This window comes from Anas platyrhynchos, chromosome Z (genome assembly GCF_047663525.1).
Source record: "Anas platyrhynchos isolate ZD024472 breed Pekin duck chromosome Z, IASCAAS_PekinDuck_T2T, whole genome shotgun sequence".
Lineage (NCBI taxonomy): Eukaryota > Metazoa > Chordata > Aves > Anseriformes > Anatidae > Anas > Anas platyrhynchos.
This window is the reverse complement of record NC_092621.1, coordinates 49,506,386-49,559,180: the sequence shown is the minus strand read 5'-3', so window position 1 is coordinate 49,559,180 and position 52,795 is coordinate 49,506,386. Positions and strand designations below refer to the sequence as shown.

At 40.9% G+C, this 52,795-nt stretch overlaps 1 protein-coding gene, 2 long non-coding RNA genes and 1 other non-coding gene across 5 annotated transcripts in view; 2 read left to right on the top strand and 2 right to left on the bottom strand.

Moving 5' to 3' along the window:
• Positions 1-1,919: 1,919 nt before the first annotated feature.
• LOC140000806 (uncharacterized) lies at positions 1,920-4,064 on the bottom strand. The gene is made up of 4 exons (XR_011806030.1): positions 3,546-4,064; positions 2,894-3,018; positions 2,619-2,685; positions 1,920-2,181 (listed from the first exon to the last, which is right to left on the bottom strand). It is a non-coding gene; the product is annotated as an uncharacterized lncRNA (long non-coding RNA).
• A 7,035-nt stretch (positions 4,065-11,099) lies between these two features.
• Positions 11,100-27,930, top strand: LOC106018777 (uncharacterized). 2 transcript variants are annotated; one of them, XR_011805928.1, is made up of 5 exons: positions 11,100-11,280; positions 16,159-16,225; positions 16,881-16,958; positions 20,193-20,257; positions 26,494-27,930. It is a non-coding gene; the product is annotated as an uncharacterized lncRNA (long non-coding RNA). The 2 variants fall into 2 exon arrangements; XR_001193119.4 differs by lacking the exons at positions 20,193-20,257; positions 26,494-27,930 and adding an exon at positions 17,550-17,652.
• Positions 27,931-38,370: 10,440 nt separating this feature from the next.
• TRNAK-CUU (transfer RNA lysine (anticodon CUU)) lies at positions 38,371-38,443 on the top strand. Its single transcript has one exon. It is a non-coding gene; the product is annotated as a tRNA-Lys (tRNA).
• A 12,716-nt stretch (positions 38,444-51,159) lies between these two features.
• LOC140000753 (uncharacterized) overlaps positions 51,160-52,795 on the bottom strand; it is a 1,840-nt gene continuing 204 nt past the window's right edge. Inside the window, exons 1-2 of the mRNA XM_072031487.1 lie at positions 52,451-52,795; positions 51,160-52,318 (exon numbers count right to left, since the gene is read on the bottom strand). The exon at positions 52,451-52,795 is cut by the window's right edge and continues 204 nt beyond it. Coding sequence (XP_071887588.1) covers positions 51,256-52,318; positions 52,451-52,674 — 1,287 coding nt within the window. The 5' untranslated portion in view covers positions 52,675-52,795 and the 3' untranslated portion in view covers positions 51,160-51,255. The remainder of the gene's footprint in view (positions 52,319-52,450) is intronic.

Sequence of the window (52,795 nt, the reverse complement as noted above, 5' to 3'; positions counted from 1 at the left end):
CCTCCCCTAAACTCCCCTAAACTCCCCTAAACTCCCCTCCCCTACATTCCCCTACACTACACTCCCCCAAACCCCCCTACACTACACTCCCCTGCACTCCCTCCTCTATGCTCATCTCCCCTGCACTCCCCTCCCCTGCACTCCCCTCCCTACACTATCCTCCCCTACACTCCCCTCCCCTACACTCCCCTACACTCCCCTCACTATCCTACACTATCCCAACACTATCCTACACTAGCCTACTCTCCCCTACAATGCCCTACATGCCCCTGCCCTGACCTGCCCTCCCCTCCCATTCCCTCCCCTTCCCTCCCTTCCCTTTCCCTCCCCTTCCCTCCCCTTCCCTCCCCTTCCCTTCTCTTCCCTCCCCTTCCCTCCCCTCCCCTTCCCTCCCCTTCCCTCCCTTCTTGTCCTTTTCTTTCCCCCTCTCTTCTCTTCTCCCCTCTTCTTCTCCCCTCTTCTCCTTCCTTTCACGGATCTGAACGCAGAAGGGGGAGAAGCGTAACTCCAGATCGCTTCAGTCGCTCTGGCAGCTTGTGTCACTGGCTGATCCATGGGAATCCATCAGCAGCAATTGGAAGCGTTCCAGCTGCTGTGGGACCAGTCAGGGAACAGTCTCAAACTGGGAAGCGCTGACTTCCTTCCGCGGCTCAGACAGGTGACTTTCAATTTCGCCCTGGCTGGGTTGTGTCCCCTTGCTCTGTCCCCACCTACGCTGCAGTTTGGTTTAGAAGCAGCAGTACGGTTTGGAAGTAGTTCCACTACTTCCATTTTCGGTGATTTGGCTTGGCTCGCCAAGTGGTTTCTGTCAACAGAACACAAGAAGGAGATTTGGGTTAGAAACAACTCCATGAGGAGCTCCTTTCCACATGGGCAATGAATATTTATCCTTTCCTAATGGAGACTACAGTGTAAGAGATAAGGACAGATCATTCCGAGAGATTTTTCAGAGAATTGTCCCTTGGGGGTGCTTAGTCCAGAGGACCAGAGTTCATCTGTCCAAAGTACACCATGGAAGCACTCTGAATTACTTCCTAACAGAAGCATGGCCTTACCATGTCCGACACGGCTTCGGCTGGTTTCAGTGTTCTTCTTCACTTCATAAATACCTAAATTAAGTACTGTCCTATCAAGTAAATACCTTATTCTCTTGATATCTCTGAGTTGATGGAAGACCCAAGACACTTGGCTCTTCACATCATTGGAAGAACCAAGTGTACTTCCAATATTCACAGCTTCGGAGGAAATGGAGATGAGGTTGAGAGTGGATGAAAAACACCAAGTGTTCTTCCCATCTTCACAGCTTCTAAGCAAGTGGAGATGAGGCTGTGCAAGAACCAAACAAACTGCTGATCCAGAAGCAGCCTAAAGACTGTCTTTAACCAGGGCCTTGCATTCTTCATCTTTATACCATTACTCGCCTTCAAGGGCATGATCGTTATCTTATTGACTTCCTACCACTACAGCAACGCACCTGCTTCTCTCACAAAACTTACGGGTGGGAACTGGAAAGATTCACCAGCATTCTGTATTTCACTCCTCATCTCAATTTTCTTTTGGCCTGTGAAGCTTTTCAGATCAGAGATGAAGATCAGATGTAACCTGGAGTTTGGGATACTGCAAAGGAAAAGAAGAATCATACTGAGAACTCTTGTCAACCTCACTTGCAAGCGCCAAAGTCAAGAATACCAAAAGGAAAAAGGATGCCACTTGATCACGGTAAGCATAAATTGGAGCACAGGTCTCCTCTAACTGAAGCGAGGTTAAACAGGTTCCAAACAAGGTTAAGGAGCACACCCACAATCATTTCCATAAAACTGTGTTTTCAAACAAATGGTTGAAAGATTTAGATTTTCTTACAAGCGACGAATGAAAAATAAATAAAGAAAAGAAAATGACCAGGACATGCAGTCTAGCTTACTCTAGCTTACTTTGCCTAGTTCAGAATCTGCGTCTTGGGTCACAATCAGGAAGCAGCATTGTGCAGAAATGCCAAAGCCTCCCCAAACTTGTTCTATCTTCATCAACAAGGGCTTTGATACTGCTGCCTCCTCAGCAACATCGGCAATTGACCAGGAAAGTTGGTGTCCACCAGGTCAAATCAGGACTAGGAAATCCCTCTTGCCACAACTGCACACTTGCACCAGAGTTGGCAGGTCAGAGCGATGGACAGAGAAGCATCTAGAAGAGTGTTAGAAAACAGACTTTAGAACAGATTTCCATCAGCCCAGGAACAATTACTTGCTCATCCCTTCAGACTGAACTCTAAGTAGAAGCAGGTGATCCCAAGCTGCATTCCTGACATCTATGCTGCAAAGTCATCAAATGTGACATGTTATTCTACCAGTCTGTAATGAACATAAACAAGAGTTTGAGTTGAGGATGTTGGTTTAGAATTAAGCTCAAAGTGTTAGTCCTTGGATATGTTTTTGTCTGCAAGTGTTTTCACTGTTTCCCAGACAATGTCTCCAGCAAGCTAGCTGTTTGTTTCATTTGTTCTGTTCTGTTTTGTTCTGTTCTGTTTTGTTTTCTCAGTAAGGTTTCTTAGAGAGATAAGATTGAAGTGATCGTATTGCATGCCCATCCATCCCTCCCCTTTGCTTGTCCAGAGCTTTTACCTTGTCTACCATGATGCATGAACTTGGTCATAGGCACAGTTGTTTCAAAGACATTCTGCTGCTCGACCTGTTGTGAAAACAGAGAGCTAAGTATTTGGACGAGAACATGCTTCCACCTGCACTATGACCTCCACAACTAGATATGGAGCCATATCAGCCAGAAGGAAGTTTCCTTCACAGCTGCTGCTTCTTACACTATCTGGACTCTTACTTTTACTCTTACTTGCCTTTCCTGCATTAGCACAAAAAAAAATAAAAAAAATTTTGGAGATTACCTTTGCCATCTGATGTCTTCGTTTCCAGAAACTACCCTGAATCACCTTTATGAGAACTGTCCCACACTGCGAGCATGGGTGTTGCAGTCAGGCCAGATATGTCCCTTCTACGACAATAACCAAATCTGTCAAGTTAAGAACATGGAATTAATGAAAAGGAAATCCTTCTATTTTGATCTGAGTTCACTTTTTTTTTTTTTTTTTTTTTTCTAGACCAAGAAGAACCAGCAAAAGTTGGGTGAAAAATGAAATGAAAATGTTAAGGCCAGGCGGCTTGCTCACTGCAAGTGCTAATCTGAAAGCAGATGGAGTGCATCTTCATACACTCCATCCTGAGAGACTCCACTCAACAGGCCAGAGCAGCTGATGAAGTGCATTGCTGTCCTGAAGTTTCATGTGATGGGCTACTTTTAAGTCTCTTGTTTATGCTGTAGTACTTGAGGTCTATGGCAGGACCACAGCACACTCTTATTTGTCTACACTTCTTTCTTGATCGTGTGTGGGAAAGAGAGAACGTGCAGAGGCCCTCAGCCACATGTTGCACCTGTCACTCTGTGCAGCTACATCACTGAGCCCAAGTACCAAACTTCATGCTTGTGAAAGGACTTTACACAAACTACAGAAGACTAAAATGAAGCATCCAAGCACTTACAGAAGGGTGGGCCCTCTCGATGCACCTCAGCGTGGGATCCACAAGTCCTCACGTGGTTTCATCCAGCACACTTCTCTGTCCCTCCTCGCTACACTTGCTCAGAGGCAGCTGTTACCAAGGTGTCACAGTGACATCATTCAATTCTGTTTCTGAAGTCATCACCGTAGGCCCCTGGCAGCAGCAACACAACACTCTCTGTTGCTAATGCGAATGTCTCAGAAACAAGTAGAGAAGTACCACTCTCCCCAAGCTGACTTGAATTGGAGTAGTTCCAAAATTATTCTCTGCCCCCCTACATCTGTGGAAGGTGTGTGAGAAATCTTTTCCTTAAGAAAGGATTACAAGCCAAAAAAAGCTTGCTTCTGATACGTTCCCCTTACTTTTAGAGCTGTTCGCCTTTGATTTCCAAGGAAGAAAAAAGAAGGTGAAATCAACAATTCTCCTCCTCCGAGTTGGGAATATGAAATAAGCCCAATTATTTAGGAAGCCTGAAAAAGGAAACTATACGTTTCCTTGTTAAACACCTTGTTGCTTCTGAAAACTTTTCCAGTCCTTTGCAGCTGCAGTGCTTTTCGGTGGGTGGGCAGCCGAGCTCCATCACGGCCACTCTCTCCCTCCCCCTCCTCAAAGAGAAAGGGAGAGAAAATACGATGCAAAGGGCTCAAGGGTTGAGACAAGGACAGGGAGATCGCTCAACAAGGATCGTGATGGGCAAAGCAGACTCAGCATAGGGAGACAGTAAGATTTCCGGCCTAACTACTACTACTCCCAGGCTAGACAAGTGAGAACCAAAGGAAAGAAACCAAAACCACCTTCCTTCCCCCCATCTGAGCTCTTCCAGCTCCTCCCCCCGTGCAGCGCAGGGGAACAGGGGGACTGGGGGTTGTGGTCAGTCTGTAGCACTTCATCTCCACCACTCCTTCTCGGTCCCTCTCTGCCCCTGCTCCACGTGGGCTCCTCTCCACGGGCTGCAGCTCCGGCCTGGGGCCTGCTCCTGCGGGGGCTCTCCATGGGCCGCAGCCTCCTCCAGGCCACATCCACCTGCTCCAGCGGGGGCTCCTCCACCCATGGGGGGGCTGCAGCGTGGAGATCTGCTCCGTGGGGGACCCATGGGCTGCAGGGGGACAGCCTGCTCCACCAGGGGCCTCTCCCTGCACAGCCCGCAGGGGAACTGCTGCTGCCTGCCTGCAGCACCTCCTGCCCTCCTGCAGCACTCACCTGGGGGGTGCAGGGCTGCTTCTCACTCCTTCTACTCCCAGCTGATTTTTCCTTTCTTAAATCTGCTCTCACAGAGAACAAACATCATCACTTACTGTCTCAGCTCTGGACAGTGGCCAGTCCCTTCTGGAGCCCACTGAGACTCACCCTAATCTAACAGGGGGCAGCTTCTAGACTCTTCTCAGAGGCCAGTCATGCAGCTTCCCCCTACCAAATCCTTGCCACATAAACCCAATATAAGTTTGCATTGCAACAACATATTATTAAATATTAAACCGTTAAATATCAAGCCAGCTCTTCTCATCAGTGAGATGACAACTGACTTGAAATCCTGGTGTTCATCATTTCCCACCCTGATGTTCTGTAAAGTTTTCCATGGTGGGCTCTTCATAAGTTCCAAGCACAGATACATCTCTCATCACCCATCAGTCCCCCAGTTACAAAAACTGTGTGGGATGACATTTTAACACTACTCAGTCATTCTCTATGAAAAACCTCAATTTTCAATTATTTTCCATAATGCTTTAATACTAACTAATGTTTTTTAAAAAGATATTTAACCAGATTTCTGCATGATCAAGTCATGCTTTTAGTTGTTCAGAGTGGTCTGGACCACATTAGGACCAATCATGTTCTCATGTTCCATAATTTCACCAGCACAATTACTTGTAAATTGCTTGATAGGTCTTTTGTTATAGCTATCACCACCATTCTATCTCCTAAATACTATTTTTCCTCTTAAACACTGTTCCTTATACTTTTCTATTTTTCCTCTTACATATTATGTTAAAGTACAACCTAAAAATCCTACTACACCCTTGCCTGCTACTCAAAAATCTAATTTATCTTAAGATCTGAAAGATTTAAAATTTCTGCATGTATCATAATTACTGGTGGAGACCACAGTTTGAAATGGAGAGTAGATAAGTTATATCTTTAGTTGTAGTGACTGTAGCTACAGATTATTCAAACAAATGAAATGTTTGTTCATTTTTGTTCATCATTCATAGTTTATGTGTTTGTTTATTTGTGTTTGTTTGTTCATGTGTTTGTTCATCATTCATAGTGTCAGATCTGATGTTATTCCAAAAGCCTGCAAAAACCTTTCTGGGATCTTTTCATGGCAGTAAGGAGACATGATATGTATCATATCAACTAGAAAAACAAACAGACAAACAAACAAAAAATGAAAGTATCATATAGGCAATTAAAGTTCCATTAAAGTTCCTCTAAAATTGAACTTAGCAATGGTGCACAGAAATCCAAGGAGACACACACTCAGCTAATTCTGTTGCAGAGTCCCAGATAGTCATCTTCAAGATATACAGATTTATTTGGCTCTTAAAAGGGTGACAACATTTTTAAGAAAATGTCAATGTGTTCTACTCCATAATTTCCTTCTTCCCCTATCATCTCTCCCCCCCCCCCCCCCAAAAAAAAAAAAAGGCTGTTTTGGTTCCAAGCAGCATGGAAGCATATGAGGACAGAAGTATTCATATGGCAATACTTCTGTTTTTATTATAGGTGATAGAAAGATGCTCAAGTAGGCAATATTAGCATATCTTTAAATGAGTTGTAGAGAAAGAGAATCCTGAATGTATTAATCACCAGGAAAAGCAAGCTGCTTCCAATCATATGGTTTTCTTTCCTTTCATTTTTAAAATGAACAATATATATTTTATCACATAGACAGTGACTAAAAATAAAAAGAAAACCAAAACAAAATAAAACAAAAAACTTTAATCTCTCTGGCTAATATGAGAGTCCTATTTGTCATGCCCATTAGAGCTATTTCATAGAGTTATATTTAACTCATTCCTCAGGCTTTGCCACCTGGGGCTTGTATTCTGCTTGCAGAGCTGCTTTCTGTGCTGTGTGGAGTGTTCTGACAGCAAGATGAATGAACATAAGCCCTACTGCATGGGGAAATCAGCTAATGTTGCAGAATATGCTTTCAACTTCATGGTATAGCATTCTCAACAGCTGGTCAGAGGACTGACTACTGAGCAGGTCTTTCTGTGTTCAGACTGGTGCTGCTTTTCAAGTAGGAAACAACAAATCCAATGCATCCTCATGGCATAGGAAGCTGACAGCCTGCCAGGTTGTATTAAGAAAAACAGTACCAGCAGGTCGAGGCTGGTGATCCTCCCCGTCTTCTCAGTACTGCTGAGGCCACACCTGGAGCGCTGTGCCCAGCTGTGGGCTCCCAAGTACATGCGAGGCATGGACATACTGGGTGTAGTCCAGCAAAGGGCCAGGAAGATGATGAAGGGATTGGATTATCTGTTCTAGGAGGAATGGCTGAGAAAGCTGGGACAGTTTAGCCTGGTGAAGAGAAAGCTCAATACATAGCAATTCCTGAAGTGAGAGAGTGAAGATGAGGGAGATAAACTCTTCTCAGTGCTACTCACTGACAATACAAGAAGCAATGGGCACAAACTAAAAAATGGGAAATTCAAACTGAACATGAGATAATACTTCCTTACTGTGAGGGTGTTCAAACATTAGCCCAAGGTGCACAGTGGAGTTTCCATCCTTGGGAATATTCAAAACCTTATCGGATAGGATCATGATCAACCTGCTGTAGCTTACTCTGCTTTGATCTGGGACATTGGACTTCATAATCTTAGGAAGTCTCTTTGAGACTCAATGATTCTGTTAAACTCTCCAGTGTGTACCCAAGGCCTTCATTCTGCATTTCTTCCGCAGTTAAGAAGTGATAAGTCAATAAACCGTTGCCTGCTGCAGTGTTCTGTTTATCGCACTGAAAGGATTGCAGATTTCTAGAAAGGCTCCTGGTCCCCTAATTAAGTAAGAAGAACTAAATGGAGAGAGTACAAGATCCTCCTATCCGTTTGCACCATGGAAAGAGCTGCCAGTCCAACTGAAGGTCAGCTATAGCTTACTGTTGCTTACAGAAAAAAATGAGTAGAGCTCTAGCAGCATTTGTCACCAGCACAAGTGTCATTGTTATGAGGGCTCCTGAAAGAGGGGCAGTATTTTCCTGGAGCAATCTGAGAGTTCCCTCCCCTTCCTTCCCCTTACCTTTTTCCTTTCCTTTCACCAGTGTTTTCATCAAAACACCAAAATCCAGAAAAGGACCACAGAGTGCCCCTAGAATTATTATTGAGTGTTCTTGCACATGCTACTGAATGGAAATATGGATGAGTGTTTCAGTTAGCACAGTTTCTAAGCCCACCTCCTCTCTTCCCCTCTCTTTCTACCCACAACAGCTTTGTTCAGAGCCTTGTACAACTTTATTGTGTTAGTAAGTGCAGGAGCCAAGGCACCATTTGTGTTCATGCTGAGTTGCTCAGTTCTTAAGGTCGCTTATATTTCATCTCAGAAAATTCACCCAGAGGTCAGTTCAGGACTCGGCAGACATAATGAGAAACATTGCCTACTAAAAAGAAAAGAAAAGAAAAAAAAAAAAAAGCTTATTTTCTCTTCGAGTGGTACCTTTCAGAAGAGATTCTTATTGGTTTGTTTATGGATTAGATATTGTACTTTTATACAGGCCAACAATTCTACCAAGGAAGAGCTGTAAAAATAAATAAATAAATAAATAAAACAAAAAACCTTGTTGTTATAAACTGCATGGTATCTTCAGTAAATTTTTCTCCCTGAAGAACATCATTTCTTCCGATGAATTTGCCATACTGTACTTCTTTTTGATCTTCAATACTGTAAAGTCAATATTGCAATATAGTAAAACCATAAATGCAAGGTGTCTGTGAAATAAAATGCCAGACTAGATTCTATTGCTATTCTTGCCCTGCAGAAATTCACAAACCCTTCAGGGAGAACAGAGGGACTACTCCCTAGGTCTGCTATCCCATGTAGTCTCTGAGCACATATAAGAAAAGCAGTCAAGTAACTATTATGTACAAGACCCCAGAGAGTCCAAGTCCCAGAAGGACACTGAGCTCCAAGAGCGGCAGCTCAACACTGTCTCTACACCTTGACTCCCTGTGCTGGTTTATTCTCCACCTCCCTTAGCAGGGCAGTCATGCTTCTGAGTAAACTGTCAATGTTACCTTCTAGTTCACAACCAGATATGCAATATTCTGGAGCAAGGCACCCAGGGCTCTCCACAATGAGAGCAGCAGCTCATTTGGAGGCTTTCCCTACACCCTGATGCCCCCCCTGCACACTGCCCTGTTGCCAAGCTGTTTCTGTAGATTTCATCCCTCCAATGGATCAAAAGCTTTGTGGCCCCTTACATTCCTGCTCCTAGTGCCTCCTGGTGTAGTGCACATATGGGTGGGGAAGGAGAGCAGAAGAGCAGAGGGACTCTTCATATCCCCAGAAATTTCCATTAATTGATTGTGTGTCTTCAGGCTGCTCTGAAAAAAAAAGATGACCCAGTAGCCAAACAAAATCCGCAGTCTCTTCATAGACAGTTACTGTAAAAGCACAGTACATTTTCTTGATCTTAATTTTTCCTTCTTTTTTATTTAAAAAAAAAAAAAAAAGAAAGAAAAACACCAAAAATAGACTCTCCGATTACACTGGGAAACTTATAAAGAGAATGCTTAATAATCCTTATAGCTCTGTCAGTCCAGAGATGAAATGAGTCATAAAAGTGTCAGAACGTGGCACCTACTGCTTTTTCACTGCTCTGACAGGAGGGGAAGATTATCATCATCTGGCCGACGCTCTAAGGGGAGGGCTTGTCACAGCATTACACGCCATCATCACCAAAAGGTCACTGGTCTCTGGCCAAAGACTTCAAAGACAACTGAAATACAGTGCATGAGATCCTTTCTTATTATTTTAGGTAGGCAAATAGTAAGCAATTGTTGTAATTAAACACAGCAAAGAAGTGAGGAAGCTAGGACCTCGGTGTTGATCCCTGAAATAAGTGCTTCCTCAGTTATTACAGTAATGCCAGGATTTTTACACAAAACAGGGAATTGATGTGCCAGGTGATGAAGGATTATGGATGTAAAATGCATTTCATCAGCCTGAAGAGAAGAATATCTGGCACAGAAACTGTAGTTTCTTATACCCAGTTTCACTTTGCATTGTTTACTTATTAAAAAAAAAAAAAAAAAAAGGCACCTCCAGTAAGAAGAATGACATTTCTATTTCTCCCAGAGGAAATAAACTTTATTAGACAAACAGTAGTGGCTTTTAGAGGAAAATGTGCAGCCGTAAGCCTTACATACTGCAGTGTGAAGTCACATAGTCAGAAGACTAGAACTGCCAGCATAGGAAACTGTTCTCCAGACCTTGGGTGAGAGCAGAGCTACAGGAATACAGCTCTGGAAGAAGAAAGATATGCTTGCAGAAAATAACCATGCAATTCATGGGTATGCTGGCACATGTAGGAGAAGCTGCCTGTGGGAAACGAAAAGCTGTCATTTTCCAGGGAATGGTACAAAGTAGGGGAGGTTTCACCATTATCTCCAGTGAAACTCCATGTTTGAGGCCTGTGACTACACCTCCCCTTTTCGAGATACAGCTGTTTTCAATGAACAGTGTGGGCCAGTGGCTGAAGACTGAGATTTGAGTTCCCTGTACAACTCTGCCATTGACTTGCTCACTGTCCTTAGGCAAGTTGTTTGACATCACCATGCTATTTAGTCTGTAAATCCATTGGCAGTGCAGTTGTGACAATGTATTTTTATTTTGTCCTGCCAGACAGGATGTGATCTCAGCTGAGAAGTCATGAAACTACAGTAAAATAAATGACTTAATAATTCAGAACAGAAATATAAATCCACCTCTCCGTTCTTTCCCAGAAACTAAAATAAGGGACGCCTTATATCACCACACGTCCCTACATAATCTAACAAAACCACAGTCAGCTGGACCATTTCCCAGCTTCAGCCGTTCTGAGAGATTACCAAACAGTAAGGCCTCTATCCAACCAAAAACTAAAAGAAAATAACACCGAGTTTTAGTACTCCTAGATAATTTCTACCTTCATATTGCCTAGAGATATTAGGATCTGTCCTTCCCTGTCCAGCCTTCCAACAACTAAACTAAACTAGCCTAAAGACAACTACACCCTATATTACCTATTGACTACCAATTAAGTAAGCTAGAAAGAGGAAAAATAAATAAATAAATTAATTAATTAATAAAATACATTTGGTATTGGCATTTTAAAGTATATGATGAGAAATAAAGGAATTCTGATCACGACTAAATTTGATTTCAATTCATTTTTATGAATGAGCCCAAGGTTGTAACAGGATACTTGGGATAGGTCCCAAGGCTTACAGTCACACCTTGTCTTCCTAATTGAGGTGATGAAATAACAGACACCACTGTTATATGAGTGTATTCAGATTACGTGGCAAGGTTTTAATAGCGGGGGCTGCAGGGGTGACTTCTATGAGAAGAATCAAGCAGCTGCCCTGTGTTAGATAACGGCCAGTTTCAGACGGCTCCAAAAGGGGCCCACTGCTGGCCACAGTCAAGTCAGGAAGAGATGTTGATTGTACCTCTGTGTGTGCAGCAGCTGCTGGGAGTGCAAGGAGTAAGAAGCAGCCCCCCAGCCCCCCAGGTGAGTGCAGAGGGAGGGCAGGAGGTGTTGCAGGCAGGCAGCAGCAGTTCCCCTGCAGGCTGTGCAGGGAGAGGCCCCTGGTGGAGCAGGCTGTCCCCCTGCAGCCCATGGGTCCCCCATGGAGCAGATCTCCACGCTGCAGCCCCCCCATGGGTGGAGGAGCCCCCGCTGGAGCAGGTGGATGTGGCCTGGAGGAGGCTGCGGCCCATGGAGAGCCCCCGCAGGAGCAGGCCCCGGGCCGGAGCTGCAGCCCGTGGAGAGGAGCCCCCGCAGGAGCAGGGGGTCTGGGGGGAGCTGCCCCCACCCGTGGGGGACCCGTGCTGGAGCAGTACAGGGGAAGGTGGGATTAGTTTGCTTTTAGTTTCTCACTTGTCTAATCTAATTTATTGATTATTACTAATAGAATAATCTCCCTATGCTGAGTCTGTTTTGCCTCTGATGGTAATTGGTGAGTGATCTCCCTGTCCTTGTCTCTACCCCTAAGCCCTTACTATTGTATTTTCTCCCCCTTTTCATTTGAGGAGGGGGAGTGAGAGACTGGTTGTTGTGGAGCTCAGCCTCCTAGCTGGGTAAAATCAGCATACTGAGAAATGATAAAGAAATAACCTGGGTACTGGAAACCTACGATCTCAAGTGAAAAAATGTTGCAAATGCATCATTTGGGATAGTAAAGATATAAACTTTATATAACAAACAGTAGAAAAGAGAAAGAATGACAGCTCAGGTTTTCTACTCCATTCCATATCTCTAAAACTACACAAAATTCAGTGTGAAGACGATATTCCTCCGTAAGTCATCATCTAATCTAACCACATATTCTCCCAGAAGGTATGGTATACTTTTCCTTCAATGTCAACCTCAGAGATTTAGTGCTGCCTAAGGAGTTTCCAACATGGGTGTGAAACAATTTCTAAAACCACTGCTAATCAAGCACAAGAAATTGCTCAATGAAGAGCTATTACCCCATGCAACACTACAGGCTTGGACAGAGTGGCTGGAAAGCTGTGCAGAGGAAAAGAACCTGGGGATGTTGATCAACGCTCACCTGAACATGAGCCAGCAGTGTGCCCAGGTGGCCAAGAAGGCCAACAGCATCCTGGCTTTATCAGGAATAGTGCAGCCAGCAGGACAAGGGAGGTGATCATCTCCCTGTACTCTGGTGAGGCTGCACTCCTTGAGTACTGTGTTCAGTTTTGGGCCCCTCAGTACAAGAAAGACATTGATGCCCTGGAGCATGTCCAGAAAAGGGCTCTGAAGCTGGTGAAGGGCCTAAAACAGGAATCCTGTGAGGAGTGGCTATGGGAACTGGGGTTGTTTAGTCTGGAGAACAGGAGGCTCAGGGGAGACCTTATCGCTCTCTGCAGCTACCTGAAAGGAAGGTGGGGAGCTGGGGGTTGGCCTGTTCTCTCAGAAAACTAGCAATAGGACTAGAGGAAATTGCCTGAAGTTGCACCAGGGGAGGTTTATGTTAGAAGCTAGGAGACATTTCTTCTCAGAAAGAGTAGTCAGGCATTGGAATGGGTTGCCCGGGGAACCTGTGTAAGGAAAGGTTGGACATGGTACTTACGGACAAGGCTGAGTGGGTAATGTTGTTGGTAGAGGGATGGTTGGACTGGTTGATCTTGGACCTCTTTTTCAACTTTAATGATTCTAAAAGTATATGACAGATATTTGGGGGGTATTTTTGGCCACACAAAGGAAGGCACGAAGTGATAAATGGTATTGGTGGAAGTAAAAGATGAACTTGAACCAGAATATATAAAGGTAAATCTCAAGAAATCAAAGAGTCCAGATCCTAAATACTGTTTTTAGGAACGTATATATATCTTTTATGTTTTACTGACATAATCAAAATCAAATTTAGTTGGCCTTAATTATCTTAGAGGTCCAATCTAAATGATTGTATGATTCTGTAAAGTTCAGTTACTTGCTGAGAACGTCAAATTTATGCAAAATTGTGACGAGTGTGTGTTTATTTCACTTTGAGAAATAAATAACTTTCTGTATTAAAAACCTAGCTGTCTAACCAGGTGTATGCTATTCTTTCTTAAGCATATTGGCAGTACATTTTGCAGATAAATTAAAAGGCATTGGAGATCAACACTGCATTATCAAGGGAATGAGATTGTCTACACCATCTATTCTTTCTCTGTCATCTGTGATGCCCCAGATACTTCAAAATTATTCAACCCCCCACCTCCTCCCCCTCCCCCCCCCCCCCCCCCCCCCAAAAAAAAAAAAGTGTTGAGTAGTTAAGTTTGCAGGGATAATGAGAAATACGAGGAAGTACATCTTCAGTATATGTTGGTGATAGTAGCTAAGGGAACAGAGAGACAGCTCCTGAGATAATATCATACTAAACAGAAAATGCAGCTATAAATTAGATGTGCACAGAAGGAAATCTTCAAATGTTTTACATATAATAGAAAATATTTTCTTGAAAAATAGTGCTGTGAAGTTTAGGAAGACACTAGTCAGGCATATTGTAATTAAATAAACTGAAAACCAACTATCATAAAGATCGTGCACAGATAGCTGAAGAAAAGATATTGTTATTGCGAGGTGGCTGTTAGGAGAAAACAGAGACAGCGGGAAGCAGGTAATAACACACAACACTAAAAAAAGAAACAGACTAATGTTTAAGTGGTACCCACATACAGCTGTATTTTGAAAGGTGTCATAGAAAATGAGAATGCTGAGAAAAAGCATAGGGAAGAAAAAATATGTGAACTTACATACGAAAATAGGGAAAGGCAATAATTTAGAGAAAGAAGAGAGGCAAAATCCCATCTTTTCAACTCTCTAATTTAAGCATACACAGAATTGTACAGCAATGTGGAATGTATGGATGGAGAGCAGTGCAAAAGTTTTGTTGAGGTGATTTTGGGATCAGTGACTTTAGAGAAAGTCTCAAGAATGTTTCTCAGGAACTAAATATAACCCTGTAAATCTCTTCTGACAACTCTTTTATAGTTGTGCTATTTCCAATGAATATATAAATGTATCCAATAAAATCTGAAGACCTGATGAGAATAAAGAACATATCCAAACAGTAAAAGGTAAGAATAATAGCCCAATGCAGCAGCTGAGTACCACTACAGAGGGCAGACATAGCCTCTGGGCTAGAAACTTTGAATCAGAGGGGTCAAGGGAACAGCCTCTTCTTCACAGGCAGGCTGAAAGCAGCCTATATTTATTTGTCTCCCTTTTCCATTTGATTTCAATTGATTGTTTGTTGAACTCATTCCTTTGGTTCACAATATATCTTGTTAGTCTCTTCAAAACCATGGAAATGAGTTTGGGACAAAATTGTTGCAATTAAGTCAGTGACAGGACAGCAGAGGTTGTATACTTCTGACTTCCATTTTTGAAATAAAATGAATTCCCAGATTTATCAACCTGCAAGCTACACATGCAATAAAACCTTCATGATTCTCAGCCACCCCACTCCACCATTCTTACTCACAGTGCCTTGTTTTCAGATCATTAAGGAGTTGCAGGCAAGCAGTGAGACATACAGATATATGAAAAACAAGTTGCAGCTGAGACAGACTTAGGAGAAGCTCAAACAGCTCCTGTTGGCTCACGGGGGGATAACTAACAGCTCCTGACAACAAAGCTCTTGCTTGCCATTTCATCTGTGATAATACAACAAGCTCACATAGCAGATCTAATCATAGACTGGAATTTGGTCAATACACTTTAAGGTACAGAAGTGAGAGCATAAGAAGCACAGGACTTAGGATGCTGCTTTCATGCTAGATCCTGAATCTATGCACCCACCTTCAGGCAATATTCGCATCATGCTTGGTGCTGCAGTGAAGCGTGCTGACTGTTTCCTTGCCATTACTCAAATCCACCTAATCTATGCCACTGATTTATTATTTAGCCTTGTGACAGGAAAAGTCCAAGGCAAGAGGAAAGAAGGTACGAGTATTTTGATCAAAAGATCCTGAATTATCTACTAGTCATTTTCAGATGCATGATAAGCACCCCAAGCCACCGCAGGGGAGGCTGAAAGTCTCCTTTATTGCTGTGGGAGATTCTCCCCAGTGTGGTATGACAGGTAGAACTCAGAGGTTGAAGTTTCTGAACTATTTGATGATCTCCCAGATACCACGTCTTTTTCACTAAACTAGAATGAAAGAAATCCAAACAGGCAAATATAAGAATTATTAACTTAAAAACAAATAAATAAATAAAACAGTACTGAAAAATTATTTTGATCCATGTAGGAGGAGAAGAAGGTGTCACAGCAACTAATAATAAGTACAATATGTTGTTACAATAAGTAACTACTGCTGTTTCATTGATATAGGAAGCTCTGTGTTTTAAACCAGGTTCAAGCCAATGGCTCTCAGGAATACTTGGTAAGTAGACACTTGTGTAGCATATCAGGCCAAAAATGACAAAGATAGATTTACTAATCAATTGAGCCAAGATACATGCATGGCTTTGTGCCTCACAGAATTGAATATTCAGGACAGGCTGTTGGTGGAGCGAATGCTGGCAGAACCAAACTCCATGTGTGAATGACTGTACCCATAACCAGTTATTTTTCAATCTTCACCAATTACAGAGAAGCAGAACAACTTCAGGACTGAAGTATAAAGGGTTTGGGGTGAAGTATTTGAACTTGAAACTTGTAGCTCACCAATTAGGACAATGACAGGTTGTGAAACTTAGTGTATGTTCAGACAAGGTCATTGAAATCAGTCCTGGATCTACTCTAGCCTTCACTCTCTAATATGGGAGGAGTCTTTGCTTAATGAAAAGTGTGTATGTGGATTTCTTAAATGAGTATTTATTTATTTTTAGTGTGGATTTTTACAGCTGCTATTTTTAATGAAATAAATACAAATTTGTTTCTGCCCACAGCTGCTTGCCATTGCAAGTTTGGGTTGGAGTGCTGAAAATGGTTCTGTCCTCAGGGAACTTCGATGTGGTGAGAAAAATATAATTCAAAATCCATTCTTCTCTTTCTTATAGCAATAATTTGTGAAGAAGGTTTCAAGGTGCCTTGTGTACAACCAGGACCTTGTTTCAAAACCCAGACCCTTTAAACACAGCTCTTAGGGCAACAGCATCCTGTTGAGTCATAGCAGTACAAAGAAAGCGATACAGTTGCTTAAACCAGAAGAGCCCATACTGACTCCACCAACAGATCTGAAAGTCCTTGATGATGACCATTGAATGCGGTGTGGTGAAGGTGGAGGCAGAGTTGCTAGGAGGCTGCCTGGTAGGGGAGAAAATACAAAACTGGAGGCCCTGCAGCCTGAATCCCTGTGACTAGATGGCTGCCTTGCTTTTGTGCGTTGTGATCAGAATCCCAAACATCTCTATAGTCCATGGGGGGTAGAAAGCCACATAAAGCCTGCTTTTACAGTCAGTATCTGTGGGAGATGTCACAATTTTTGAGTACATGTCATGTAGCTGGTATTCATATAGCAGTAAATCTCTCCAGGACTTTGGGATGAAAACATAAAGAAAGTTATCACTATCTTCCACATAAAGAAGTTTCTGGAAAAAATGTGGACATGGTTGGTATAAGCAACTGTTCCTGCATAAAGTACTTGCTCTGTTTTCATGCAAAACCACAGGTTCAGCCTCCAGAAGCAAACTGGAAATATTTTTGTCCAAACTGCCCAGCATCCTGGTGTGACAAAGCAAAATTTTTGGTGAGTGATAGTGATTAGAGCTGTAACTGAAAAAGTAATCCAGAAGACACTGTCACTAAAAACAAAAATAAAATACTATTAAATGATGTTTTTCGTAGCAACTCATGTAGTCACAGCACTTTGATGTAATATTAATATTTTAGATTAAACTACAGTTGAACAGTAGAATAAGCTTTCGTATTGCCAACCACCAAGTCCTGAGCAGGCATATAAGACTCTTATCAGTCCTCTAGAAACACCAGGCTGCTTCTGCAAAATCAAAAACCTCCTCACTACCAGAGCTTGCAGATCTCTTCTTTAAATACCATTTCTGACACAACCAATGGGAAGACAGCAGAAGCAGGAAATCATACAAAAGTAAAATGTTATTTAAGGAATTTTGTAATATTGTTGTTCTAAAAAAAGGTGAATCAAAAAAGTTGCTGCCACAACTATCCTATGTTATAGTGTATTAACCACCTCAGTAGTGTTATCTCCTGAGTGTTATCTCTAGGTTGGCAAACTGTTTTGGAGTCCTTTTTCTAATATTGTGCAATAATTTCTACCATACTAATCAAACCCTACAGCTTTGATTTTTGTTTTAATTTACAGGCATTACTGTGGCTCTTTTTATGTCTCTTGTACTGAAGATTTTCCTACAGTTGATTTGTGCTTTTGGGAGAGCTGAATAAATCAGACCTACAGCTTAACATAAGGAATATTAGTGTTCATCTTTCTTAGCCTTTTTCTTCAAATTTGTCTTTCGTACTTCTAGTGCCTATTCTCGTTGTTTTGATTTTCTGTGTTTGCAAGCAAGATTTAGATTATTTATAACCTTTCTTCTTACACATTTTTGGCATTCTCTTTGTAGATCTATCAGTAGGTAATTGTCATTTCACTTTGTAGGCCAAAACAAAAATCCTAACTCAGAATGCTATCTGCCTGCCCTTCTAATTTGCTTACAAGGTGCTTAGTGCTTTATGTTCTACATTTAATATTCACTCTGTGAGGCCTAATCTATGCTGTATTGTGCACAGACAGTGCTCTGGAATTAGCAGCCAGCACAACAGGATTATAATTGTGTGTAATCAAACCGCCAGGCAAATTGCAAAGCAATTGCAAGTATGGCACTCTGAGGCTCGACCTGTCATCACTGCAGTTCTTGTATCTGTTTTCCTTTTCCCCTTCATTGGTAAGTCTGGTGGTACTGCAATCTGGGATGTACATGCCTCTCCAAGGCTCTCCAGGCAAACACTATCCTCATGACTTCAAATGCATGAAGTAACGTGGTAGCAAAAACAGTAATTATTAATTCAAAAGATAGAAGCTAAAAGGTCATATCCTGGCTCTTGTTTTGACTTTCCCTGGACCCTGCATTAAGCCCTCATGTTTGTTGCTGCTGCTTAGTCTATGTAAGTTTACAAGATTGTTAAAAATCCTATCGGAGTTATGTCAATTAACCTTTTCAAATAAATTTCTTATTTTTTCTTTTTCACAAGTTGTTTGCAACTCATTTGCCTGCACAAATTTCTTCATTATTCAGAATGATTTATAAATTCCTTTGGTGATTAATTCTTAAGTAGCCAATATATCTCAAATACTGAAATAATAATACTGATATCAAATATGCAACCTGAAACTTTTCCCAGGTTAGTTAACTCCAGAAGTCAATCAATTAGAAAAGCAACACAAAACAGCAACAAGAGAATGTCATGATTTAGAATGTCAGTGGAGATTAATATCAGAAAGCTGAATTTGTAGTGTCAGTACTAAGCAATTAGTATATTATCTGAAATTCACTACAAATGTGGCCCTATTCTACCATGTAGCCAATCACCCTCCCTATCCCAAGGTAGGGAAGCTTTCTCTTGGTGAAATTTAGTTGGCCAGGTCCAATTTTTTCAGCAGAGGATCCTAATATTAAAATGAAATTGCCAAAACAACAAATTAAATTGATTCGAGTCAGCATTGTAAGGAAAAAATATATCCTTGGTAAATAAAAACAATATATATTTCTTTAGCATAGCATTGGAAAATTCTTCCCCAAGTGCTTAATGAAGCATCAGATTTTGGATGCAGTAATAACTCTCACTCTAGACCAAGCAGGCCCCACTCCACCAGGCACTAGCAGTTTCTGACAAGTCCCTGAAAGCATTGTACCTTCTGAGATGATGCTAAGCTGGGATAGCTGTAAGTCTGACAAAGAAAAAAATTAGAATTCACTGTGACCTTGGTGGACTGAAAATATGGTCTAGAAAAAAAAAATGCAATTCCGTTAGACAGGTGTGCAGTTCTGTAGTTAGGTGGGAATAACCAATTGCATGAGCAGGAAAGACCAGATGGCAAAGGACTGACGAGGTAATAGGTCTTCAGAAATGATCATGGGGACTATAGCAGACTACAAACTGCAGTTGAATGAGTAGTGGTGTGCTGTTACAGAAAAAAAGGCAAATGTTACATGATCATATAGATGACAAAAACATTATCAGATTCATACAAAAATGTTTCCATTCTACCCAGCACTAATGAGACTGGAGTTGAAGTAGTTGAAGTATAGTGCCCAGTTTTAGGCATAACACTTCAAAAAGACATGTGTATCAAGTTGGAGACAGTCCAGAGTAGAGAAGCAGGAATGATGAGACAGCTGCAAAACATGAGCTATGAAGAAAGACTGAAATAATTGAGCTTGTTTAGTCTAAAGATGAATTGACTACATGAGCAAGAGGTGCAGAGGGGTGGGGAGGGGAAAGGCTTGAGGGAAAACGATGACAGTCTTTAAATATGTAAAAGGCTGCTTTAAATGTGAAAGAAAGAAATAATGTATACTGTTATCTATGGTAGCTACAACAAAAATGAGCTTCTGGCATAATAAGAGAGGTTGAACTTAGATTTAGAAAATATCTTTCTAGTGTTAATGGTAGGGAAGCTCTGCAAAAGATATAAAAAGAACATAGGATTTTTAACACAAAAAAAAAGATTATTTTTTTTTTTATATATTATTATTATTAAGAACAAATCAGGCAAATACCTGCCTAGACTATGTGAATTCCTCTGGTCCTTTACAGCCTTCTTTTCTGTTACCATGAAACACGATAGAAGAAAAGTAATGGGTGTATCTGAAGAAAAAATATGATCTAATTAAGTGAATGTTTAAGAGATCTACTTTTACTCCTGTTGCCCAGATGGATGTTAAAAACTTGTATGCTGCATGTTATCAATCTGTAATGAGATTTATGACTATTTCCTTTTGTCAAGGTTGTTTGATATGAAGCATATCCTCTTACTTAGAGATGCCAGCCTCCTCAAAAGTTCACGCTGTGGTAAGTCTTTCATCATAACTTGTTTCCCAGTCCACCATCTCTCCAAAAAATCCTTGCCAGGAAAAAACAATTTTTTGAAATTTTTAATGTAGAACTCCTGCCTGAGAATTGGTTTTATTATTATATATATTATTTTTATTATTATATAAAGATTATTATTACTCACATATCAAGAAAATTTGCAGCAGTGTCCTTCATATCTATTGTCACATCATGACAGTGTTCAAGCAACATTGAACAAAGACAAGGTATTACTGACTTGCAAAATTGTCAGTGAGCCACCAAACACAAAACAATTATCTGTTTTTAACAGCAACATTCTGTATGGACAACAATGAAACAGAAATCTCAATCATGCAATAAATCATTTGTTGCATATTAATTAAGTCATCTTGACAAGAACTGAGGAGATCAGAATGACCATCGTGGTCAATAGACTTCACCACTTTATTTCTCTTCTAATATCTCGTTTATTCAAATTATACAAATCCCTTAGAAATGCTTATTCTATGTGTACGTATTCAGTTTAGTGGAGCCTTGATTTCATCCAGGCACTCATGGAATGCCAATAAATAATTATTAGGGTATATAGAAATTCCCATGGAACAATGTAGGCAGTGACCTCCAGTGGTTTCAAAAAAAAATGAACAGCTCAGACTATCCCTTAAATCAAAAATAAACAAAACAATAAATAAAAAAAAAAAGAAAAATGTCAACACTCCTGATATACATGACGTGCAGAAATAGAGTTATTGATTACTGTTAGCAAGATCCTATAGGGCTCTGTCTTCTGGATTAAATATTTATAACTCCATACAGGCAAACAGTTATTAGTATTTTTCTGCAGATAGTCATAGATCAATACTTATTTTGCAGATATGTGTTGTGTTAATCTATGATTACTGTCATATTCATTGAGGAGTGGGCATAGATTAGCTGTGACTGAATGCACCCTCTAATAAGAGTCAGTATATCTGATATTTAATGTATTTATTTATAACTTGCTACTTTGGGATTTTGAACAAAATACAAAGGAAAAAAAAAAGTCACATAGACAATAACTTTTGGTTATGATTCATCCCTGGTTAGGGAGGAACAATACAAGTAGTCATTGGGAAAGACAGAACAGCTGTTTATCGGTTTGATAGACTCTGACTAAACCTCCCACTGAAACTGGGAGTTTGCACAAACTCTTGTAAAATGCAGAATACCCTATTCCAGTTTAAACCCCAGTACCACAAGCAATCACATGGAATTGTCTGAACAAAATGTAGCTTGTAACACAGAACAACATGTTATTGTTGTTGACGGGCTTATTTTTGTTTGTAGACTCTTGTATTTGCTTAATGCCAAAGTGGATCACAGTCCTGCTATTCTGTAGTTTCTGTGGCTAAGAAAGGAAGCAGATTAGAGTACCCATTGCATAACTTCCCTCTGGGGATTCCTACTTGTATTTGGCCTGTCAGCTCCAAGATATAATGAACCATGTTTGCTGTTATTTGAATAATGATTTTGACTGTCATAAGTAGAGTCATTAGAAATTAGATCATCATCCCCCAGCTGCAGCTTTAGGGCAGATATTGCATTTTGGCCATCCCTAAGCTCTCTCACCCTCCAGCAGCCAAATAAGGTCAGAATTGATAAAACTAAGAAGCACTAGCTAGCTTGCTGCTACAGCCACTGTCTCAGGAAGACTGCTTCAACCCAAAATGTTTGCAGCAAGACATGGAAAAAATATGTTTAGAGATGAGTATGGAGAAAGAGCAAATTAACTAAAGAAAGAAAGAAGGCTACAATGATATATTTTCTGTACCTGAAAAAAAATTAGTTCCAAGTCTTTTTGCAAAGTTGTTTATTTTCAGTGCCCACTTTTACTATCTTCATATCCAAGCTGAGGAAGAAATTACACAGATCCTTGGAGCGGAGTGAATGAGACTGAAAAATTCGTAAGGTTTTTTGTGGCACTGCAGGGCTAGAGGGAATAAGGGTTCTCTTCTGAGTATTACTTCATTCAATTCACAGAATGTTTTTCTTTCTAATTGGTGTAAAAGCAAATCTACCAAAGGTGCTTTGTGAATAATACATAGTAGTTTATTAAGTGAATTTCTTTGTGCATTTTTCCATTTCTCTGACTAAATTGTGGCTTCTGTGAAAATACACAGGACCTAAGGATGGGACCTAGCCTTACTCACTCTAGGCAGCTTCAGTTTTTCAGATTTGTTATTAAAATACCTAATATGATCAGGTATCCTTTGTTAACAGGTAAAAAGTTTTCCAAAAGAATAAACTATCCTTGCAGGTACTAGATCCAAAAGACATCAGTCCTTCTCTGTTCTTATTACATGTTTTTGATGACTCAGTAGGTCTTTTGGCCATTTAGAAATTACATGGGTTTTGTTTAATCTGCAAGGCATAGAAAGATTGGTATTTTCTGTCTGGATAACAATGTTAATTGTTGTGTTTATTATAGCTAATAATATTGTTGTTCTGTTTATTGCCATAATCATTGCTTCTGCTGGTACTGTTATTTGACTAAAATTGTCAGATAAACAGCCTGAAAAGTATGTGTATAGAAAGGAAAACTGGAAACAGAATTTTGCTCTGGACTATACAGAATTCAGAGTCAGACCTTTCAAAAAGCGTTTAAGTATTTGTACAACAGAATTTCCTAACAGTATTTCACTGCAGGCAAGCCTGAACGAAAATATTCAACCCGAGTTTTCATAAAGCATCCTTCACCTTATGTTCCGCTCTGACAGCACCAAAGAGGACAAGATGTTTCTTTGCTCATCTAAATAGTTGAGAAAAAGTTCACAGGTCCTTGAAAGACGAGATGACCTTTCAGCTTGGAAGCCCACTGCTATGCTGTGTACCTAAACACCAAAATCACAGCCAGAACAGTTGCAATAAAACACAGAAGACCGTGCAGAGAAATATTTCATGCTGCACAGAACGTGCTTCTTCAGATTTCATTTAGACCCTGCTGAATAATTGATGGTGTTATGAGATCTGCTACACTGGCCTAGCAGAAGAACTCAGTCCAAAGGTGGACAGCATGCTTTGGGAACAGAGGGGTTTTCAGTTCATATGTTAGTGCAGTTCATGAGCTATTCCCGTGGCTCTGTGCACATCAAAGTTCTGTCTAACTACAAATGGCTCAGCTCCCTGTAAAATGACATGAATCTTCTTCACTTTTTCAGAAAATTTTAGTTTTGCTCCAGAAAAGCATACTTTATACCTGCATTGCCTATGCAGAAGATAAGACAAGCTTAAAATCCAAATAAATTTAAAAAATATTTATGGTGTTGCTCAATATAGGTTTTATCAAAGATGCACTTAGCATGCCTTAAACATAGACATGAAAACGGACATGACAAATATCTTTTGAGTTTAAACTGTGAGCCAGTTACTCAACACTAAGTAAAAGCTGTCTCCGTATCACTAAGTTATCTGTTTAGGATGTATTTTGCTCTTTGAACAAGAAGACAGCCTTTGTATGGTAATGCATTAATGAATCATGCTTCGGTTTTAGCCTTTCTCAACAGCTGTACTCACATCACACAAGTACCTGGCTGCACGTTCCTGTGGACAATTTAATCCAGCAACCTAGCTGTCCTCAACTCACTTTCATGTTGCTCCTGGAGCTCTCCCTGCATTTCTAGCTTTGTCCTGGCTTTGTAACAACAGAATGAAATCTGAATATTTTGTTATAATTGTAGGAGACATAACAGCCCTCTTGTAATCATCAAGATTTCTGCACTATAATCAGGAAAATGCACAGAGGATAAGAGACTGGAAGAGAAGACGTACCAGAAGGTCACAAGCACCTAAAATGCTGTGTTTTTGTTCCTATAACTAGACAAACTGAGCCAGCACAGAGGTATTTTAAGGGTGATAAAAAGTGGAAGTAGGCCTTAGATACACCACTGGATTATATCTAGTCTAGTATTCAGTCCTAGATTTAAGGCCTAACCAACGTTAAGATTTTGATTTGGATTCAGCAGAATAAAAATTTTGCAGTGGTACTCTTGAAGTTTTGTAACAGCGGAGAAAAGCTTTGCAGCTGTATCTCTGGTTTAGCACTGTGAACATGGGAGCTTTGTCCTTCCCAGTCCTACTCAACTCATGCAACTCTGAGCAAGCCAGTGAGCTACCTTCCACTCTGGTGTGCTGACTCAAGCTTAGCCACATTCTACCATGTTTGTTCGATGTAAATTCCTTAAATCAAGGATTCTTACTATGTGTTTTCTATCATGATGGGCTCCTGATGCTGAGTAGAGGCTCATAAATGATAAATGGTAAGTCACTGCATCAATGTAGTTACAGGTTTTCTCATTTAGTACCTGACTTGTAGCCTTATTTCAAATCTTAACCTAAGATTACATTCATGAGTAGGTTGTACTCACTGCATAAAGTGAAATATATTGAAATTGTTTAAAGTAAAGGAAGCAGATACTTTGCTTTTCACTTAATAATGCTATATGTTGTCAATCTGAATAAGAAGTTTGTGGATATATTCATTAAATCTCTGATAGCTAAAGTGACATGTTTGGGTCTTATTCATAATCCGTTTTTGCCTGTCTCCTGTAAGACCTCTCTCCCTACCACAACAGAACACCTAGATGTTATATTTATACTTAATTTTCTTTTTCAGATTAGCAATATAATTCCAAATGGTGAAGAACTGAAGAGAATCTAGATTATGTGCAAACATAATTTTTAAACTCAGTTAAACGAACAATATAATTAACAGACTCGTATAACTAATAAACAGTATAACTGAACTGTATAAGTAACAATCAGGTAAATATTAATATGTTTATGTAAACATATAAATTAAAATGGCAATACAACAAAAATGTGTAGAAATAAAAATTGCCTGTACATTAAACAATATCCATCCAAGTGAAAGCAAAGAGGAAAGTAAACTTGCAGGACTTTCTACAGCTTTTCTGGCCTTAATATTAATCAGAGTTAGTTTATATTTTAGCAATACTTACTCTTAAAAACTGACCTATATGCCTATCTCAGAGTATTAAGAATTTCTTTAAAATTTAGGAATTATTGCAATTTATTAATTCCCAATAGTGAGACAATGGTGGAATAGGATTTTGAGCAAGCATATATCAAGATGCATTGGAAAGTCAATGATTTGCATAATAAGCTCATATAATCCCTTCTCTGCTTTACTCACACTAATTGGTGTGGATTGTTTTTGCTACCTTTTTTTCCTCTCATGTATGGAGACTATGCTAAGGTATAATCCAGCCTTTCCAATTCCAAAGGTTTTAGAGAGGCAAAATTACAAGAGGAAAAAAAATAAAAAAATAAAAAATAGAGTTTTTTGATCTGTGATGTAAGTATTCCTTTTTTTTTTTTTTTTTTTTACTTAATTTAGTCTATAATCTGCCTATAGGCAGATATGACCTCATTTTCTGCTCAGATAAGACCCTTTATTTAAAATAAAATATTTTCACAATTCTTTTATTGTAACACAGAGGAAAAGAGAAGAAAAGGAAAAAAAGGAAAAGGAAAAGTAGAGAGAGAGAAAGAGAAAGGGAAAAAAAAAATAAATAGAAGAAGGATGAATGATAACAACCAAGAATGCCAAACCAGAAGCACTGGGATGTGGGAGGTGCCTGACCCTGTGTACTCTGTGCTGGACAGCACAAGTAGGAGACCTGCATGTAGCCTCCTCCATGTGCACATATCAAAAGTCTGATTGAGAATTCTGGAAAATAAGGTGTGCCTGTGGTGGGGGTAAGGGAAATCAGGTGCGTTTACATTAGACTGGGAACGTTTTCAGTACATTACAGCCTCCTTAGGGCAGACAGAACTGACAGACTGAGAAATATTGAACTGTAGGATGGTTGCATTTCATCTACTGTATTTGCACTCAGTTGTTGTACTGCTTGTATCCAGATAATGACACTTTCAGAGGCACCCTCAGGAAGGAGGACTCATAAGTGACCTCCTGGTTTCTTCCCAGAGATCAGAGCCAAGAACATCTGTGCAGACTTCGGCAGCCATGCAGGAATACCCATAAAAGGATAATTATTGCACAGATATGTGTCTTCTCAGAAATATTACACAGTCTCAATTTCACTGTCTTGAGAAAGAGCTCAGCCATCCCTCAAGAGTGCATAAAAATAGTTACACAAGCACCTGCCTAGATTTTTACTGTGAATGGGGCTGGAGTGAAGGAGCAGAAAAAGTAATTGAATTGCTTCTTTTAGCAGGAAACGAGTGGCAACAAGGAGAAGACCAGGCTGGATAGCATTAACTTGATATTTCCAAGAGAGGAATAAAAGCAAAACAAGCCTTCTGGCCTCTGAGCTTCTGCTTGGTTCCCAGGGCACCTGCATTTTAAGGAAAGGAGCACAAGAAAAATGAAGAACACATGGAATGTGGAATGAGTAAGAAGAGAAAGGCATTACATTTCTTCACAATCCTGCAAAACTACCGTTTCATTTAAAATCAAATCCTTTTGAAATGATAAAATAGATAAAATAGAAATCAGGAACAACAAGGCATTTAAATTGAATTAAACTGCCAAAACAGCATGAGATCCATTATAAAATTGCAAGGGTGGAGAAATGCTGTAGCAAAGCCTGACAAACTGCCGTGATGAAAGGAAACTGGACCTTGTTTCCCAATCCCAAGTTCATGAGCTATCACAGTACTGCCAATTGTCTGATGAGGTCAAGAGCCTCTGTCTTCATCTGTGACTTTTCAACTATTTCTACTATTCCAGGCTTCTAACAGAAGTTATTTAAATTAGTATGGTATTTGCCCAGGCCCAAGTGATAACCACAGAAACACTTTCACCTTGATAGGCTCATCCATGTGGTACAGAAACCTGATGTGCTGGAAGTAAAGGTGTGTATAAAAGCTAACATTTGATAATGTTCTCAGAGCTACAAATGGACTATTAATACTTTATGCACCTCTGTGAAAATGCAAACAAGAAATTCAAAAAAGGGTCCCTAAGATGGAATAAAAAACTCATAGTGCTGGCAGGTAACAAGGTCTCATGACATGTAAGAAGAATATTTTCTAATCCCAGCTGTTCTGAAATATTGCAATAGTCTTGCATTCAAAAGCTTTACATGGCAATACAATGCTAAAACAGGCAACTTATTATTACTATTATGAAAATGCAAATTGGCTGCTGGACAGCAATGGATAGCTCAGAGTACTGATCAACAATGGAATTTTAAAATTATAATGTCATTTATGTTCTGTGGGATCTCAAAGCCCTTTATTAATTTAGGGATCATTTTGCTTATTAAAGTAGTGAATGCACCTCTAAAGAAACTAAATTACCCTGTACAATTAGTAATGAAGAACACAGAACTATTAGCAGTTTCTCTCTATGTTCTGTAAATATTGGTATGGTTAGTTCTAAATAGTTTTAGTTGCACTGATGTAAATATAGTAAACTCCTCCTAATCATGAAACACATAATGAGGAAAAACACTTAATTAGTATATCTGCTTCAGAAATTATTTACCTAATGAGAGAGAATTGCTATGAATGCTGCTTAATAAGAACTATATTAGCATATATTCTATGCAATGGTATGTACTCAGTGATTACAAAGGATTTCTATGGTGGTTAACAAAGTGTTAAACAGCTGCAAAATTTTAACTTTCAGTCTAATGACACTCAGGTTGGCAAAAAAAATAAAATAAATAAATAAATAAATACTGTTTATGTGTACAGAATGTGATTCCTGTTCCTGAATTTTTATTCAAATACAGTATTTTACACCACACTCTCCCTGTAATTCTAAAATCAGGGACCTGAAAACAAAATGTTAGGAAATATTTTTTTTTTTTTCCATTTTGGCAAACACCTTTTGAATTCCTACAGACAATCACAGCACTTACACAGCCCCAGAGACTGCACATGCTAATAGAACATGGGTCCCAAGCCTTTGCAGCTGATTATTCTCAAAATCTCTTACAACCATAAAAGCCACTTAATTAGAACTCTAGGATATCTGATTAGATTTCCCAGTTACCAAGATAAAAATGTACTCCTAAACAGCTTTAAGTCTGGGGAGAAAAAAATGAAGGCCTGTTTACTTGTGTTCCCTTTCTCTGCAGCTGTCCTGTGAACCACTCAGAGCTGAGTGGTACAGTTGTTCACTTACAGCACTGTGACATGAGACAACGTGACAGGGTCACTAGTTCATCAGGCAAGAGAGCAGAGACACACAAGGCAATTATGCCTCTAAAACAACAGGACACTGCAGTCCTAGCTGCCAGATGGAGGTGAGATGTGATCTGATGAACTGGTATTATTCTAGGATATAAAGACAGTCCACATCCAAAATACAGACTTCTGCATTTGCATTCAGCATCTTGCCTCATTTCTAGTCATGCTAAGTTTTCATTAGCAGAAAAACCTCTTAGAAAACTACACTTTAGGAACAGCCAAGATGAACCCAGACTTGCATGTTCCTTCTGCTGTACCACCCGCTAAGCTCGAGATAGTTTTCCAAAGCCTAGATGAAACTGCGAGAGGATTGTTATCTAGCACTGGATCCATATGGTTGTGTCCACACTGTGCAGCTACTGCATTCTCAGCAGTCATTCAGTCCTCTTAAAACCAAAACGTTCACATTGTCATGGCATTGGAACTCAGTAGGCATGCTGGACTGCCAAGAGACATACTAAGGTTCATATAGGCCACCCCATCCCTTCAGCACATGTCCTCAGGCAGTCAGAACAAACTGACACCCTGGAAAATCCTTGCCAGATGCAATCCAACTTTACCAAGCTAAATTCTCTGACAGAGGCACAAAAGAGTATATTGCCCCCCACATACAGGGCTGTTTCACAGCTGGAGCAAACATTCCTCTCTGACCACAAAGAAACACATTTCAGATCCATTTCTGCTCTCCCAGTGTCACAAAATCCTTCTTTCAGTATTTGGAAGTATGAATACCTGGCCTGTGTTACAATAACTGGATGTTACAGTTTTGCCTTCTTCCATAGAATCATAAAATTATGATTCATACCTTCATTTTATTATGAGTCTTACCTCTGCATCAGTCCACACTGTCTGTGGCCAATAGCAAAGAAATCATATCTATGACGTGCTTCCAACCCAGTCTCAAGTGGTGTCTGCCCATCTCCATCTTCCAAATAAAACTTCTCAATCCTGACAGGACAGTGCATCTGATACTCTCACATGAGGTAGTTTCACAGAGCCAGGTGCTGGCTTGTCTGCATGGTATCTTCCTGATGAAAGCAAGAAGAGAAGGGAAAAAGGATGTGCAGGCTCAGCAATGCCCTAGCACTGAGAATCCATCACTACTCATTTCACAGTCTCCACTGTGTGCCAGGAACCAGGCCAGCTGAATCCTTGCCTAATACATATTGCTGCTAAAGCAAGAGTCACCCATCCTTGTCCAGGGATATTTCCAAAGTGCTCACATAGCAGTCAACAGAGAGGTAAAGAAAGAGAGGGGGAGAGAATCCCAAGTATCCCTGTCTGGATTTTTCCAACAAATATCTCTGTAGGAAGGAGAAAAAGTTAACGTAAGCCTGAAAGCAATTCCAATAACTTACTCTCCTGAATCATGTTGTGTTGACATCACTGTGTATGCAGTGATGGTTCATGTCCCTCAATGAAGGCCTTTATATGAGGAAAACCTACCCCATACCTATACTCAAACATTTCAAAAGCCAAGATCACATGCTACTTCAGCACTGCCTAAATGACAGCTGAGGACTAACTTGTGATGTTAAAAGCACTGTTGTTTTTTTGTTGGTGGTGGTGGTTTTTTTTTGGTGGTGGTGGTGGTGGTGGTTTTTTGTTTTTGTGTTTGTTTTTTTTTTGGTTGGTTTGTTGGTTTGTTTTTTTTTTCAATTGGGGTTGCCGTTTGTCACCTAGGGAAATCATCTGCCTGGGCATTGGGCTCTCCAACTATCTCATTAGGGGCCACACTGTATGACACAGTAAGACAAAAGACAAAATCTCCTTTGCCCATTGTGACTTCTAGATGATGGTAGGACTCTAAGATATCCTCTTATTTGTAACCCCTGAAAATAGGATGTTTTATTTTAGTAGAGCGAGTCGAGAGGAGGGCCACGAGGATGATCAGAGGGCTGGAGCACCTCTGCTGTGAAGAAAGGCTGAGAGAGCTGGAGATGTTCAGCCTGAAGAAGAGAAGGCTCCGGGGAGACCTCATTGCAGCTTTTCAATACTTAAATGGGTCTTATAAAAAGATGAAAAGCAACTTTTAGCTCAGTCAGATAATGACAGAACACGGGAAATGCTTTTGAACTGAAAGAGTGCAGATTTAGATTAGATGTTAAGAGGAAATTCCTCACTCAGAGGGTGGTGAGGACCTGGCACAGGTTGCCCAGAGAAGCTGTGGATGCCCCATCCCTGGAGGTTTTCAAGGCCAGGTTACATGAGGCCCTGGGCAACCTGGTCTGGTGGGAGGTGTCCCTGCCCATAGCAGAGGTTTTGGAGCTGGATGATCTTTAAGGTCCCTTCCAACCCAAGCTGTTCTATGATTCTATGATTTTTGTCCTGCAAAATAACAAAAGGTTTTTTTTCCTGGCATAGAGAAGCTGCATATCACCTTTACATATGTTTTGCCTCCTGACAAGTTGCTCTGGAAAGCAATCTACATTGCCACACCATCAATCCCCAAAGGACTTTAATCCTCACATTTCCAGTGTAGTGACCTATGCCACCTTCCTGGGGACTGTTGAGTTCAGATGATTCCCAGACAAGCACTTCTTTCATGTCAAAGGTGGGGTAGACTCATAGCCCATGGGTCCAGATCTTCCTTTTTTTGCTACAAGGTGCTGTTAGATTTGTAGCATAAGTCAGTCAGGGCCCCACACAGAGAGACCAAAACAAACGGTTTGGGGCAGAACAAATATTAGAAACACTTTGCCAATGCCCTGTAGGATAGGTATTATCTAAAAATATCATTCAGCGTGCCATAAGGTGTGTCTGGAGTCACCTTAAGAGTATAGATATAAACAATGTGGTTTTCTACTGAAGAAAGGTTTTTGGGAAACAACCTAACCTAGCATGAATGTGGATATTATTGCTGCAAAATGCAAAGTTTACAGCATCCCTTAAGCTCTGGAGTCCATTAACAACCCAACACATGATAGAGCTTACATTCCCTTTCTTTTTATTTATTTTTTTTCCCTGCATTTAAGTTAGCTTTCTTATTACTTAAAAGTTTTGTTAGTTTTTAAGTTAAGCTTTCTAATCAGTAATTGATATTGAGTAGATTAGAAGCAATGAGTAAAGTCCCATCAAAGAAAGATTTTTTCATATAGAAGGAGGGTAGTAAGAATCAATGCACAAGAGACTAAACATGTACATCTTACTAGAAGAATGGTTACCATTGTTCTCTGTCTCATGCAGTTTGCATTGCCTAGAGTAGTCACACAAAGTATGAATAACTCTTTTCATGACGGGATGCTTGCACCTCTGGGGATCTCCTGTCTGACCCTGCCCTCACTTCTCCAGCTACATCCTCCACAAAAATTACTTTGGGGGTCCTTTCAAATCTGACTACTCCATGAAAATGGGATCAGAAATCTAAGGATAAGAAGAAATTCAAAAGTGTTTATATTTCTGGACTGGCACCTTTCCAAGAATGTCTTGGAGCAAACTTTCTGGAGGAGGAGAAAAGAAAAAGCAAAACGAGGAGAAAGAAAACAAGTGTATTATACAACACTCATACTGTCGTCCTACAGTGCTGCCTGCAGTACATCTGCTTGCTTATCTGCAGCAAGTTTGCAAAGCAAGTAAAGTGCACAAGGAAATATTGCCCAAATAACAATTTGGATCTGATTTTAAGTTTTAAACTTCACAGGCAAGAAAACTTGCAGACACCAATATTAAAAAGTAAAAGCCATACACAAATGTTTGCAATTAGAAGACATTTGCAGTCCACGAGATCGTGACAGGATAGACAGAATTCTTCAAAGGTTGCCTTTGTTTAATTACAAATCTCCTAATACTGCTGGCTCTAATAAGACCTCATGGTATATCTGCAGTAATACATTTTCTACCAATAATATTTCTGAAGAGAAAGCAGTATAATCCACTTGAAGCAGGCAGAAATATTGGAGACCTTTCTGCCAGGTGCAGGAATGGCTGTAATCCATGGCTCCACAAGCATAACAAAAATCCTGAGCACAAAACTGAACTGCTTTTCCCTCAGTTTTTCCATTCTTTGTCCAGGAATAATGCCACTTATATATCTTATTAAGTTGCTTTATATTTCTTAACATTTGAAATATGCTATGAAATCTCCTGATGGGAGGCAAGGTCATAGTACCAAAATATTAGAAATGTTTACTTATGACATAAAATAAAACACTGAAGCTGTGTATTGTAACACACTAGCAGTCCATTTAAATCATGAAACAAGGAAGATCTGCTGTTGGGGGGGGAGGGGAAGGGGAAGGATGGGGGAGGTTAGTAAATGAAGTTTCATCCTTCCAATCCATTTGGATTTAGGTTTCTAAAAAAAACTGAAGATATAAAGAATTTTGCCTCACTTGAGATAAAGACGTCAGCTGGGAAGTTTTATGTGAATCTGATGTACTCTGGAGTATTTCAATGTTTAAAGCACCACAAAAATAGAGTGAAAGAACACTGGAACATATTATGATCCAACTGCAGAAGCACAAAGCACAGGCTGAAGGTAAAAACAGGCTTTCTGTGCTTTACTGATTTCAAATTACTAATCTTTTCTAGTTCTTCTAGCTAGAAGAACTCCAAAAGAAGAGAATCATGTAAGTCATGTCTGCATCGTACAGTGGAGCAAAGCACAGGTGACAGAGTGAATGAAAACCACACTGGCTTCAGAAGCCAATACAGGATTGCTGCTGTAGCATAGTTTATTCCTCAAGCTGCAAAACCCATTAGCTTGGGCATGGTGCCATGCTAGCACAGCTGAATAGGAACAAGGTTTTTCATCCAAGACATTATACACTCTCACAAACAAGGCACTGCATCCAAGCAGAGCTGGGCTGCACTTTGTGATCTTTATGTGCACTTGAGATCTTTATACCTTTATACTGAACAAAGGAGTTTGCTGCTGTAAGTAAAAAGCAGGCTTCACATTGAATGTTTTTATGATGAAATGTTGTCGTATTGGAATGGAGAAGCAGGGCCTCACAAAGGTTATGAAAATGTACATTACCCCAAGGAAAATATGTCTTCATTTTCCCCCTCCATCCATGCATTTATTCTCTTGTGGAATCAATAAAGGGACTCAGCTGAAAAGCAAAAGCTAAGAAATCATTGTGGGAGATAAGGCACTTAAAATTTAAAGTGAGCAGGAGGAGCAGTCAGCTACCTGCTGAGCCACGCCCGGACAGTCTTCATCCTAGATCAAAGATAAAAGCCAGTACTCAGCCAGGCTTCTTTCACAAGCAGCCCTGTGATCCACTCAGCATGCTTGTTCTAACCAAGGATAGCAACAAGGAGCCCGGCTCCCATCCACATAGAACAGGAGCACTATCAGGCAGAGAGAGCTCTAATAAAAGTCCCTGAATTTGGAAGCTTTCTTTAGAGATGCTGTAGCAAATGGATGCTTTCTCAGTCTCTTGTGCCCCTGCGCTGCTTCTGTGGTAAACAGGTTATCAGCATAGGCAGAACTTGTTCTCTACAACTCTGTTGCTCAGTTTCATTAAAGTCTTAGGTGCAGCTTAGCCCAAGAAGAACAAACAACCATGTTGCATATATATGTATGTTTATATGGACGTGTGTATGTACGTATATATAGTTATATACTTAATACGTGAATGCAATCCTGGACACAGGAAACTATGGGTGTCTGGCATCCATGCACACAGGCTGAAGGTCTTCATAGGAATATAGTGATATTCAGATAGAAGAAGTTTAAACTTTCAAGTCTGTGGATTAGTATTTTAAAAGTATATGCAAATATTTGTCTTTTTTTTTTCCTTTTTTTTTTTCTGCTTACAGATGTGATTAGGAGGTAAATTACTTGTACAGAAGACTGAAATTATTTATCATACATTTGTGACTTCACATTTTCTAGATTTTCTAGATCTTCACTTTCACAGCTCTTGAAACTTCACTTAGGTGTCTTTTTTTAATCAAATGTGAAAGAAGTATTTCCTATTTCTTGAATGACAGGAGAAAATTTCAGAAACCCTTATTCACTTGTGGGTGCCAAGACGATGCATGATTCAGTCCTGAGCATCAATGGACTTTCACAATTTCTGTTATGGCTCTGAGGGCTAGAACTACAAATTTTGAACTCATGATTCCAATCTGCCAAAACTCAGAAATGCAGTACAGAACAACTTGCAGGCTTTTTAGAGACTTTCTAGACATTTAGAGACCTTTCTTTAAAGTGTCTCTGAAAGACCTAAAATATCTGATTTTAGAGTAACAATAACAGAAGATACTCCTACTATTACCTTTCATGAGTGTATATCTCTCATTAGAGATCCATTGCTTTTGCTAAATGATGTGCAATGTATGTAGACTAAAGCAATGCAGAAGATAGTCTATAGATTTAAATGGCTGAACAGAATGATACAAAACAATTTGGTTCAGTATTCATTCATATGACACACTCTACAACTTAGAATTCTATAAAAATGTAAAGAATCACAAAATGGTTTGGGTGGAAGGGACCTTTAAAAATCATCTAGTCTAACCCCTACAGGTTTTTTTTGTTTGTTTGTTTTGTTTTGTTTTTCTAAATATTTTTAAAAGTAAAAATAAAATAAAAGATACATGAGTTGCATTTCTTCATTTGACACTGCTACATGTTACTGAACACTAGTTCACTAAACAGGATGATTATCTCAATAGTTTATAGTGGCTAAGGAAGCACCTTCAAGACAAATGATTTCAAGTAATGGAGGTAGTGAATAGCTCTCCACATGTGGAAGCAAGAAAATCCGTGCATTGCTTATTGCAGTACACATATAGATGATCTCTGCTGGAAGCCTAAAGACAATGCAATTATCCAGCAGCCTACAAAAGACATTTTATCAAAATACAAGAGAATTGACAAAGACTGGAACTTTAACAATTTCTTTCCAGTAATTCAGTAGTTTCATATAACTTTCTTGACTTTATGTACATTCTATACCATCTTATGCAAAGAAAATGAAAAATGAACAAATCAACCGCCATCCTTTTGATCTATCCCTTAGGATGAGAACATAGCCTGCTATGGACAACAGGGACATATTTCTGTGAGAGTCTTCAAGCACTTTCTGTAACTGAAATGAAACAAGTGAAAATAGGATCCCAAGAGGCTATACTAAAGTTCTGTGTAAATAAGGTTGGATGTATCTAAAATAGCATCTGCTGAAACACAACAAGATACCTAAATTATAGCAACACTGCTAAAAATCTCTGGAAGAAAATCAAGAAGCTGTAAAGTATGAGAAGGAAGAAAATGAGAATATGGAAATAACACTCAAGCAATAAAAAGAAAAAAAGGTAGGAAAAAAAAAAAAGATTTATGAAATAGTGACCTCACGTTGTTAAGGAAAAACAGAATTAGGGCCACATTATGCTTGATGTGCTTGATTTTATTCCTAAATGGAGGTTGATACTGGAAAGAAACCCAGAATCTACTCACCAAACACTTCGACTTGTTCTTCAGTATTCATATTTGGTTAGGTAGATTTAGGAATGCAGCCCATGATCTTAATTTGCATCAAGTGCAAAAGACATATTCTACCTCACTTTTGTGCCTCACTTTCTCATACACTGCTTTGAATCTGTTCTGTATTAATAACCAAAGTTACAGACTGCCTTTCACCAATATAAACAAGGATATTTTTTTGTTCTACACAGGTCAGTGCTGGAAACTAGGCAGCACACTTGCTAACTCCAAGGCAGCTAAGGATAGATCCTGGCATAAGCCAAGCCAGACAAACATAAAGCTATGCACACTTTTTACGTGTGAGTTTTTAGAGGCAGTGAAGTCTTCTGAAAAGTGAAGTAATTGTCCATGTCCTGAAGAGTATCTGACTCTAGTTACTTGCAGAGCTTAACTTACTTTCAATATAGGTTTTAATGACCAGGTCGTATTGTGATTAAAATATTCCAAATCAATGCAATCCACAATCTTTAGCAGAAGGTATACATTATAACTTCTTTACAAGTTTTTACGTACCATAAAGCAGCATTCACACAGAGAGTAAGTGGAGAAGTCTGATATTCTGCAGACCAATGTTTCTGTGGTAAATTAAATGAGTAAATTAACTGCAGAAACATAAGAGACATAGCATTTACTATTCCCTAACAGACAGGATGAAATTTTGGTCACAAGTTTTGATTGTGCTCACCTATCCGTAGTGGTCTGGTTTATCATTTCAAAGACTCAAACTTCTCCTTTATGTACAGGCAATCCCACAACTTCACTAGGATAAGAACCCACATCAGACTAACTCTGACGTAACTTGGACTATGTGGATTCACTGACACAGACTGGCTCCTCCTTTCTTATGCTGACACCTCACACAAGTTTCAGAGACTAAAAACACAGAGATATGGGGACTGAACAGAACAGCATGCTGAATTCTTGAATTAATCAAACGTGTCAAGCTCTAAACCAACAAACTGCAATTTAAACAGGAAGCAGTTGCTTTCATTCTGTTTGTGTTACTATAGCAGCAGACTCCACTTTGCAGTACATAACTATTCTACAAAGGACCCACTTGTTTTTGACAGCTTTTCACTGTGCCTTTAGAAGTATATAAATTGATAGCTCTCTAGTGTATAACCTCTTTGTGCTGTCCTGGCTTCAGCTTCACTCATTCACAGGTCTACACTATTAAAATGCATTGGGTTCCATACATGAGTATATAGTCATGAATTTTTACTAGAATTCTTGTATAAGCTAGAATTCCTTCCCCTTCTCCTAAAGGATTCAAATCCTTAGCATGTGTTTCCAAGTGTGTGTCACTGAATCTTCTTACCACTGATTTAAGGGAGGTGGAATGTCAGTATTTTAGTTGTCCTTTTGCCAACAAAGTCCTTGTAATCTCTGGGTGGTCAGCTCTGTGCCAGATTTCTCACCTGTGATGGAAACCCCAATCTGATCCAGAGAAACAGAGGAATCGTAGGAAAGGGATCCTGCTGAGAACAGTTCTGCTCAAAGCTGAGGTCCTTTAAAATACTTTGTCCAAATACATAAAATTCCCAAACATACATCTAAGATTTTATTTTCTACTGTTGTTGTAAGTACCTTTTGTCCCTTTGCAAACAACAGCAACACAAAAATGAATTTTCCACAGCACAGACAAACACAATATTGTTGCATTTCACTCACAGAGGAGGGCTTAAAAAAAAAAAAAAAGTCTCTAGTACTAGAGATACACTGATACTCATCATACCATAGCCATCCTAGCATCCTAATACCACCTAGTACCACACAGAAATTTCCTTCGGTGGGTCTCGTACTGGTTGAGCAGTTTTACTGCAAGCTGTCTACTTGGCAGTCTACAATTCATGAAAGAAGGCTGCTGGGTGTTGGTCTCTTTTCACGGGTGACAGGTGATAGGACACAAGGAAATGGTTGCATGATGCATCATCAGGTTGCATCAGGGGAGATTTAGATTAAATGTCAGAAAGAATTTATTCATGGAAAGAGTGGTAAGGTATGGGAACAGGCTGCCAGGGAAATGGTAGAGTCACCATCCCAGGAGGTACTTGAGATGTGTGGATGTGGCACTGAGGGACATGGTTTAGGGGTGGACTTGGTACGGTTACGTGGTGGTTGGACTTGCTGATCTTGTGGTCTTTTACAAACTAAGTGATTTTATGATTCTGCAATACTATTGAGAGCATTATCCAAATACTTCTAAAACACTGGCAGGCAGGGGTCATCAACAACCTCTTTAGGTAGCTTGTTCCAGTGCTTAACCACCCTTAAGGTAAATACATTTTTCCTGCTGTCTGTCTGAACCTCCCCTGGCACAGCTTTGTGCCATTCTCGTGCATCCTGCCATGGGTTCCCGGGGAGCAGAGGCCAGCACCTCCTTCTGCCCTTCTGTACTGGGTCTGGCTGGAATGTTAACTTTCTTGGCAGCAGCCCATACAGTGCATTGTTCTTTGCCCGGCTAGCTCAGTCGGTAGAGCATGGGACTCTTAATCCCAGGGTTGTGGGTTCGAGCCCCACGTTGGGCGCCAAAAAGGACTGTGGTGGTTTTACCGTGCTGGGCAGCTAAACCCCACAACCGCTCTCTCACTCCCCCTCCTTTAGATGAGGAGGGGGAGAAGTAAAGCAAAGAACAACTCACGGGTTGAGATAAGGATAATTTAATTAAAGGGAAATAATTATAATAATTAAATAAAGACTACCATGAACTAAACAATTTAACTAAGGGGAAATAAAAAGGGAAAGGGGAAAAGGGAAAATAAAAAGAAGGGAGGAAAACAAACAAACAAAATAAATGAAAGCTATATGGAAGTGCAGAGGAAAGAAATTAGTCTCTACTTCCCACAAATGAGCGATGATTGACCACGTCCTTGAAGCAAGGCCTCAACGCACGCAGCCGGTGTTGAGAGGAGGACCGAGGTCTTCTCAACGAGAGCCCACTCCTCCCCTCTTCTTCCTGTTTCCACCTTTTATTGCTGAGTTTGACACCACATGGTATGGAATATCCCTTTGATTGGTTTAGGTCAGCTGCCCTGGTGATGTTTCTCTCCTCACTTTTTGCCCACCCCTTAGGAGGGTTAGAGAAAGGCCCAATGCTGTGCGAGCACTGCTCAGCAATAGACATAACACTGGTGTGATAACACTGCTGTTCCAGCTACAAGTACAGAGTATGGCACTGTATGGGCTGCTGCCGGGAAAGTTAACATTCCAGCCAGACCCAGTACACCTTCCCCTCCTGAGGGAGTTGCAGAGAGCCACCAGGTCACCTCTTGGCCTCCTCCAGACTGGACAAACCTGAGTGTCATCAACCTTTCCTCATAAGACGCATTCCAGCCCTTTTACAAGCTTTGTTGACCTCCTCTGGATGATTTGAAGGACCCCAGCATCCTTTTTATATTGTGGAGCCCAGAACTGCACGTAACAGTCAAGGTGAGGCTGCACCAATGCTAAATATAGCATGAGAATCACCTCCTTTGGCTGGCTGGCTCTGCCGTGTTTAATGCACCACCCTGAAAGCACAAAAGGAGAGCTCTGGGCCCTCCAGCTGAAATTAAATTCTGAAAAGCTCAGGAAACCATTTCCTGTCAATACTAGTTAGGACACAGCGATGTTTCTAGTGTCATACAGACTTCAGCAGTAGAAGCCAGCTCATGCAGATGTCAAGCAGGTGAAAGAAAATCAAGAGAAGTAGATTTTTTTGAGTGGGCAACAAACAGATCTTACTTTTTTTTTTTTTTCTCTATTTTTTTTCTTTTTCTGAATGAGAGGATATTTTTGAGCGACATTTCATGAGTTGTAAGTGATACTCATTTCAAATTATGCTGTAGATATAATTTTCTCAAAGAGCCATCATAGTTTAAGGGTCTGTTCACTGGCTTAACTTTACACACAGAAGCAATCCTATTTCATATGTGCATAAAATTACTCAATATGTGAACATTCAAAGGATGGTGCCTAAGACGTGAGGCTCCTTATGGCAAATTTGATTTTGTTATCTCTCTGCAATTCTACAATGTGCTTTATTTCACAAACTATTACATTTCAAAATCATACTTAAATATTTTTCTGAAATAAATCTACATTCTGTAACAGAAAAATGAATCATGGTTTTGCAGTTGATTCTAATTATCTGAAATACCAGCAGTCAAGCTGGTTTGGAGAATAGTGAAGGATTAAACCTTTCTGATGTTATGTACTTAAATATACATACATATGCATCAAACTATTTACTGGGTAAAACAGAGAAGACATAAGAAATTGAGGTGTTCAGGATACAGCCAATATCACAGCACAATACAGATACTCACTATAAAAATGTCTCTTACACAACCTCAACTCAAATACTGAAAGCAATATCCACCTCTAACACATTTCTGTATCCTATCATGAAGTCATAAATCCTTTTTAGTATGAACTACAAATCTCTACTTAATACACGAGGAGCACGTTTTGCAAAACCTGCCTCCCCATACTTGACATTTGGGCAGTAGTTCAAAGGTAAACCTCTTTCCACTTAATCTTGTCTGTACATATGCAAAGGAGGAATGATTTAATCTCCTCCCACATCCATTTTCTTAAGTAAGACTATCTCACATCAGCTATTCCATTATATGTCACACACAAAATCTTATAACATATAATACACCACATAACAAACAGAATTCAAAGAATCTGTTCATGCAATAGCAGAGCTACACCAGAGACTTAGTTTATACCTACCTACCAATAAGTACCTAAGGGCTTCCCTAGACTTCAGAGGTAACAACTGCAGATCCCCAAGTGTTATCACAGCTTTTATCTTTAGTCCTGAAGGACTCTTTTACCCTAGCTGTTCAGTTTCCAGATCAGATGTACACATACATATGAATCTCGTCTACATCAGTGTTGGAGGAGGGCACAGCTGGTTGTTTTTTCTGTTCTCTTTTATTATTTTGGAGGCTGCAGATAATTGACTTGCTTGACAGAATTTCAATACAGCTCCCAAACCTGCAGAATTATCCAATATATGGCTAGATTTGTGTTGTTTGCAAAATCTGAAAACATTCCCATGCATATTTTTTCACCTTTTTTCCTTTAAAATTTCAAATTAACAATAGTTTTATTTACAAATCACAAGACTAATTTTCACTCTTTATTTACCGAGACAAGTTGTATTTACATTCTTATCTATCACTTCACTAAGACGTAATCTGGAAGAAATCCTGAAATTTAGCATGATTTATTAACTAAAAATTAGCACTTTTACAGTATGACATCTTCTGCCTAAAAAGCTGTGAGATCTAAAAAAAGACTGGGTATGCTATACACCAAATTACTTTGTTTGTCATTTCCTTTACTATATACCACATCACCAGTGCATTAGATGCAATATAAATTGGATCAGATGTTGCCTCTGGTCTGAGAGCTCTGACAGGTCTACATAACCCCCTAAATCACAATGACTGAAGGCATTAGATGCTCAAGTCTGTGCATTTTGCTGTTACTATACTTTTATGAGAATAACATCCTATTCATTAAGTGAACAATATTTTATAATCTGTAAGCATTAAGTATTAGAGAATCCTGGTTAAAGATTTTATGCTCTCTTCAAACAGTTTCAAATGGGGTCCTAAGAAGTGAGAAGTCTTTGAAAAAATTACACAGGAGATAGTTCGTATGCAGTAGCACTTGTGCCTGTCTGGACAGGGCAGGATGTCAAAAATGTGCTCTACACTGCAGACAAGGAGAATGGCCCCACCTGGAGCCTCTGAGCAGAAAGTACCTGGGGAGACTCAAGGTCAGGGATGCAGACTCTGGATCTGAGGCACACTACGCTGCAATCTAAAAAGAGATACTGAGAGCATATGAAGGGGTTCAAGCTGCTTCGGCTGTGGTTAACTCTGAAACAGAGCTTCTCTTGGCACCCCGGTGCTGGGCCGGATGTTCATCAGGAGGATCCTCTCTGCACATCATGCAGCTGGTGCTATGTGGAGTATGTGGGTCACCCAGACCACCCGATGGGATCAATCTGTTGTGGTTTAACTGTCAGGCAGATAAGCACCACACAGCCACTTGCTCACTCCACCCAGTGGGATGGGGGAGAGAATCAGAAAAAAAAATAAAAGTAAAAATTGTAGATTGAGATAAGACAGTTTAATAGGAAGGGAAAATGAAATGAAAATATAGCTAATAACACATAATGTCATGTGTTGGTAGCTGGCCCAATCTATGGCCAGCTTGGGTCAGCTGTCCTGGCTGCTGTGCTCCCTCCCAGCTCCTTGTGCACCTCCAGCCTCCTCACAGGCAGGGCAGCACCAGAAGCTGAAAAGTCCTCAGCACTGCACACTTCAGTGTGTTATCAACATTATTCTTCTCCTAAATCCAAAACACGGCAACATACCAGCCGCTACGAAGAAAATTAACTCTGTCTAAGCAGAAACCGGGACAGTCCCTCATCCCACTGGGGGGAGGCGAGCGAATAGCTGTGTGGTGCTCAGCTGCCTGCCGGGTAAAACCACAACAGTATCCTAAATGCTTCTCCTGGACACAGCATCATTTCTCTGGTCTATTTCCTATAACAACACGGGGAGACTTCAGCTGGAAAATGTTGCTGTTAATACAGTGAGTTGGTCTTTTTTCACTGGACTGCTGAATTTGAGCTAGAAAGAGAGAACTTTTTTTTTTCCACTTTTTACAGTACAAAAGCTATGCAGCGAGCAGGCAAGGTACTCATTTCTTTCATGTCATTTCTAAAGGATGTTAGGACCTAAAGCAAACACCCTGCAAGCATGTAACCAGTGCCACAGCATCTTAAAGTAGGTAAGAATCACTGGAAGAAGCCAAAGGCAAGGTACGACAAGCATCGTTAGAAAATGATGATGTCTATACCCCATATTCCCAAAGGTGCTGATAGTACATGTACATGCTACTAAGATCGAGAAGACAAAAAAAGACAGCAGTGTTTTGTCTCCATTTTAGATATCCAGCTCAGAAATGCCTGCAGAGTGCTGTTCATGTGAGCAAGCTGAACATGAAGGACACACTGTGGAGTTCTGGACACGTGTTTGGTGGGTGAGCTGGGTCAGTGGCAGCAGCTGGCATGCCTACCTGCCAGCATGCCCCACTTTCCCAGGCTGATGACACACTGCAGCAGTGGCAGAGAGGCTCACGCCTTAGCTTCTGAGCTATGCGGTCTGGTGCTCAGCAGATTAGCAGCACCTGAGAGTCAAAGGCAGTCTCCTGTAACATGCTGCATTATGTGTGTGGCGGTTCATGAGCTGACCAATGTGTCTGTCATTCATATGTCTCTCTTCTGGAGGTGGCCAGAGGAGGGGAGGCAGATCTGGTACCCACAGCTATTCAAATCCTAGCTGCACGCCAACACAACGTGGCTTTATGCAGTGCAACTGAAGGGATTTATTTGAAACTATAACAATGATTCAAATTGCTATGGCCCCAGACAGTGCCACACACACATACATGCAAATACATATAAAAACATTTACAGCATCGTCATCATCAGGCTCTGAAAAACAAAGCCTTCATGTCCACAAAGCTGCTTCAAGAACTTTTTAAGAAACATCAGAGGAGTCTGCTCTGCCAGCTGGCTGAGATCAGAAAATACATTAATAACAGATAGCTAGTAAACTCTCCAGTTGGAATAGAACTGACTACATTTAAATATGATAAAAATAAGTGGGGCTTGAGATAAGATGACATGCATACAGAAGGGTAAAGTGGAAAAAAAAAAAAAAGATTAAACCTAGAATGACAGGCATGGGCTTTTTGTTCTCCTTTATGTAATTAAATGTAGTAAGTCAGTTACAGTTATACTCACTTTGGGGTTGAAGTAATATAATGTGTCCTTAATGCAACTCTGAATCTTAAACCTCTAAGTCATCACAATGAATCCCTCAAGAACTGAGTACTGATTTTCTCACTAAAGAAAATGACTTCAAAGGCACTCTGGATTTCCTAATTTGATGACACACATAGTACAGACATCAGTGTGAGTTCTTGACTGTTTTTCTTCACAAGGATGGCCCTGGCAATGTCTACTGCTGTTTTCTATCAGTTGTTCCATTTTCAATGTGATTTTCAGAAACACAAGGAAAGACTCCACTCCTCATAAGAGAATAGCAATTGTGTCTTTTGCTAAAACACAAAACGCATTCAGTCTATGAATGATGAGGTATATAGACTGCCTTTTTTTTGCTTTGAGTGGAAGAATGTTTTTCAATCTGTGATTTCCTTGCTCATTATCCACCAGCTGAATCCACCTTCCATAAGCTAGACTATGAATGACACCTCTTTACATTTATGATACCTCAATGTATGTTCAAACAAGGAATGTATGTGCCCACATTAAAACCTGCTTTTATGCAGTTCTCTGCCAGCTCTGCCCACGTACAGGCTGCGGCTGCACAGCCATAGCATTTGGAACTTCTGGCTTCCGCTCCATCCAGCTAACATTATTATTTCATTATGCAGAACATCATCAATGCTATATTAACTTTCAAAAATCCTAAATGGACTCCTTGACTTACAGATAAATAGACAGATAGATAGGTAGACAGATAGACAGACAAACAGTTCCATTCTTAGCCATCATTCAGAGCAGGCACACTTCAGGAATTTGTAAAAGTAGATGCCAGTATTTTGAGAGAGCCTGTTTCTTTATTTGCTCAGTTGCAGCAGAACCACAAAATACCTTTTACACAGGCAAGTAAAAGCATTACATACTGCTTCAGTGCACCTCCATAAGAAGTAATGACCTCTTTGCTTACTTCAGCCAGATAGATTATTGCCTTATCCAGCACAGCTGGCTAATATATGCTGTGCTTAGCCTCATTCACTGCCTCCCACCTGCACAGAGGGGTTGGTTATAGTTGTCACTGCTGCCTCTACATTCAGGAGGAGGATCAAAGTGGAAGATACCATATTCTCTCCCAACAGCAAGAGCTGCCTTTTTCATTCTCCTCTGTGGCATCAGTAGCTGTAAGCCTAGCTTCTGAGCTCTCATCTGGCCATTTGTCCCAGATACTTGTTTTAAGATAGCTTTTGGGTTTATTTTGTATTCATTCTTGGTTTGTCCAGATCCACTTTTACATTGCTGAAAAGCTTGTAATCGGTCCAGCAAAGCAGGATGGAAGAGAGGGTTGTATAACCACATGGCTGCAAACTGTTCAATGAGCAAGGCTGCAGTCACTCTTCTGAGTGATGCTTGTAGAGGAGAGAAGGGGAAAAGGTGGTGATAGTTTTTCAACCCTTCCTCTGCCATTCAGTGCCTTTGCTTTTTTTTTTTCTAAGCAGCCGTCCTTTTGTGCAGGTATTAATGGGATAACCCAATTCAGCAGGTAAGTGTCAGGCGCAGAAAACTTAGTAAGAACAAATTTACACATGTGACTAAAGCCCGTGTAGCTACTTGTCAGATGAAACCCCAACTAAGGTTGACTTGATTTATTTTTTTTTCAGCAGTGCCTCAGAATGTATCTGTGAGATCTAGACAGAGGAAAGCAAACAAACAAACAAACAAAAAACAGCAGGAGTCAGTTAAAAAGTGCCAACACTTTCACATTTTCAGATAGTGGTGTGTGAATATATTTTAAAAACATCTTTGCTCAAAACACATATACCTACAATGGATATAGATTTACACTATCTTTGTAAAGCCTTAAAAGATATTTTTCCTTTACCAAGCAAAGCTCACATCTTCTAATAGCAGTTCATTTTGATACTGTAATATAATCCCAGTGCAAAAAGAATACCTAATCAAGACTAATATGTTCGTGACCACTTTATTCGTAAAGCTGAAAGGAAAATTCTGCCTCAGATCCAAATGGCTGTAAGATCAAGATTCAGCCCAGCACAAGGCTACTTTAGCTGTAGAGATAATTACAGACTGTGAAAAATTTGCACATGGTAGCTGTCAGCAGAATTATACCAGCAGGAATGCACATGGGCAGATATTACTGTTAGGGCTTTCATTACCTGAGAATTCTTTCTAAAGAGTATATTCATACTGCAACACTTTTAACATAACAAAGGAAAAGCTGCTAGGTCTTACCCTATTAAATTCCAACTTGCTATTACCATTACATTAGTATTTTATGCTCCTGTAATACATTCTTCAACTCAAAAACACTTTAACAGACTAACACAAACTCTGCTCAAGGAAAAATCACATATCCTAGAAATATTCCTAGGCAAAGCCAGAATTGAAAATCTCTGAAAGCTGGAAAAAAAAAAAAAGGAAGATTCTCAATAAATAAATATAAATAAATCCATTTGGAAATTGATACAACTTCTGAAGGAAAAAAAAAAGAAAAAAAAAAAAAAAGAAAATCCTGGACACACAAAAGTCTGTGAATTCCACTGGGGTGAAAAACTTACCTGGCAGTGGTCAAGTGATCCCTTAGTAGGATCACCCTGTCTGCAGCCCTGGTTGAGAACGTATCCAAACTCATTGCCTTTATCTACTTTTGCAGTAGTAAGCTACACAAGTTCATAGGCTGTGCCATGCAAATGTTTCAATACCTTAGCTTTGCTTTGCTCAGGTGCTCAGAGTTGATCTGATCAGTATCAGACAGTACTTAGCTCTTAAACACCAAATTGTCCAGCCTGCTCCATGGGCCATCTGCAGGGTTGTTTGCAAATTGCAAACCTGCTCTAGTGGCAACACATCAAAGAAGTGTTCTTTTTTTTTTTTTTTTGCTATATTTCTTTTAAATTGTTTGAATTTAATTGTTGGAATACTTTAACTTTAACTTTAATTTACTTTATTTTATAATTTTTTTACTTTATTTTATAATATTTACTTTATTTTATAATTTTTTAAATACTTTAATTGTTTGAATAGCACTTAACCCTGAGATAAATAATAGCAGCAGAACAGTCTATTCACAGAGTATTTAACAGTACTCTGTGAACATTTTTAGTAATTAATTTTTCTAATAACATTTATGAAACTTTTTGTTAGTACATCAGAGATTGCACACTTCTGGGTTAAAAAGCGGACATCCTATTATTTCATCTAAGTTTTTTAAGCCATTACTTTCTTACAAAAATCTATTTTGCAACTATAACTTTTTATAGTTTTAAATAGTTCCCATATAGGTCATAGGATCTTTCTGTATATCCAGTATTAGAGATCCAAGAGGTTAAAAAAAAAAAGTGTAACTGTGTAACTATGATTTGAAACCCTCACTAACACTATGTACTGGACTGAATGAAGCTCTACAATAGAATCTGGAAAGCACATTCCATTTTTTTTTCTATGTAAGAATATCACAGTTTTAGCAATGGACAGATTATTTTCTTTAAAGAACAAACTGTAACAAAACCACTCATCATATATCTATTTTCCTAGTCAAATTTGTCTTGTCTTTTGTTTGTTTGATTGATTGGTTGCTTTTGTTTGTTTTTGTTTGTTTGTTGTTGTTTTTTGTTTGTTTGTTTGTTTGTTGTTTTGATGAGGTTAGTAGAATCCATTCACTTGTTTAAGCTTCTTTATGCTAGTGAAAAGAACCAGTTTTTAAAGGAGAGGTTCCCTGATGACTACTTTCTCTCTTTTTCACAGAGGTGGACTACTCAAGTACACAAATACAATCCAAGCAATTGTAGGCCTTCATCCTAAGAAAAGTTGTATTAGAAAAGTATTTATGTGCTGTTACCTCCTTTTGTAGGTAGAAAGAAACAGAAAAACAGAGACCATTACTAAGCAATCAAATCAGTCTACCACAGACTGCCTGAAAATGTCTAGCTGAAACTGAAATGTCACCTGAAATTACTACCTGGAGTTAGCAATGTTGATATCCCTTTTCTGGTTAACAGAGAAACATGATGAAGTTCCATTAATCAAAACAGAGGAAACACTTAGCAGCACAAAATGCTTATCCTGGTAATAAAGAGGGAAACAGAACTTTTGGCTTCATAAAGACACTGTAGATATATCATCCAATTTCACTTCTGTAGCAATTCTAAAGGCAGAGCTCTCTTTCTGAAAGTTTAGCTCCAGCCCTTGCAGAATCTTTGAATGTTGATGTTGTTTCATCCAGCATCCAAAAAGTCATCATCACCTTTGCAAGAGAACTCTCACAACTGCTGTGTACAGGACTACCTCATCCCTCTCTCTGCTGTTTGGGACCTCTGCTACATCAGCCACCAACTTTTTTTGCCATCTTAGAGCTCTTTCTCCACTGTTTGCAATTTTTCCTTCCTGTAGTTGCCTGAAAGTGTTTATTGTTTTGTTTTGTTTTGTTTTGTTTTGTTTGTGTGTGTGTGTTTTTTTTTTATTTTTTTTTTTTTTTTGATGCTAATGTGAAAATCTGACACTTTCAGAACTTCTGAATGTCCCTTTTAGCAAAAAAAGAAAATATGGGTTATGCTGAGTTTACAAGAAGCAGATGCTGATTTATGGCTATTTTCAACAGTAAAGTACATTTCCTTTTATTCTGTAAAGGTTGTACATGGAGGAGATATCTCTGAGACTTTTCTGCTTTTTAAGTCAATCAAAACCAACACATGCTGGCCCAATCAGCTACTTGCCAGCAAAGCTGCAAAGGCAGTTTATTCTCACTTACGTATCATCCTGATCACATCTCACTCCTCTATCATTACCAACAAAAGTTCAAGAAGTGTAAGTTCAAAAATGTCAGCAGCAGCTCTGTCACCTGCCAAGTGGCCAACAAGAGAGTCCCAGAGATGTTTATTATGCTGAATATTGCACAAAACCAGCATTTTAGAATGATTTCAGAGAAAGTCGTGAGTGGCATTTTGAGGAGGTCAGTGAATTTCCAGTCTCAGAGGGAATACTACTGTCTTGACAAATGTATTGTTGCTATCTGCAGTCAGAACTTCCTCTCTTTCTTGATACAGTGCTATTTCAGACATTCAAACCCCTAGTTATTTTTTGCTGCATTTCCTTAGTTCACGCTACTAAAGCACTTTAACATCTGCTTTGGAAGTGTATGAAGATAGCTTATACAAAAGCACATGTAAAAGAAAATTTAAAAGGAAAGAACAGCAGTCTGCATGGGAGACATGTAAGGAAGTTGTTATTCTGTAAGTTCATCTCCAGCTCAGAGAATCCCTAAATTAGAAGTCATGCATCTCACCTGAAAGACAGCAGGAAAGACATTTAAGACTGCCTTCTAAATCCTTTTTAGTGCATTGTTGCAGGTGTTTGGTAGTGGGATCTTTTCATGTTTGGCACAGACATTGACTCAGCCCCTCCCTGATATACCCCAATTACAGGAATACATATCAGACTCTCAGCATTTCCCAGCTCTTCCATAGATGCTGTCATTAAATACAGACATGCTTTGAACGGGAAGGAAGAGTATGGCATTGAATTTCAGCAGCATTTTGCATTAGAATTCTACTGTGAATGAGTAGTTGCAAAGGAAGCACCTATAAATGGAAGAAAATCTCTTTGATGAGCCAGTCAACAGAGGGCCTTAAAATTCAAGCTACAGATATTGTGACATTTCAGCTAATATTTAAAAACATTCCATTTTTAGAAAAAAAAAATCAAGATTACCTTAAATTATTATTCATTTTACCATTTCATTCAAGTTTTACAGAAGCTGATGAGAAAGAGAAAGAAACGTAGTATCTCGGTTTGGTATGTGACTTTTGAAGAAATACATACGGCACATAATTTTTTCCTTTTTCACTGTTACCACACTAAAAATAGAGTTATTGAAAAGGTTGGTTTCTGTGAGTACTTTTGTCATTTTTTATAGGAGAAAACTTTAAAAAAATATAAGTAAAAAAAGGAAAAACAGAAGCAAGAGTAATATACCTCTAAGGTTTTAAAATGGCAGTATCAGAAGCACTGTAACAAAAGGGTAAGATGTGACAATTCGTTCTGAACTAGGAATTCCCATGCAAAAGAGGCACTCTCACAATGTCTTCCACTGGCAGTCCACCATTGGACATACTGCTAAAAGTAGGGTTGAGCATCTGAGTTACGGCTGTGATAGGATTAATTTCCTTCATAGTAGAAGGTATGTTGCCATGGGTTAGATGTGTATGTTGTTAGGTATGCTGCCATGGGAGCCAACAGCTAGACACTATTTTTAATATTTTTTATTATTATTTATATTTTTTATTCTCTTTCTGTCTTACTTTCTTCTTCGTACCCTCTTATTTTGAGAAGGGAGAGAAAGAGAGAAGTAGTGGCTGAATTTGGTTGCCCAACAGAGTAAAACTACTACATCATGAAAGGAGCTGACATTAATGTCAATTGCTCTCACTTGTGATTTTTTCTGTAACTTTCAAAAATTGGGTATTTCCAAGTCCATAAAACAAGAGTGTCTATTAAATACAACCTCAGCCTGCCTGCCCCACTCCCCAGTGCTCTGGGCAGGGACAGCTGCTGGTGGAGATCTTTTTTAGCCAGTGGAAACTCAACAGCTCTGCAGGAATGTGCCGCAGCCACAGAGTGACAGAATGGCTGAGGCTGGAGGGGACTACTGGAGGCCTTCTGGTCAATGTCCTCTGTTCAAGCAGGGACACCCAGAGCAGGTTGCCCAGGACCATCTCCAGGTGGCTTTAGAACAGCTCCAAAGAGGCAGACACCACAGCCACTCTGGGCAACCTGTGCCCATCCGTGGTCAGCCCTCTCAGCGAAGAAGGGCTCCCTGATGCTCAGGAGAACCTTCTGTGTTGTTCTTGGTGCCCATTGCCTCTTGTCCTGTCACTGGGCACAGCTGGGCACAGCTGGCACCATGCTCTTTGCTCACGTCCTTCTGGTGTTTCTACATGCTGATGAGGTCTTCCCTGAGCCTTCCCTTCTCCAGGCTGGACAGTTCCAGCTCCCCCAGCTCTTCTTTGTGGAAGAGACACTCCAGGCCCTTTGCCATCTCTGTAGCTCGTTGCTGCACTCTCTGCACTATGTCCATGTCTCCCTCCTGGTGGGGAGAAGCCTCACCCTGGGAGCAGCTCTGCGGAGCTGCAGGCCTGCAGCTGGGCAGCACGCGCTGTCAGGGGGAGCACAGCAGTGGGGCCGGGCACCGGGGGAAGGAAGCGCTGAGACGAACACCCCAGCCCTGCTGGGAAGGGGCGGCATCGCCGCGCCCCAATCCAACCAGACCGACCCCATCGGCCTTCGGGCCCCACAGCCCTGGGAGGAAGCGGTGGGCACAGCAGTAGGAAGAGGGGCAGATGGCAGCAGGGGTGGGGACAGCAGTGCCAACCGTGTTGTTCGCAATACAGAGACTTTTTCGATAGCTTTCATAGTTTTATTTCATTTGTCCAATAGTTTCAGAGCGCTGTGAGACGTCTGGTCAACCCGATTGCCGGCGTGTGCCCCATGTGCTGGCCCAGCCCCAGCTAGGCCAGCTCCTGGGGCACTGTCCTAGTGTCGCCGGCGGGGTGGCCTCTTTGCGGGTGGGGCAGAGTCCTGGGAAGTGGGGGTCCTCCTCTTGGCAGCTCGCCGGGGCCCCCTGCGTCTTTGGTCCCCACCCTGGCCAGCAGTGGAGGGACCGGCCCCGGCCTCCTCCGGCTCCTCTGCTGCCGCTTGTTGGTTTCCAGGTGCAGGAACCGGGCTGGATGGACGGCGGCTGGGTCCCCGGCGGAGGGCAGCGGTTGAGGTCCCAGAGAGCTCCTGTGCGTTGGTTCCCTCGGAGCTCTCTGGGCCGGCTGCTGGTGTCCCCAGCGATGCGGCAGCGTGGCTGGGGACTGCTGCAGGGCTGCCCTCCTGTCCTGCGGCAGCTGGGGAGGCCCCCAGGCCCAGGATGTTTCGGGCCTCCCCGCTGCAGCGCTGCACAGCAGCGGCAAGGAGCCGCTGCACGAAGCCGGCCGTCTGCCTGCCCAGGGAGGTCCTGAGCAGCAGGGCGAGGGCCCCCTCGTCCAGGCCAAAGAAGCGCAGCCCTGAGATGACGTTGCGCTGCGCTTCTGAGGCTGCCCTGCCGTCATCCCCGAGGAGCTGCCCCAGCTCGTGGCGCAGCCAGGGCAGCAGGGGCTGGAGCACAGCAGGGTAGAGCCGGAAGAGGGATGCCCAGGCGAAGGGGTGGAGGCCGCCCACAGAGGCTGCGGGCACTGGTCCTGCAGCCTCTGGTCGGGCAGCTGGCTGGGCAGGAGCTGCGTCTGCCTGCTGGGCGCCGAGCGGTGCCTCCGCAGGTGGTGGGATGACGAGCTCCTTGAAGCTGTTGTCCGCCCGCACCGAGTGCACGATGGAGCTCACCCTGCGCTTGCACAGGGGGCACTCGGGTTTGCTCTCAGCCCACCGCTGGATGCAGGCGAAGCAGAAGCGGTGGAGGCATGGCAGCACGTAGCTGGGGTTCACCTGGCTGTCCAGACAGATGGGACAGCGGGCGTCCAGCTCCGTGGCCATGCTCTCCACCTGCTGAGGTGAGCTGGGGAGAAGTGGCGATGACGAGCCGCTCCCTCTCACCGGCGCTGCAGCAGCAGGAGTCACACTGCAAAAGGCAGAAAAGAGGCCATGGGCATGGGCCGAGCCGGGGCCGGCTGCAAGAGCTGTGCAGCTCCCTCAAGGAGGAAACCCTTCCAGCTGCCCAGGGCCCAGGGCAAGGTGTCCCCAGCGCACTCACCTCTGCTGCTCTGAGCGCTCGTCCGGGGTCTCCCGACGGCCCGAACGACGCAGGGCCGCGGAAGAAGCTCCGATGGCTCTGGGAAGGGCACTGAGAGCTACTGCAGCAACTCCCAGGGCACGACACCAGCACCAAGGCCAACCTCGCTCCTCACTCCAGACCTCACGTAACCGCTCAGCCGGAGTGCGGGCACTAGCCGGCGCGCTGGGACTCTGCGCCCGCATATGAGCAGCCAGGGCCACGCAGTCACAATGCGTCGCTCACGGCTCTCACAGTGCATCGCTCGGAGACATCATAATGGGCTCGCTCTGGCAGGGCTCTGGCCCCGGCACCTGCCTGTCTGTG